Raw genomic sequence first — 72,089 nt, 5'->3', positions numbered from 1 at the left:
TATTATTTGTTTTCACTTTATTTCATTGTTGCTTAAAATACTTACAGCTGACTTCTACCAGAAGATACACAAAGATCTTTACTTGGGGCTATTAGGCAGTTAATTTGAGTTCTAGTCTGACCTCAAAAGACGGGTATTTCAAAGTTCAATGCCGCATTTCTCTAAGTTAGGAGAAACTTCACGGGGGGAGATTTGATTCAAATGCATTTAGTTGTTTTTTACTTCAATTCCCAAATGTCACAGGAAGAGGAGGATGACAAATGGAGTACTGGGCAGCTTGATCCAAAATATTTTCACCCTATATCTCTGAGTTGGCCTGTTTGACACATTCCTATTAATGGTTCAACTGGAAAGTGTTGCTTGTCTTCAACCCTCTTCTTCCTTACTTACTGATTATATTTGGACTGCCATTCTAAAACTAATATTTCATTACCTCTGTTCTGAGGCTAATGTTCCTATTTGTAAACAGGATTATCATCACTCTGCCACTAAGCTTGACAGAATGTTCATTCTCAGAATGTTCATTCCAATAAAATGTCCTTTTAAAATATTAAAACATGAGTTGTAATTAACAACATGAGTTGTAATAAAAAATGTGCTTCCTTCCAAGTAGACCCAACAGAACAAGCAGGAACATCATGCAGAAAAGCAGATCAGAGAAATTCAAACTCTGTCTTTAAGAATTTGAATTGAGAGAAATCAATTATATCCTTCAAAGTATTATCTTCTGACAGTTTTGTCATGTAGTCAATGAATTTCTACTTTTTAGTCAGAATATTGAATGACCATATTTTCATAATTTTTAATGTAGAAAATTTGAATAAAACATAGCACTTGGGTAGGACAAATATATTTTTATTGCTTAACTAGGAAGAATTGTTATATTATACACTAATGAAATATTGCTTAAAAATAAGAATTTTTAAGAGGTTAGTATTTGCTTTATATTGGTCCTGAAAACAGAATTCTCTGAATATTTCAACTGTGGTTTCAAGAATAGAATTCAGATGATTTACTTTTATGTTTTGAGATAACAAATTATAATGGTAGGTATTATAGTGGGATATTACTTGGCACATATATATTTGGCCTTGAAATTTCCAGCAGGAAATTTTAAGTGCAATTTGAAAAAAGGGAAAAAATATTTTTTGCTAAAAGATGAATATTAGACTATTATAGTGATGAAAAGACTAATTTCAAAGCTAACATAAGAATATTAGTGTTTTTCTCCATGTTTCAAGGGGAAACAAAATAAAATGAATCTACCATGACCATAAGTAAATTTTTTCAGTGCCATTTTAACATCAAATATGTTCCATATTAGCAGGCTTGAAACCCTGCGTTCCTATTGGTCCAGAAAAGCCAGATCATGATTCAATGGCTTGAACATTCCTGATTGGCTCATACAGGGTTTGCCGTGATTGGCTGAAACTAAGCACGGCAAATTCAAAGAATTGTCATTGGCTGCCTAGCTGTGGCCAGCTCTATAAAAAGAGCTGCCGCGCGCTAGGGTTTTCAGTCTCAGTCTCAGAATCTACCTGTTAAATAAAGAGCTGTTGTTCACTACTCAAGTCTCGTCTATTCATGGGACCCACCAACCATACGTAACAAAATAGTCGGTAAACAAGTGGCTATAAGTTGAGTCTATTTATACATAATAAGAATTTACCATATGTAACTATGTCCATATAGTTTGAATCAAGCCTTAGCAACTCTTATTTTAAATCCAGTATGATTCTCAATAGGTACCTTATGTCATTCTAGTCTTTTGTTTGTAACAATCACATGCATAAACTCCTCCCAAAACATTTTCAAGCTTCCCTATGAGAAGAGTCAGAAACTCCTTTTCCAAGGAACTCTGTGTCAGCTTTTACATCCTATTATGTCAGGGAATTATCACTATCCACTATGACGCACAAGTCAGCTTAAAAAGGCATATACAAGTCTCGGACTGTTGGGAATAGGTTTTCATTTATTTGGGGGAGGGATGTCTTCTAATCCATTTTTGACTCCTGGGTAATGTCTGGACTAGTCCCTACAGTTTTCTTGGCAAGGTTTTTCAGAAGTGACTTGCCATGGCCTCATTCCTAAGGTTAGAGGGAGAATGTGATTGGCCCATGGTCACCCAGCTAGTTTTCATGCCTAAGGCAACACTAGAACTTACAGTCTCCCAATTTCCAGCCTAGTGCTTTAACTACTACACCAAACTTGTTCTCTTTCTGAACACGTTATGTATTATGTAATCCAGTAACTGGAAGACTAACAGTCCATTTCCAATTCTGAGCAAAACAAAAATACCCTTTAAACTTTCTGTCCAGCCATAATATGTGTGAAACAAAAACAGGTAGGATGGCCCCAGCAGTACCAAATCAAATTGCAGAACTGTGGATGGCTGCCCATATTTTGTTTTCCTTTTGTGAAAGCAAACAAACAGGAAATGATAGGTGTCTTTGTGACATATTGAAGGGCTGAAAAATTGCTGACGTGCATCTCATTGAGACATTTTGGAGTATGTCCTGATGGTGCACAGAGATGAATTTTTTGACTGAATGTGAAGATGTCAGGAACAGTCTTACTATCGTCCCACAGTAAGTTGGGCCAATAACAGATGGAAACAATACTTTTGTTCTGACCCAAGCCTTGTTCAAATTAAACAGTCACAAATGGTGTATAAAAGCAAACCTTTTTAATGCAGCACTAGGAATTTAGTGCATTCCCAACCAAGAGACATGTAAACCTAATTGTCCATTATCAAAACAAGCTGTTTCAAGGTTTCAAAGGGCTGCCAAGAACAGAGGACTAATTACTGATTAAATATCCACTGACAGAAGTTTTAAAAACAAACCAGAGTAAGCAGGACTTCAATGAAGACTATGAGTCTAAAGAACTTCTTTGCTTCCTCCAAGAACACATACCCGAGGGCTGGTTTTTATTCCTTTGGGAGGGGCCACCACCTTCCAGCCTTACTCCCGAGTTGCCCTTGCTGCTTTCCTTCAAACAGACCTGCATGCATACACACTGGGCACAGGCTCCCCGAGGTCCTCTGCATCACTGCTGCTAGACTCCACAAGCTCTGAAGGCAACACCCCACTCTCTGATAGTCCTGGCTCCATCCCTGCATCACATGCAGGCCCCTCGTCCAAGTCCCCACTATCAGAGACCTCTGCCATCCATACCACAACAGCTTTCAATGTCAAAATCAAGATAATGTATAAAGTTCCAACTTGTTTATTGATACATGCTTAAAAGAGATACTCAATCTTAAAATATTTCCCAATCTATCCTATTATGTAGTTCTTTGAATCATTCCATTGAAACACATTCATGAATCAAGGAATCTAATATGATTCATCAAATACAAAGAACACTGGGAATGGATTGGGTGATATGATGGACCCCTCTGTAACCGATATAAGATGAAAGCCACTAAATTTTACCACCTCATTAAAATCTTTGCTTATCAGGGACAATGCGTATTTGCGACAATACACTTAACATTCTTTAGATCTTCAATCTTACTCTTTTAGCTTCCCTTACTATAAGAAGCAACCTTTGTTCTTTCTTGGACTATTAGAATGTTGTACTTCTAGATTGATTTTGTCAACACACCTAGGAACTCATTGCAGTTTTCAGCATTCTAAACATCAGTTTAAGGTTACACATCTGGACAAAGTTTAGTTTAATAATCTACAATGGTTGAGACACATTGAAGTCTGTCATAGTGAGAGAATAAGTACTAAGCTTATACTTATAGACATTGGAGTACTAATGCTTTTAGCTGGCATTCTCAGCAGATATACTCTTTGCATATATGAGACAAATACTAATGGACAGCCTCTGAGGCAGCTTTGCAACATTCCAGAAGACAGGGCTGCTTTAATGCTTCATTTGTTCCAACATGCTTTGCAAAGTACACCTTTTTCATATTTTGTCATAGGTTTTAGCGTGTGTTTGTGTGTGTGTGTATGCGTGTGTAAAAATTTGAGGTAGTAATCTCATGCCATCTAACAGATAGATATTGCAGTATGTGTCAAAACAAAACTGAAATAGATGTCATGTACAAATGGCAGATTAAAGAAATACTATGGAGACGAACTCTAATAACTTTGCTAGTTCAATGAATAATTACTTCCAGATAATTTCCAATGCATCTTTTAGTTAAATTAGAAAATGCTTTTTTATCATTGCTTAATTGGAATGCTTAAATTAATATAGCACAGTAGCTAGAATATTGGATTATTGAGTGACAAATTTATGTTCAAATTCCCATTTCAGAGAAAACCCACTGGCTGGCTTTGAACTATTTATGCTGGGTTAGATTAATCCTGTATACCAGTTTACTATTAAAATCAAATTACATTTAGGCCAAACTATTTTCAATTTTATCATCATAAAAAAAATAAACCCTGAAAAACAATCATTGATCCTTGCTGGAACTGGTAGGACTTGGAGTCCAAAATTTTTGAAGGGCAATTCCCTTCAAAAATTTTGGACTCCAAGTCCTACTAGCATGTTATTAACAACAATTTTTCCCAATTTTAACATGCAGCCTTTCATGTTTGTTTTTAATGGCATTCTAACACACACACAAATCAACATATGTGAGTGACTATTATATTCAGCTCTTGCTGATAAATTATCGACTGTCAAGATGGCCAGACTTCATTATGATGGCATACTATTAGATAGCTGAAAAAGGCAAGAGGGAGTATACTTTTCAGAAAGGAATGGGGTAATGGTCATAACAACTGCAGATGCAATTTAATACAAAGAAGTGTTTTTTAAAAATCTAGTTTCTTATATATGCCAATTAGTTTGGGCAAAAGTGAGTGACTAGATAAGACCTTAGAACTATGGTGGAGGCCAGCATGCAGTAAAGCTTACTTGTTATATTTAATATATATTGAGCCTAAATTCAATTCATTTAATTTTTTTTCCATCTAATGAAATGAATGAAAACAATAGAAAGTGGAAGGAAGTCAGCCATAGTATCAAACATCTAAAAGTTTGCATAAGAAATAATGCAAACAGAATAATTAGCACTTTAGCTGTTCTTGTGTTTGCCATTGAGCAAGATTACATAAATAGGATAAGATTGCAGTTGACTTCTATTTTTTTAGTCTTGTGAAGAAATAATGAAAAATCTAAGACAGCTTTTCCATTTGGTATGAAGAAGGCTCTTTCTGCATCTAATACTCATATTTATCTAATGAATTACTGCAGACTTTGATTTTGAAAGAACAAGTCGTAGCAAAGAACACATCGAGCAGCTATAGTTAAATGCAGATGAGGTAGATGTAAATGTAGGTGTAGATGGACTTATGTTTGCAAATCATGCCTTTTATGCCCACACTACATCATTTTATAGCAAACAAAACTACCTCACAGTTCTCTTTGATTCATGTATAATTAATAATATTTATTTTTAAGGAGGTGATATTTTGAAACACAGGTACTTATACAGTGTCAGCTTACATGTGTTATGCATGGCCACATAGCAGAGGGACAGCCACCACATGAAGCCTTTGGTGTAAAAATGCATATTGTTCACAGCATCTCTTCGCTTTTTAGTTTTTGTTTTAAGGTATCTGTCATAGCTGAACCAGCTTGAAAAGTGATACTTCAAATATAAGTGTTACTGGGGGAAAGGGGATTATTAACCAAGCACCATATGTACAGCATGTTTTAATCTCAATTGAGAAAAAAGTTTCCCATTGACTGTGCCATTCAGTTTTGTATTAACCATTTTAGGAGCACAGGTCAGGGGTAAGCTACATGCAGATGTTAAAACTGATCAAATTATAATCCAATTCAAAAGAAATTTATTTAGAAACACAAATGGCCATTAAGTGACTGACACTATTGGTAAGTCAATTGGAGGTATGTGTATAATGTCCATTTAGAGCTGCTGGAATAAATTCCACATATGTTCCATATCACAGACTGTTTTTATACTGGAATCCCAGTTTCAAATTTGCCTCTTTTAAAATGAATGCAAAATTTTATATGTAGTTTGATGTAGTTTGTCAGTTGAAGCAGGGACACCCTCAGGGAAGCTAAAACAAAAAAAATCAAGATGGCAGCTACAACTTCATGTTCAAAATCCCACCCTTTTTAATGTATTGCTTTTTTTTCATTCTCCCTATAGATGCCCCAACTCTAAGCTCAAAGGCAGAAACTATGTTGTCTTATAAAGTAACCAAGACTGATTTATAAATGCAATAAAGTAAATGATGAAGACATCAAATGATGAGATAGACAATAAACCTGTATTCTTGCATACACAACATGTTGATATGTAGACTGATTCTTAAAGTAAGACTCTTTAAAAAACAAATGGCGAACCAACTTCTAATTCATGTTAATTTTGTGTATATACATACAACATGTTCACTCTACTACTGTATTTGTGTATTTAAATTAATCTACAAAATCATAAATAAATATGAATTCAAATTACTGTTTTTAATTATATTTCTCTCAAAATAATTTATTGACTGTTTTATCTTAAAGGCATGAATTTTTAATCTGTTTAATCTGTTTTAAAAATGATTTGGTACATTTTCTCTCTGTTTAAGCCAAGAACTATATCACGATTTGGAGAATTATGAAACTCAGATGGCAATGATATTCTGATCCTCTTATGTACAGAAAGTGCATGTAAGTCTCCAATAGATTTATGAATACCTCATTTATCAAACATCTATATTCTGAAATTGGTCTCTTGGAGTTCTGGACCATCTTCACCATCTTCTTGTGCTTGTAATGTGGATAAGTCTTTATTTTCCCCTCAAATCCTCCTATGTTGCCACATTGTGCTGGTAGTTGCTGTTACTGAAAGAAATGAGTGAAGAATCCTGGAAATGTGTCCCAGGAATATACACTATGCTCATGAAGATCATTCCAGCTGCTGTAGACAGGAAGAGATATCACCTTGAGGGAAATATGCAATATTTGGAAGTGGTTGGAATCAGTGCTTCCCTGATTCACTAAAGTATAAGAAGTGGGAGTACAGCCAAATCAGACTTGCAAGATTCTGTTATTATAACCAAGAAGTTTTAGCTTAACTGTCAGTTGGAAAAGGAATCTAAATACCATAACGTGTCTATATTGACAAAGATTGGAACTATATAGGCAATGGGTTTTCCATGATGCTCTATGGAAGTGAAAGTTAGATTCAAAGGATCAAGCTAAAAAGAGTACTAACCTTTTTGAATTTTGATGCGGGAGAAGACTAAACACTATCATGGACATCCATGAAGACAAACGACAGGATCATAAAATAAATTAATTCAGAGTCTTACTAGATTATAATTGTCATACTTTTGGTGTATTATGTTTTGAGAAGTCTAAAATTCTGGGAATGATGGAAAGGCAGAGAAGAAGATGACCTTGATTACAGTGGTGATAGGAATATCACAGGAAGAAGGGCCAAGTTCAGGATAGACTATCCTGGAAAAGTTTGATCAATATGGTCACTAACCATTGATCCCCAACTCAATGGAACACAATGAAAGAAAGCCATTGCTTGAAAACTCATTATTTAATGTAATGTATGAGTCAATGTGACTTCTGATAGAAGTTCATTTTTATATATTCTCTTCCTATATTATAAGTAGGGAAAACAGCATATATTATTCTAACTGATGAAAATCTACGAATTACAAGAATGAAATCTTCTTACACCAAAATCAACAAGATTATTTCTTTTAATATGTGATTCTTTTACATCAATTTACAATGTAAAATCCTAACAAGTCAATCTTCACTCCTGGAGATAACATTGACATATCCATGCCATTTTCTTGGCAGCATTCTTGCCAGATTTTTTTTTTTACTTTCAAATTTGAGATTTCCCGATGGAATCCAATCCAAGCATAGCTAGTTCTGATGCTGCTTAGCTAAGTTTGTTTTGGCTGTCTGAATCAGAGGCAAAAGCTTTGTACCTCAAGGGATTAGAAAATGGTAAAAACAGTAAACTCTGGACTTCCTTTAAAAAATAAAAAGCAGAGAGGGAAAAATCCCTACTCTAAATTCACCTACTTTACAAAATAAAAATAAACAGTGGTGCAGTAAACCAGACTGAAGGTCATGCAAGTTGTAAGAAAGGTTCCTTTCAGACAGGATTTTGTCAAGCTAGTTTCGAGTCGAGCTGGCATAAACATAGGCCAAAACTATCTTAAATAGTAACTGTGGGTAGGAATGCTATCTCTGAGTCCTAGTCATGTAGTAGCCGGGTTGAAAGCAAACATCTTTTTTGCCTCTCTATCAGAACCCACAGTCCCCCAAAATAAATGCCTTTCATCTGCAATCCAGTTTCACATATTTTCAAAATCCTCTTTCTGATCAGGGACTCATAAGAATGCATCATTGTCTTTTGGGTGTTTTTCCCAAAGACTCACTACATCTTGAAAACAAATCTGACAATAACTTTTCCTTGTAGTTTGATTCTTCCTGGAGATCATTACAGTTCAATTCTCTTATACCTTCAGTGTTAGATCTGGGAGGATGGTTCAAGAACGGAGGTAAGACTCAGATAGCAACAATAGCTCTTTATTAGTGACTTCAGATCTGAGCAACTAATCCCAGCCACAGCAGCCCCTTATATAGGGCTGGCTGCGGCTAGGCAGCCAATGAAGGTGATTTGAGTTTGCCGCTCTTGGCAGGGCCAATCGCGGCAGCCCGTTTACTGGCCAATCGCATCAGTCTATGGTGATGAATCACGATCGGCTATCAGCGGGCCAATCAGGTTTGCAGGCTTTGAGCCTGCTAGTCCAGAACACCCCTCCCCTCTCGGTTCCGTTTAAGGGGTGGAGTAATATAGTCTCGCAGGTAGGCAGGTCTTCGCACCTGTCTACCTGACTTACGCAATTCCAAATTCGGGTTCAGATGGACTGCTTGCTGGATCTAGCAGGAACGGTGAACCAGTGCCATGGTCAGGGTTCTCCTCTGGTGCCCCCAGGGTGATAGAATCCTCAGCTTCGTTGCTACTGCCATGGCTCCCCGGGCTCGCTGAACCTGCCTGGCTGCTGTTTCTTGGTGAAACGTTCGTCTGTCCAGGCTCAGCTGCAGCTGGTGAGTGTTGCAAACTATGGTGTGGTGATCTTGGTGTTAGATCAGAATAAACAGGTGTTGGTTCTGATTCTGAGTTCACGGCTTCCCCTCCCCCCCTGGTGTCAAAGTTAGGGTCGGGGTGGAAGTTGTGGTTAGTCTGGAGCGCAGCTGGTCAATATGGTGTTTCCACGCTCTGCCATCAGTGGTGAGTAGACGTAGGAGCGGGGACCCGTAACTTGAGTTACTTGGGCAGGAATCCAGAGGGGATCCCCAGAAAAAAAATTTGCGAATACAAGGTCTCCTACCTTGAAGGCACGGTGCTTGCTGCTGGAACCCAGGGGTTTTTCCGGGGTGTAGGCAGGGTGCAAATGGTCCAGAGGCGATCTGAGTTTCCTGGCCATCAGGAGTTCAGCTGGGCTCTTGTTGGTCGTGCTGTTTGGTGTGATGTGTTGCAGGAGCAGCATTCTAGTGACTTTGTCGTGGATGTTACCTTGTTCCATTTTCTGCAGGGTTTTCTTTGTAAACTGAACCATTCGTTCAGCCCTACCATTCGCCGCAGGATGAGCCGGCGATGTGAGTGCGTGTCAGATGCCCCGTTCTGCTAAATACTGTTCAAAGGCTAAGGCAGTAAATTGAGGACCATTGTCAGAGACCAGGACATCTGGTAACCTGTGTGTGGTGAAGAGTCTGTTCAGTTTTTTGATGACTGCCTCAGTAGTGGTTGCTTTCATTTTATTGACCTCAAGCCAGTTAGAATACGCATCTACAGTTATTAAGAAAGTGTGGCCGCTCGTAGGTCCCGCAAAGTCAATATGAATGCAAGACCAGGGACCCCTGGGTGTTTCCCATTCTGCTGGTGGAGCTTTTGGTGGGGCTGAGTGGTTTTCCTGGCATCTGTTACAAGAAGCGACCCAGGTTTCGATTTGTTTGTCCATACCTGGCCACCAGGCATAACTTCTTGCCAGCGCTTTCATACGCACGATGCCCGGGTATCCATTGTGTAGCATTTGCAAGACCCTTTTTTGTAACCTAGTTGGTACAACAACTCGGTCTCCCCACAAGATGCACCCTCTTTGTGAAAAAAGTTCTGTTGGTCTGTTTTTAAATGGCTTAAATATTTCCTTAGGGTCATAATCTGGCCATCCCCTCTCCACCCAGCCAAGAACTCGTGCCAAACAAGAGTCTCTTTTGGTTTCAAAGGCGATGTCTTGGGCCGTTAGTGGAGGTGAGGGCATTGTCTCTATTTGCAGTACTGGGAGCGTGGGAGCTGGGTCTTCCTGTGGCTCGGGTAGTGGCGAGCAGCTCAAGGCATCTGCGTGAGGAATAGATTTCCCCGGGCAATACTTTAATTGATAGTCATAGGCAGCGAGAAATTCCGACCATCGTGTCATTCTGGGGGAGAGAATGTGTGGAGTAGGTTTGTCGCCCGCCAGAATCCCAAGTAGTGGCTTATGATCCGTTATAATAGAAAATGGTCTCCCATAAACATATTCATGAAATCTTTTAATTGCAGAGACAATAGCAAGGGCTTCCTTATCTAAATGGCTATAGTTTCTTTCTGTTTTTGATAGAGTTCTTGAAAAAAATGCAATTGGTGCTTCTGAGCCATTTGGTAGGATGTGGCTCAGGATGGCCGCCACCCCAAATGGTGAGGCATCACAAGTGACAGTCAAAGGTAGCGTCTCATTATACTGAATTAGTACTGCATTAGAGGTAAGGAGGTCTTTTACTTGCTGTAAGGCATGTTCCTCCTGACGTCCCCAAATCCAGGATGCCCTTTTATCAAGTAGTCTATGAAGGGGCTCAGCAACAGTCGCCTTCCGGGGTAGGAAGATGTTATAAAAGTTAATAAGTCCCAGGAAGGCTTGGAGGTCAGTTTTGTTTTTGAGTCTTGGGGCATTTTTGATAGCTGCCAATTTCTTTTCTGTGGGGTGGATTCCTTGCTTGTCAAGGAGGTAGCCAAGAAACTCCACCCTTTCTGTGCAAAGCTGGCACTTTTCCTTCTTAACCTTGAGGCCAGCATCTTTGAACCTCTGTAGGACTGTTCTGAGGCATTTCTCTAATTGGTTTTTTGTGGGTGCTGCTATTAATACGTCATCAAAATAGGGCACGACCCCTTTTATCCCTTGTAATAGTCTCTCCATCAGGCTTTGAAAGATGCCTGGGGCTACGCTTACACCAAACTGGAGCCTGTTGCATTTGAATGCACCATGATGTGTGACTATAGTTTGGGCTTCTGCAGTCTCGGGATCAACTGGCAGCTGTTGATACGCTTGGGCCAGATCTAATTTTGCGAATATTTTGCCACCCCCAAGTGAATGCAGGAGATGTTGAACAACTGGTACTGGGTAGGCGCTCTGCTGTAGTGCGTGATTGAGGGTGGCCTTGTAGTCACCGCAGATTCTTATGGACCTGTCAGGCTTTATGGGGGTGACAATTGGTGTCTCCCATCGGGCATGGTCAATAGGTTCTAACACGCCTTGTGCAATTAATTTGTCCAGTTGCTCGTCAATTTTGGATTTGAGAGCAAAGGGAACTCAGCGTGGCTTTAGGCGAATGGGTGCAATGTCGGGGTGAAGATTAAATGAAATAGGGGACCCCTTGTACTTGCCTAGGCTTTCGTTGAACACTTCTCGGAAGTCATGGACAAGAGCCGCCTCCCAGTCATCGTCTTCAGTATGATGGATGCCAGCCATTCCGATTCCTAATGGCGCGAACCACTGAAGGCCCAATAGACTTGGCCGGTCTCTGTCTACGATGGTGAGTGGTAGAATTGCATCATGTCCCTTGAAAGAGACCTGGACATGGTGGGTACCTGCGACTGGAATCCGGTTGCCTTGATAGTCTTTCAGTATGAGTCTCTGACTGCTGAGGTCTTGGCGTCGGATGTTGGGAATTAGCTGCTTGAGTGTTCTCCAAGATACCATGGATAGTGATGACCCAGAGTCGACTTCCATGATGCACGGTTTGTTTTCAATGGTGACCTTTACTTGGATTTTTTTAGCGTCAAGTGATGAAGCGTGGCCGATGGTGATGGTTTGATGAGCCTCCTCTCGTCTGGGTGTGTCGTTAAACCTTCGGGGTCTGCTGTACTGGTTCCACTGGTTGCTAGGGCAGTCCCTCTGTGTGGTGGAGTTGCCATCATTCCTCTTTGGGCTGCTCCCTCTCCGTCTGGGGCTGGAATTTCTCTTGTTTCTGCATACCTTCGCGATGTGCCCTCGTTTCTCGCAAAAACGACACATGGCATCTAAGAATCTGCATTCGGATCAGGGATGGTTTACGAGTGGCTTCAGCTGCGGTGGCGTCTGCTATGGCATCTGCAAGCGAGATGTCTCCCTTGGCCATGATCTTGCTCTGGACAGTTGGGTCTCTGAGGCCAAGGATGATGCGGTCTCTCATGGCTTCTTCGAGGTTGGCGAAGCCACATAAACTGCCCAGGTTCCTCAAGTCTGCCACAAAATCCCCAATGCTCTCACCTTCACGCTGGTCCCTCTGGTAGAACTCGTGTCTGCGAATGAGAGTTGGCACGGCTGGGGCGTAATGGTTGCGCAGGATGGGAGCAAGGATGTCCCAATCCATGGTTTTAACCTCAGCTGGCTTCGCTAAGGCTTTAGCCATCTTAAAAACAGCTGGCCCACAATGGGTTAGAAAAACGGCTCGTTTCTTGCTGGGCGTGGCATCTTTGAGGTTGTTGGACTCCAGGAACATTTGAAATCTGTCCATATATGAGTCCCAGTCTTCACTAGCTGGATCGAATGGGGCGGGTGGTATAGCGCTGCTGGCCATGTCGCCATCGTTGCGCTCTGTCAGCCACGTGCTCCTTCAGCTAGCTCAAATCAATAGACTTCATTGCCTCCGTATCCCATCCTCGTCGCCAGTGTTAGATCTGGGAGGATGGTTCAAGAACGGAGGCAAGACTCAGATAGCAAAAACAGCTCTTTATTAGTGACTTCAGATCTGAGCAACTAATCCCAGCCGCAGCAGCCCCTTATATAGGGCTGGCTGCGGCTAGGCAGCCAATGAAGGCGATTTGAGTTTGCTGCTCTTGGCAGGGCCAATCGCGGCAGCCCGTTTACTGGCCAATTGCATCAGTCTATGGCGACCAATCACGATTGGCTATCAGCGGGTCAATCAGGTTTGCAGGCTTCGAGCCTGCTAGTCCGGAACATTCAGTCTGCTCTTTCAGTCTTTTCATGTAGAACTTGCTGTTAAGATCTCTGTTCACATTCAGCTCAGCCTCAGATTCTTGATGTACTCTGGACTGACAAAGCATCCTGTTACACTTACACTGAACCATTTTACCACCTAGTAAAGTACCAGTCCATTTTTTTTCTACAATTCAATTGTGTCCAGTTCTCAGAGATTGTCTGGATAATGTTTTGGCAAGGTTTTTCATAAGTAATTTACCACTGCCTGCTTCTTGGAGAGATAAAAGTGGCTGGTCCAAGGTCACTCAGCTGACTGTGTGCCCAAGGAAGGACTAGAACTCATTTCTAGCTTGATACCTTAGCCACTACACCAAACTGGCTCTCAAAAGTCCATTAGTCTATATTTAACACAAAATAAATATAAGCTTTCAGCCATCGTAACAAACCATTGTTCATTATGATGGCTGAAAGCTTGTATAAGTCACATTAGATTGACATAACATATGAAAACAAAATCAACCAGATCACATTATTACTTAGCATGATGTATGAACTATATTAAAACATAATGTCACAGACTTGTTATAATCAGAATTTTTTTATATTACCACCTAGAATAGAATTAAATTGAATTTAAGTATAAGTCTGCTAAAGTTTAGTTACTGCCTTGTTACTAACAGTTTTTATGTCTTTTAATATGCTTTCATATGTAGGATATCTGTAGTGTGAACAAAGGATGGCAATTGATGCCACAAATACATAGACAATTTGTGTTATTTGTGTGGTGACATCATAATGTACATTATGTTTACCTAACACCTAAGAGCATCACATAATAAAAATTGTTTCATCTCTGACACTTAATTATTCATAATACCCATAAAATGGTACTACACAGCACACTCTCATGTTTAAAATTTAAACAATCTTTGTGCTCAGAATCTCCTTAAGTGCAGAAAGCAATTTATATTGTGAGTCAGATTGTCTTCTATAACAAAATCACATGCTAAATCTACAGGTACAAAATAAATTCATTTATTGTTCTATAACACTGCCCATTTTTTTTTCTTTTATTAAGATATACTATTATATCACAGTCTTCCTTTTATAAATTTTACTTCGAAAATGCAACAGATTATTGCTAAAATTATGTATACACAATATGTATATGTAGGCTAGTCATTTTATTTTATTGTTATAATTGTTTGTATCCAATAAAGACTATAGTGTTCAAAATTGTATAAATTTAAATCTGAATCAACAAATTTGTATCTTTGTCCTGTTGCTTTATGATGCCATATTTAGATTGCGTTTCATTAACTTAAAGCATCAGGCTTGTGAAAATTATCCCTGATTCTTTTTGAATTGGACACTTGAGAAGTGAAAAGGACATAATTCAGTTTAAGTTTGGCATTTGAGATATGAAGAAGAAATTATTTGAATCAAATTTATGACTCCAGATTTAAGGGCAAACCATTTGATTCAAGCTGTTTTGAGGCTGAATTGTGAACCCATAGACCACAGGAAAGTATCAAAATTCCTGTTGCTGTTTCACATATAAGCAGAATGGGATGAAACTATTAGAAATGATAAAACTATGAAAGGACCTTAATTAAGAGGCCTCTGTAGACATGTCATGCCTCATTTTTAAAAATAGTGATGCTTTGGGCCAGTGCCCTCACAATGATGATTTCTGCTATCTTTTCAGTCTGCTTTAATAAAAGTAGTGTGAGAGACATTTTGGTATTAATCCAACTCAAAGAAAAATGTATTTTTTTAAAAAAAATGCCTCAAACTAAATAGCAAAATGATCATATTATTTTCTCTTTTTGGAAGGCTTAAAAGGAAAAACTATGGTGAAATTCTGAGTTTTGTAAAAACAACTTTGCATTAAAGATTATACAGTAAAATTTCTATTTTTTAAAAAGGAACTTATTTTCAAATCAATGCTGTCATGCATGCCTTTTTTTCATCAAATACAAGATACTGTGAAAATATAGACTGCATCTCTTCATTTAGAAGACAAGGACCACATTTAGGAAATTGCTACATTAAAGTAGCAATCTTATAAAACTTTAATTTATAATAAGACTCAAATAATACCAGGATTCAGTAGCCCTCAGTTTGTAAGTGTCAAACAGCCTGGCACATTGGCTGATTAATCTGGACATAGATGGACAGATCGGGATACATATATTTCTGGCCCTGGCACCACTTGCAACTCCAGAGCATCATCAATCTCTGACAACCCCCATCCTTCCACATGGTTGCACAGCATTGTCCTCATGTCACCTCAGCCCATGAGTGAAACAACCTTGTTATCTTTAAGCACAATGGTATAAAAGTAGTATTTTCCACCATAAGACATCTTCCACCACAACTTCCAGGTGTGAAAAATCTGTAAGGTGAAGTAGTAGTGAGTTCTTGTTGCTATTCCACTGTACCATTTCTTTCCCAGCACTGACACACTGGGCTTGAGTTCCTTTCATACCTATCATCTTTCTTACTCCCTGTATTTGAAACCGACTTCTCTTTGGTTAACAAAGTACAATAAAGAATATTTTAAGATAATAAATACACTTTTTCATTTGGAGAAAAAGAGTGAATATATTCAGCAATCCCAGTTCCAGACTATTTTCAAATGACTAGACCTCCATTGTTTTACCTGGGGAAGAAGAAAAATTATGTTAGGACAATCTCATTTTATCAGAATTCTGAAATGGAACCAGGAAGTATCTTTACCTCTAGCTGCTGTGATTTGTCTTTTCCTCAGTGCAATGCCTAGAAAACAATGAAGAAAACTGAATGTTTTTTTACTGAGTGTTTTCCCCTCAAATTTCCCAGTATTTGTCCATTTCAATCAGATTTCAATGGTGCCCTCAAAATAAAGGACTTTGTTAACCAATAGCTAATTAGCTAATCTACTTAGTTGGTTGCACAGTTGTGGCAGAGTATAAGTTTTCCCCTTCTGGAGCTATTTCTAGACTGCTCTGGTTCTGTTACATTTGATTATTTCACATTCTTTTAATTTGGGATTAGAGCATTTTGAATATCAATGGCTTAGTGCTAACATTGTTCATCAAATCATTCCTAAACAATTGGTGTCGAGATTTTATTGAGAATGAAATGATATTTTATATTAATGGATTTTTACATTCTAATATATGGAACTAGAATAAAATAATCTTCCAGCAGGGGACCTTAGGAGGTGGTGAGTAAATGAGGACATAGAACCATAGAACAGGAGAACTTTCCTCTTATGCACCCCACATTATCAGTTAGAAATGGGAACAGTAATATAAAATGCCCATTTTGGCAAGGAAAACCCCTGAACTGATAGAAATGTGTGGTTCCCCATGGCATAAGAAAGAAGGCACAATTTCTATTGCCAGTTCCTATTTGTTTTTCTCCTTAGCTAATGACATGATTAAATATTTATCTTCATAATTGTCCTCAGATGTTGGATAGTTATATGGAATGAAATGCACACAGTAAGGTGATTTAACAAGCTTGCTTGTGAAAAAAGTAAGCTAAAATCCTTGATTGTCACATTTAAGAAATAATTTATTAAAGCCTCTGCTAATCTGACAACATATTCAGGCCATAGAATTACCCAACAAATGTGTTGGATGAATTAAGGGAGAATATATCTTTTAATTTGTTCTCATCCTTAATTATCCATTTATTCTTTTGATTCCTATACCATAATTTCATACTGCTGATTCCCTCTTGACCTTCTGCTTGTAACTGAATCTTGAGTTCTGGCTTGTGGCCCAGGAATATGTAGAAAATTGTTTACATTAGCAGCAAGCTGCCTTGAGCTGTAGCACTTTGATTTAATGTTATAACTATCCTAAAAGTAGCATAGCTTTCCCATGTATTCTCTCTTCTGCTCAAATCCCTTGTCATTATAACAGATGTTTGGATTATTTTTCTGTAAACTATGTCAGAATTTCAATCTCTAGTATCTGTTTATTATTCTCCAAGGGTGATATTACAAATGTTCTCATGCACAGTTAATACTCATAATACAGCCTGTCTTTTTCCCATAAAAACTCTTAGGCAGAAAGTTTTTCTTAATCGGGGTAAATAGAACTAATTTTAGAAGTAAAGCTTCGGGCTGCAAGCATAAGAAAAAGTCTTTGTAACAAAAAGCTTGAACTGTGAGATGGTTGATTTTTTGAATAATCTCTCTAGAAACTGGATAAGCCGAATATAAACCTTGGCTACAATACAAATAATTGAAATATAATTATTTTATTATTGTATCCTAAACTGTGATAAACATTTTTTTCTTCTAATTTAGTCATATCACATTTCTGATCATTCTGGTCTGAGCTGTTTCCCAGTAGTTTTGTGATGTTTATGTTAATGATAGTTTGGTAGTAAAAGGTGTTTTACACCTGTATGGTCAGCAAAAGAGAGCTGAATAACTTGAGAATTCCATATAGCTGTAATTTGTAGCTGTAACAATGGGGCATTGTTCATTTTAGTGTTGGTAAACAAAAAATACTAACACCCATATTTGTGCTGAACAGAAACTTCAACCTTGTAATATAAATAAATATTTCCATCTAAGACATAAGTACATTTTATGTAAGATGCAGATATTATAATTCCTTCTATGTTACAAAACTTTGCATTGGTGTGATTAGCTGAAATAGTGAGTGAGGAAGAATCCAAGTTCATCTTCACCTCAGTGCTTTCAGATGGTTGTAGAGATTAACCCCCCCACTCCATTAGATCACATTAAATGCATCTAAGGTTGGCATGTCTGTCATAAGAAGTATTATTTAAAAAAAATAGTATACCATGAAACAGTGTTTGAAAATTATTTTCTAAGAATCCTTGTAATTCCTTAATTCTATAGTTGAAAAACGAGGACTTCGTTTAAGGCTAAAAGAACCAAATCTAAAAAATGTTAATATCTTTAGAAAGCTACTTTCTAAAATTGTTGCAAATCATGGGCCTAAAATGACTAGGAATTCTGGAAAGCAGCAGCTACCACCATTTTCTCACTTTCCCTAAATTTAATAGCACTGAGATGTGTAAACTCTACAAAACTATATGCAATATTACCCCACATGATTGTGCATTTTGAAGAGATCTAAGGTAATAGCCACACTGCCAGGTCGCTCTGTCATGAACATGAATTCAACTATTTCTGCTGGGGGAGAAGGAGCAGAAATGGTTATTGTTATTTTTTAGCCATCTCCATCCCACCACAAACGTGATCTTTATCAATGTTTTCATGATTAAGTTAAAGTAGTATTTTCAAGTCCTTGGTACTCTCTGAGTTTGTTTTCTTGCAGATATTTTATTACCAACTAGGTAACATCTGAAGTCCTAGAAGGAGTAGGGTTTAGTTTCTGTTTATATAGAATAGCTTGCCCTGTTAGAATTAATGTTGTTTTCTTCTTGATAGTTCCTTGATTAGGATATTGTTTACTACTAGTTGTTTGTCTGGTGTTAATCTTAGTATTAATATCTGCTTATATGGGTGCAATTGAACAGGAGTTCTGGTCTTTCCTTGTTAGTTTTTTTTATGGTCTCTTCTTGTGTGTAAAAGTTGTTTATGAATTTTTATTTTAAGGTGTGTGATGGTTGATTTGTCTGAGTGTAAAACTTCCAGAAATATTCTAGTATTTTTGGATTTAGCTTGGTCTAGGATATTCAGTCTTCCAGTTGAAACTATGATTAAGTCTGTCTGTGTGTTGTGAAATCTGACTGCTAGTTGGTGTTCAGGGATGCTCTCTGTTAGTTTTCTGCCTGTCTGTCCTTTAGTTGATTTGTGTGTTTCGGTGATGCCTGTGGTTGTAACAGTCTGTTTATTGTTTCTGGAATGTATCATTTTCATAGCTTGCATTGGTTGTGCTGTAGTGGACTTTGATAAAGTTACATGGGTATCCATTTTGGTGGAAGTTGTTGTATAGGTGGTCAATTTCCTTTTTCTGATGTTCTGGGTTGCATTTGTGCTTATCTGAATGACCTTTTTACATGGTTCCTCTAGTGAGAAGTTTGGTTGTTACTTTGCTAGTAGCAGTATTTTTCTGATTTGTGTTAGTTCCAGTGTTGTAATACTTCATATAAGGAAAGTCCCTGCATTTGGACTGGTTATTGCAGAGAGGGAGTACTATACCTCCCCCTGATTTTCTCAACTTTCCTTCAAGAAAATATGTATTATCTTCTGTTATAGATCTTTCTAACTGGCACAGTAGTTCTAATAGTTGCTTGACATTAGGAAAACTCCTCATTAAAAACTTTTTAGGAGATTTAAAAAATATTGTTGCTGTTCAGAACTAACTGCCTTTCCACTAGGCTTAAGTGATGAGATATGAAGCATTTCTGAATAATTAAGTATCATTCCCCAATATTATTCCCCATCCAAGAATTCAAAATAAGTCAATTATGGCGGAAATTACAAACATTTCTTAGGAAACTACAAATCAAAATAGAACTTAAAAAGGATGGAAAATCAGGATGGTGGGAAGAGAAGGATGGAACTATTATTACAGATTGAATTCACCCTATTATCAAACTGCTGAAGCTGTTCTTCATTAAACTGCTTCTTTTAAAAGGCAACATTATTATATTGCATTTCAAAGTAGTGCTGAAATTCCAACATGTATTATGTTTGTATTTGGGATGAGGAAAAAACAAAACAAGGTCAGCTTTGGAAATGATGAATGTCTTTTTGCTGAAAGCTGTACTGAATGTCCTTGAGTTTAATCAAAACTATTTGTTTTTAGTCAGCTTTGCTGTTGTCTCTTTTACTCTTGTCCACTGATAGCTTGACATTAATGACATCATAAATCATGTGAAGTGGCGGCTTGGGTTTGGTAGCATTTCAAGTGTTTGTTGAGATGTCCAGAACAAGCTAAGGAGCTGCTATAAGATATCAGCAGGTCTAAACTTTCAGTTTACAGTATTATTCTATTCTGGAATCCATGCAGTATGTTTCTTGAAATAATGAATTTTTATTTTAAGGTGTGTATGGATTCTTTTTCCCTAAAAATGTTTCTTATGAAATTAGGGCATGTTTGTCCTTTTGACTTTCTCCATAACATAAGTACCTCTGAAACTTTGTTTTTAATGTACCTTTAGTGCCAAAATAGAATTTATTTATTTATTTATTCATTATATTTATATAGATACCCATTTCACAATCAATTGACTCTGGGAAGGTGTGCAACATAAATAATCTCAGCCAGTCCTTGAATATTGAAGATTTGTCCTGAAATAAATACAAACTCAGCTCCTTTGTAGCGAAATGGTGGTTTATTCATTAGTTCAGCAAATAACAAATACTCTTCTCTGACAAGAAAGGCTAAAAGCCAGGCAAGAATTGGCTTTGAGTTTGTTCCCTTTCCTTTTATTACCATTATCATGAGACACACCACACCACACCCAGGCCTATATGCAGTTCTAATTCTGGCCACACCTAACCCATTACTCTAAATGCTATTAACCCTATAACATGTCTACATCCCTACTCTATTCTGACCATCACTAACTGATCCCCATCTGGTGCCACTTTCCCATGATTTAACCTAAGGCTTAGTTACCACCTATATGTGCCCCAACCCCCTTTATGATATGTACCACATCAATACATGAAAAGAGCCATTTCCAGCAGCACCGCAGTTGTTTCAGAATCCATCCTGCAGCCCTGCAGTTGCTTCAGAATCCATCCTCTATCCCTGCAGTTGTTGTAGAATCCATCCTCCACTCTGCTGAGTCATTCCAAAGCCATTGGCCAGCACACAAGCAGAAATACAAATCCGGCAGCAGCAGAGATAAGGTGACATGGCCAGCTGATTTGCTGTGAGGCATATTCGGAGCTGATAGGCGCCCCCTTCTACCAGAGATCCGCCTGTAAAGCAATAAAAAGGGAATAATTATCACCATAGTGGTTCACATCCCCCCCCCCTTGGGTTCCCCAGGGCACCATTTATGGAACCTCCATTGAAGACGTGCATTAACATCGATGTGGCCAACCCATGGTGCCTCACCTAAAGAATATCCCTTCCATTTTACTTAATATTGTAGACCTCCTCTATATATCTATGAATCAAGAATAGACTCTATCTCATAATGATCTACCTTCACTGGACCAGGTAACCGATCATTGGGATTACGTCTTCTGAGTTTAATGAGACTAATATGGAATACTGGTTGCACCCTTTTGAACCATGGCAGTAAGTTCAACTGTACCGTAACAGGATTAATCACCCGACTTATGGTAAAAGGTCCTATATATTTGGGGTCCAACTTTTTACATGGGACTTCAGATATTTGGTGGACAAATATAGTAAATCTCCTATTTGAAATGGTGGGTGGTCAGGAGTCTGTTTCTTATCAGCATGTATCTTATAAGCTTTAAATGTCTTATGGATAGCATCATGTATGTTTCTCCAAGTTTCTGTGATCTTCATAGACCAAGTGGTAGCAGTGGTAGGATTGTCCATTGTCTCAGGTAATTCAGGTACAGCTACGAAATCCATTCCATATATAACCTTAAAATGGGTGTGTCTTGTGCTGCTATGTACAGCATTACTGTACACTACTTCAGCAAAAGGTATTAATGTAGCCCAGTCTGTCTGCTGGTCACGACACATAACAACATAAGTAGCATTCTATCGCCGCTAATGACAGTTGCATTAAACTGCTCACTGTGCCAATTCCTCTCAATCACTGTCCTAAATCAGGGTGCTATGTACTCTACATATTAGTATATAGCCTTGTGAATTGAAAATAGAGAAAAATGTATACTGTGCAGAAAAACTCCATTAGATATGGTTTTAAAATCTGGTTAGTTATAAAAGGCCTTCACATTAATAATGTTTCTTTTTGTCTATGGAGATTCTCAGTCATCCAGGACATGGCTGTCCCAAAAGTGTGTTTTCAAAAGGCAACTGGACTTTCTTGTTTTTCTTTGAAGATGTTTCACTTCTCATCCAAGAAACTCCTTCAGGTCAGAGTGTCTTCAAAGAAAAAAAAGAAAATCCAGTTGCCTTTGGGACAATGTTCCTTTTTATTCCCTATTTGTTCCCTATTTGATTTTCTATATATAACAATTGTTTGTTTGTTTAAGAGCCTAATATACATGAGTCTTATTTGAAATCTGAAATAGTGCAATCAAGAAACAAGTTTATCAACTGAGTAACTAGGCCTAGAATACTCTCATTCCAATGGTTTACTTCTGTTGTAAGTTATTTATTTTTCTTGTAGACCCATTTCTCTGATACTCTGTCCAAATTCCATTGTATTACTTCAGACAACTATGCTTTCTGTTTTTGACTTCCTAATTATGGGATGTTCATCTGAGCATAATTTCTGTTGCTAATGTTTTCTTTCAGAATAGCTTTGGAAAACATTTACTCCAAAAGAGTTGGGTGATAGATAGATTTTCTATATATACATTATTTTCTTCTTTCTTTTTCTGGTTTAACTTCTTCATATCTCTTAGAACATTAATTTTCCTTGTTGTCTATCAAATATGCTCTTGACATAGATGTTCTGAGAAGCTGAAAAGTACCACTGGCATGAAATGTCCTGGTTCCAAGGTTGTATTCTTCATCCTATATGCTCAAAACATAAGATAATTAACTTCATATCTGTTCTGTTCTGTTTCAGCACAACACAGTTGCAATATCAGGCCACCGAAGGCACTAAGGCTATACATACAATATGTTTATTGCACATCTTTGCAGGGATAAATGCTAATGTGTCATTTAACAGAAAATCGCTTATATACATTAGAATCAAGGGTGGGATTCAAATTTCTTAACAACTGGTTCTGTGGGCATGGCCTAATTTGTGGGTGTGGCTTGGTGGTCATGTGACTGGGTGGGTGTGGCTTATATATAAATATTGTAAATATTTATGTAAATATTTATGTAAATATTGAATTTTTTATTTTAAAAAATCAACTTTTACCCAAAATCAGGCAAAATCAGGCAGGCAGATTGAGTTGCTCACAGAATCACAGATTCACTCAGAGATCTACTTTTCTGTAATCTGTTACCTGTTACCTAAAAAAATGTCCTAAGGAAGGTTTAGCTCTACTTTTAGATTAGTTAGAAAACAAGAAATCCAACGATTTCCTGCTTTCTAGCTAATCTAAATCACCTGGCACAGCTGATAGTCAGAACAGTTGATGGTTGAAGGGAAAAAAAGGAAAAATACCAACTTACCAAAAATTAGGCGAAGGCTCAATGCAGGCAAGTTGGATGGCAGACATGAGTAGGTGGGAAGGGGAGGGGCAGAGCCAGCCAGTAATGTGATTGCCAGTTCTCCAAATTGCACAGAATCATAACAACTGGTTCTATAGAACTGGTCCAACCAGGTAGAATCCCACCTCTGATTAGAATTAATTAAAAGTATCATTGTGCATAAAAGGGGCTTGTAAAAACAGCTGGTTTTGGCATTCCAGGTTCTACCCAGGAGTGAGATTCAAATTTTTAACAACTGGTTCTGTGGGCCTGGCTTGGGTGGTGGGCATGGCTTGGTGGTCATGTGCCTGGGTGGACATGGCTTGGTGGTCATGTTTTGGCTGGGTGTCACCAACTCAATATCACTCACATCGAGGCATGCATCTCCTCGCCTGGCCTCTCATGACTGTGGGGATGCTGCAAGTCATAAGTGTGAAAAATGGTCATAAGTCACATTTTTCAGTGCTGTTGTAACTTTGAATGGTTGCTCTACACAAGCAAAGTACCAGCAAAGAGAAGTCTAGTCCTGCCAAGACTGTAATAAGGGTTAATGGAGAGGTAGTTTCTGTAAGCAACACCAGAATGTTCCCTTCCTATCTTCCTTACAGGATTAGGCCAGTAATTTCTTCTAACAACCGGTTCTCTGAACTGCTTAGAATGTTAACAACCTGTTCTAGCGAATAGGTGCGAACTAGTAGAATCCCACTCCTAGTTTTACCATATCAGAAACTTACTTGGGTTAGAAGCATTCTCGTATTACAATGATTTAGGTACCAATAGGTGTCAGCAATGGATTAGAATTATATGAAAAATCACTTCAATGTAGGACTATTTGCTTCATTAGTAAATTTTTGCTAATGAAGAATAGAGATATAAAAATAAATTATCAAAAATAATTTGGAAACTACAAAAATGGCAAAAGCAATATTATATTTGATGATTGGTGGCATTGTACTTGTTAGTATGCAGCATGGCAGGCTAATTCTGCTGACTGTCAGCTGCCCTCAGTTCAGCAGTTCAAATCTCAACAGCTCAAAGTTGAGTCAGTCTTCCAGCCTTCCAAGGTCAGTAAAATGAAGACTCGGATTTCTGGGGGCAATATGCTAACTCTGTAAACCTCTTAGAGAGGACTGCAAAGCACTATGAAACTGTATATAAGTCTAAGGGCTGTTGCTATAGTTATTGCTATTCCTCAGTTTCCAAATCAGTGTCAGTCATCAGATGTTATAGATCTCTGTTCTGACAGTTTAAATAAAAGATAAAGTGACGCCAAACTAATAGTGGGACCACCTTTGGCATTTGATGGGTTTGTGGTACCCAGTAAAAAGAAGGCTGTACTCCTGGATATATGGCTCCTGCTCAAAGAACAGGGAGAGACCATGGCCAGAAGGACTTATGCATAGATTTGGCTGATGAGTCAGTTATGGCCTACATGGAACAAGATGCAATTGTCATTAGCACTATGACACTGCCCTTGAAGATAACCTACACATTTTAGTTGGTCCATATATGCTTAATCTGTTTATAGTTGTGTTTAATCTGTTTAAAGTTATAGGAGCATCATCACTTGAGACTTTCCAGAAGAGATTGGACTGCCATTTGTAGAAATGGTGTACAGTCTCCCACTTGGGTGGGGGTTGGACTAGATGACCTATAAGATCCCTTCCAACTCTGATTATCTGTTATTGGTTATCTATCGATCTCTATATATAGCTATATCATCTAGCTAGGTATCAGGTTCTCATATTATAGTGCAAATATCATAGGTCCCATGTTGGTACGTGCAACATTAAATTTTACAAATTTAAAGCTGAATACATAGACAGATCTAACCAATGTCTTGTATAAATCTTATCCACAGAGAAAGTTTAAAAATTATAGTCAGCATTACTTTACATGGCACTAAATAGACATTTAAACATGTGCACCTAGCAGTATATCATCAATACAATCTCACTCTATGCCATCCAGAGCATTCAGCCACCTATAACCCAAGGAGAAGACTTCTTACCCAGCAAGATTCAACTGACTTCAGAATTTCCAGGTGATTCTGAAAGCCTAGCTTCAGAACTGAGTTCCTCCCATTGTCTGCAATTGCAATTCATGCTTAACCACAGACCAATACTGAATATTGGATTCTATCAGAAAAATAAAATAAAATAATTGTCTCCAAGGATTTTAATTGTATACTTTGTCATCCTGATAATAACAAATATATGAAGTTGAATAGATTGAGGGTTAATAATGTAAATGTTGTGGTTAAACAAAAGTTTAGGCCTACATGGCATCTTAATTTGTTGTGTTATACATTTATTGCCATTCCTAATGAAGAATGAGCTCAGAAGCCTATTAATTGCATGACTTCTGCTATAATCATAACAAACACAATCTTATTACTTTAAGGTAGGTTAGTTTTATTCTTTTTATCTTAGTATAATAAAGATAATTATTATAACCCACTAAATTCATGCTGATTTTAAAGCAATGCAAGTAGGAAGCAAAAAATAGAAAACACACAAAAGGTCATATGACATCTTCACCCATCAGTACTATATCCCTATAAAAGCATAGACCCCTGCTGGCATATGTAATTTAATGTGCAGCATGGCTCTCCTAATTCAATCAAGTCTCTACATCCCATCTTTTATATCCAATTGGATTCCATGTGCTAAAGCCATCAAGATTTTCAGGATGAAATGAATGCCTGTATTAATCCTGCAATTTCCATTTAAAACACAGCATCGATTTGATTAATAAGGTTTGATGCTGAATAATTATATGGCAAATATGGAAGGTATAGGAAAACCACAGATGGGACCACAAGCAAAAGTCTTGTGGGAGAAAGGGGTCAAAGGAAAGCAATGGCCATGACTGAGGTGATGAATTCTTTGGCTTTTCTCTTATGCAATTAACAAGCAGAGGTTCTATTAATTTATCCCCTCCCCCAAGAGTGTTCTCTGGTCAGATGTCTCAGGGTCAAGGGTCAGAGGGGAAGAGCAAGGGGTCAGCATCACTGCCGCATGGAAACAAAATAGGAAATCTAAGGAAACCCAAATTTTAAAAAAGACAATGTGTGTTTAGGGGTAAGTGCTTGTAGAAAGGAGATCAGAGAGGGAGTGCTTTAATGTTAAGAATGCTGTTTTAGAATAATAAAAATGTTCACTGTGCATTTAATTCAAAGTAATCAATCTGAGGTGCAGTGCCTGAGCATCCAATAAAAGAAAATCAATGTGGCCTCTACAAGGAAAGACAAACAATGCTCGCTTTTACTAAAGGGATTATAGGTTAACATTTATTCAGTGTATTGTAATCTGATGTCAAGTGGTATAAAATCAAGATAATAATCCATTACCGCCCTTTATAGGCTGGGTGCTGATCCTATGCAAATTGACTTTTCATAGAACTTATTAAATCATTTCTGTGTTCTGTCTATAGGCCATTATATACAATAACAAAGCATCAATAAATTCTTTTTTCATACTTGCACTACTGATTATCACAAAGATAAAAAATTGTCATTTCAAAGTTCAATTTAACTATTCCCTGGGTTTTCTTCTGCTTCCCATCTATTAATCAAATTGAATGTGTTGTTTCTGATTTGTAAGGAAAATATGTAATGTAGCTTTAATTTGGGAGCCAGTGCAATAACATACCTTCTAAATGTCAATTTCATTTTGCATAATCTCTGAGGGGAAAAATAATGCCAGTCTCAGACTGGAAATGGTATTCAAAAGTACAATAGAATGACCCATCATTGCCATCTTAATGCAATTTCTCTAAACTACAGTAATTATTATTTCCAATGAGCATTTGTGCCATTCAGCTCTGTAATGAAATGCTTTGGAATTATACCACTGGCATCGCAAAATGATAGCAGTATTATGGAGTGAACCTTCACGCACTTGCTTATAAGCACAACACATTCTATAGAAGATTTTCATTGTCCTTGGGCCAAATTCCTAATTTCTGATACTTGCATTCATAGTCAAGTAAACAAGAGGCCAGACTTCTCTTTGACTGAATATGGAAAGTTTGAGGATCTAAAGATATTTGGATTTGTGTCCATAGATTTGTCCATAAATTAGGCTAACCTCTCTAAAAATAGGTACCTTGTCATAGATTATAAAACATGCCTGAATGTTTACTGTGAAATAATACACTTTTATCCAATGAATGGTCCCCAAAATGCACTCTTTTTCTGTCCTTTGCTAGCACTTCATAAAAGAAAAATTTTATTCCTCTCATTTTAAGTAGCTGCAATGTTCCTGTTACACATGCATTTTGAAAAAAAAAGTGAAATGTTAATAAATGTGGCAAGCCACACTTTCAGGTAATAAAGACAAGCAAATTATTACAGGTTGGGGCTGAGACTGGATTCACAGTTGCAGAGATCTCAAGTGCTCAAAAAACTATGAAAAAGCATATTGGCGAGACTTACTACAGGTCTTCTCATCAATCCTCTCTAGTTTTAAAAGGATTATCTATAAAAAAAAGAATACCCACATTTTAAATAAACTTACTTTCAATATTTCACTTGACTGCAGGCCACAATAATGTTCATATTCCTTTACTTCCTAAAATAGCACCTAATGCTCCCAAAGAACTGGACGCTGTCATGCCGAGGTTCATCATAGAATGTGTAAAACCAGGCAATCTATTAAAAAAAACCTCCTGCATTTTGGTATATTTATGTTAGTCCCAAACAATTAATCCAGAATGTGAAAATCATGTTACTTCTCTTAATATTATAGACAGAACACAATTTTCTATCTTCTTTATTAGTTTTCCAATTTCTTCGATGGTGTGTCATAGAAATAATCCTATGCACATATACTTCTACCTCCAGATCAGGTTATAGATTTCAGACTTCTATGGAGATGGGAGATATTTGTGAGATCATCAATGGTGGTGTATAAGGAAACATAGAGTCACTTCTTCTCTATAGGGAGTTTTTGCAATGTAGTGATCAAAAAATTAAGCAGGGATCTAAGCCACGGGTGTCAAATTCATCTCTATCTAAGTGCTAGAGCCCACTGTAACTACATAGCCAAAAAGGCATTAAGAGTTGTTAACCTAATCCTACATAGCCTTTTTCTGGTAATATCACACTACTAACTAGAGCATACAAAACATTTGCTAGACCAATACTCAAATACAGCCCATCAGTCTGGAACCCACATTACGTATCTGATATTAACACAGTTGAGAAAATGCAGAAATATTTCACAAGAAGAGTTCTCCACTCCTCTACTCGTTGCAGAATACCTTATGCCACCAGACTTGAAATTCTAGACCTAGAAAACCTAGAACTACATGGCTTTTGATCCAATCTAAGTATAGTATATAAAATTATACATTGCAATGCCCTACCTGTCAATGAATACTTCAGCTTCAACCCTAATCCCTAACAATATAAGAGTACAAAATAGATACAAACTCAAGGAAAACCACACCAAACTTGATTGCAGGAAATATGACTTCAGCAAGAGTGGTCAATGTCTGGAATACTCTACCTGACTCTGTAGTTTCTTCCCCAAACCCCAAAAACTTTAACTTTAGACTGTTTATTATTGGCCTCACCCCTTTCCTAAGAGGTCTGTAGCGGGCGTGCATAAGCAGACCAAGTACCGTCCCTGTCCTATTGTTTCTTTTTATTTTTCTTAAATGTATCCATTTCATGTATTCATAACTATGTTTATACTTATACCTGTTATCTTATAATCGGTTGACAAAATAAATAAATAAACAAATAGACAAATAAACAAACAAACACGGCATCATGTTGCCAACATGTGACATATCACGATGTTTTTCCCCTTTGTGGAGCTGGGATGGGTGTGGCCTGCACGTGACATTTATCTGGCCTGTGGGCCACCAGTTTGACACCCCTGATCTAAGCAGTTCTTAGTTCCAATTTCATCTTTCACTGACCACCTTATCCTGAACTATTTTTATGATTTTTAAACTCCAGCTATTTTTTAAAAATGAATATAAAGGGCCTCTTTTACCTTTCTTTATTTTCTTTCTGTGTTTCAATAGATTTTTATTTAAAGTTGCTATATGTAATATAGAGCCCTGTCTGGAAAAATGCTTTCGTATTTATATTTCTAATTTTTTAAAGAAAAGGTTTGTCTTGATCTACAGGTAATCCTCGACTTACAACCATTTGTTTAGTGACCCTTGTAAGTAGTGGTGTGATTCATTTTTTTTTACTACTGGTTCTGTGGGCGTGCCTTGGTGGGCATGGTATGGGAAGGATATTGTAAAATCTCCAGTCAGAGGTGGTATTTGCCAGTTCTCTGAATTACTCAAAATTTCCACTACCGGTTCTCCAGAACTGGCCAGAACCTGCTGAATACAACCTCTGCTTGGAAGTTACAACAGCACTGAAAAAACTGACTTATGAAACAATTTTCACACGACCATTGCAGCATTCCCATGGCCATGTGATCAAAATTCAGCCACTTGGCAACTTGCATATATTTAGGGTGGTTGCGTGTCCTGGGTCATGCTATCATCTTTTGCAACCTTCTGACAGGGAAAGTCAATGGCAAACCACATTCACTTAACAACCATGTTATTAACTTAACAGCTGGAGTGATTCACTTGAAAACTGTGGCAAGAAAGATCATCAAATATGGCAAAATTGAATTAACAACTGACTAGCTTAGCAACAAAAATTGGAGCTCAGTTGTGTTTATAAGTCAAGACACCCAAAACTATTGGTTAGTTGTGAGGAAATGCCACATAGGTATGATGAATCATTAAGGAGAGGTCTTAAGAGGGCTGATCTGTTTTAAATCCAACCTACATATGAAATGCTTAGATAAAGTAATATTAATATTAAATGGGTCATTCATTATATTGAGATCAGTGATGTAAAATGCTTGTTAGGAAAAGCCATGTAAACATTTATGGTTTAAAGATTGATCTAAATTGAGGCAAAAACTTGCAATATAATATGTATATACCTGAAGATAAAAGTGGTAGTAGTTCTTCCTTCAACTAAGTAGAATTTATTCACAAGAAAATGCTTTTTTGAACTGGAAATCAAAATATGCCTTTAATAAAGGTGCTCCAAAAATCAGTTAAGACCTGTCTGTGATTTTGCATGAAGATATACTATTTATTAAGCACTGATTTTCTTGCTAGGTGCATATTCATACCAAGGCAGCATCTTTTAAGACCAAAATAGACATGCTGTCCTATTGATTTATTACTTTACTAATCACTGTTTATTGTTTTCTTTGCAAAAAAACAGAGGTAAAGTTATTGTTTTCAGGATCAGTGGGCGGGGGGGAGAGATTTTCAATCTGACAAAGAAACATTTAACAACGTGATATTTAAAAAAACTGTTGGTACAGATGTGATGCATGCTATGGCTAGTTCAGTTTTATAATATAAGGAAAAACATTACCACATGTTTGCAAAATCTTGTGATTTTTTTGCCGATTGTCTTTTGTAGCAGCCTTCCAGTACTTCAGACCATTTTAGACTTCCATGATGTTTGTGGAAGAAAATTGAACTTGACAGTAGTTTTATTATAAATCTTAACTTTCATCTTTTCCACATATTCTGATCTTTCGACTCTCAGTTCTAAAATTGCAGTATTTTTTTATATTTTAACATCAAGACGCCCCAGAAGAAGTCAAAGGAATTTGAAAGATTGGATTATTGCAACTTTTCTTAAGAAACAAATAAATGAATACTGTACATTTTTTGACAATGTAGAGTACGCATTTCCTTTATTCTTCACTGTGAAGTAATAACAGAAAACAAAGAAGCCTCAACTAGCCACTGTTTCTCATTCTAAAATACATTAATATAAGGTTACAAACGATGTCTTAATTCTGGCTTGTTAGAAAATTGGTAAACATAATTTTGCAGCTGAAAAAAATATGGTAATATAATTAGTATAAGATCATATTCTCCAGATAAAGATCTAATTCCTGCTCTGATCTGCTAATCCTAATAATGGGCAGTTTTGGTGGTCAAAATATTTGCTCAGATGGCTGAGAGTAAATCACACATGACCAAGGCACCTTGCAAACTCAGTTCCATAATGGATTGTGACTCTACATTTGACTACACACAAGCAATCTTATTAGGAATCAATTTTGCAGAACTATCAGTAAGAAATTATAGTTCAAGCCATTCTTTAATTAGTGACTGTTCAAATGTGCATGTGTTTATTTTTGTGTTTGTGTTTGTTACACAGCTTTCAGGAAGAAAATGTTTTTACAGCTGGCTATCTAAATACTGACCTCTGTGCATATCATAATCAAAAAATCTATCGGTATTAGGGAAAGCCAATACTTTCTCTAATAGCCAAACAATATTGCAAGAATTAATTTTGTTCTAGAGTAAATGGTGTCTCTAATGCCGAAGTCATTTTTGCAAAGCCCTCAGTGTTCCTTCCAAATGTGCAATACAACTAAAAGGTTAATGGAAATACTTGAAGAGTAAAATGTCAAATCCACTTTTGAAATTCTCCCCAGTCAGTGATTTCCATCTTCAAAACGTCTAAAGAGAATTGAAGACTTTAGGTTTCCTTACATTTTATTTCCAGAAATACTACATCATGAAATAACATCTCAAATTCCTCAAGTATATCTTAAAATTGGGGAATGTTACAAATACCTAAATGGCTACTAAATAGCGGACTGCCCCTCCCTAAAAAATCTACTCCTTTCTTGCTACATTAAGTTACATTACATATTACATTAGAGATTTCTATTTAAAATAATTCTTGTTTTTAATAAAGCACTTTCCTCTTGTTAATGCTAGGTACTCTCTCTCTCTCTCTCTCTCTCTCTCTCTCTCTCTCTCTCTCTCTCTGTGTGTGTGTGTGTGTGTGTGTGTGTGTGTAATAAAAGTTTGCCATTGGAGCATTGTAAAACTACAATTGCTAGTGGATTTTAGATAGACATAACCAGTTAAAGGTGATTGAATATCAAGGGCTGAATGGTAGTCATAATGCTTGCTGTTGGGAGTCTTCAATTCATTATTGTAACAGTAAAAGAACACTGCTTCAGTACAGGACATGGTTGTATTATTGATTGAGTTTCTCAAAAAGTCTTCTCTTAGGATGCAGAGTGCAGTCAGACATGTACAAACAACATTCAGCTCCCCTGATTCTGTCATGTGTTCCTTGTACCACAAACTAAAGCAGCCTCCAGATACAGAAAATGCCTCCTTAGTTGAAGGCAGACAGAGCTCTAAGCCTGACTCAAGGGGGTTATGCAGATGTTGTGACCTTTCTTCCACAGACCAGATTTTACACTCAAATTGCCATTAAAGCTCTTTTTCCCTAGAGGCCCACAGTCAACTTGTGTGTTTTCTCCATTAGGGTTAAAAGTCAGCATGGCACCATGCCCGCCCTGCATACAAAATGGAATGGAACATAAATAAACTGTAAAATAGCCTTGTGTCTAAGGGAAACAACAGTGTTCGGTTAACCCAAACATTTGCTGAATGAAGCATTTGCTTTATACAGCAAATGCTTCATTAGGATAATAGGAGAACCACACTGCATATATACAAGAAGCATATATATTCCATTTCTGCTCCTATTTTCTTTTCTTTTCTCTTTCAGAAATAAGTTCATTAGCTGCTCAGTCTGCAATGTCTGCTTTTTTTAAATTCAAATCTTCTCTTGCCCAAAGTAAACAAAGCTCATGAATGCTGTAAACAGTATCAGTTGAGGGATCTCATCCTTTTATCTTACAACACATATCTAGCCAAAAGATTTCAAACAAAACTCTTTCTATTAGTTCTTCAATGAAAAAAATCATATCATCCACAAATGCTTGCAACTTATATTCTTCTTTCTTAACCTTTAATCCTTTTATGTCTGGGTTCTGTCTAATTCACGTTAATAATGTTTCTAGTGATAATATGAAGAGCAGGGGTGAGAGTGGGCAGCCCTGTCTGACTCCTTTTTCTATTTTTATTGGGCAGATATATTCCCCATTTATTATAATATTAGCCTGTTGTGTATCAAAAATGGTTATAATATTTTCAAATTTGGTGCCTAAATTCATATTATCATTTTTTTTATTAAAAGTTGCCAATTTAAATTATCGAAGGCCTTCTCTGCATCTAAAAACATAAGTGCAATTTGTTTTTCGGGGTGGGCTTCGTAAAATTCTAAGACATCTAGTACTATTCTTAAGCTGTTCCTGATTTGTCTGGTTGGGAGAAATCCATTTGGATCTTCATATATGTGCTCATTTAACATTCTTTTTAGTCTACTTGCTATAATAGAAGTGAATATTTTGTAATCAGTATTTAACAGTGAAATCGACCTATAATTATATATATATATATCGGGGATCCAAATCCTCCTTCGGGATCAGCGAAATCAATGCCCCCCTCCATGAGTCCGGCATCCTGGCTGCCAATTAGACGTCATTAAAAACTTCCACCATAAGAGGTCCTATTTGTTCTGCTATTGCCTTGTACAGCTCCCCTGGGATCCCATCTGGTCCCAGGGATTTGTTGTTTTTCTGGTTTTCTATTGCTGATTTCAATTCGAACTAAGTAATGTCTTTGTTTAATAATTCTTCCATTTCTTCCCCAGTTGCTTTATCCTTCATTTCATTTAAATAGTTTATTATCCTATCTTTGTTAAATTCTTCCTTTTTATATAACTCTTCAAAATACTTATGGGCAATTTCTTTTTTCTGTTCTATCTCCTGTTGTATATCCCCCTTTCCATCTATTAGCTGGTATATCAATCTCTTTTCTTTCCTTTTTTAAAGTCTGTATAATAGCCATCTCCCTGGCTTATTTGCATGCTCAAAATAAGTTTGTCTAGTTGTATTCAAATTTATAATAATTCTCTCTTGTTCAATTAAATTCAATTTATGTTTAGCTATTGTTATCTGATTTTGCAGTTTTGAATCCTTTGGGGTACTCTGTAATTGAGTTTCTAATTCCTTAATTTTTTGTTGTAATTTGTTTTGCTGGGCGTATTTTTCCTTATTCCTCTTGGCGTTATAAGAGATTGTTATACCTCTTATTACTGCCTTCATTGTATCCCTAATGTTTTGTTTCATAGTTGCTCCATTATCATTTTCCTTTAAAAAAATAGTTTAATTCCTCCTTGAGTTTGTTGGTATATTCTTTTTCTCTTATTAACTGAGTATTTAACGTACATCTTTTCTTGGGTTTTTCCCTACCCTTCCATATTATCTGAATTGGATTGTGATCTGCCCATTCATTGGGTAAATTTTAAATCCCTTTTATCTCATTTGCTATTTCCCCATTCATCCATGCCATATCAATTCGTGTCCATATTTGATGAGGATTTGAATAGAATGTAAATTGTTTTTCCTCAGGATGTAATCTTCTCCATATGTCAATCAAATTTAACTCCTTCATCATTTCCATACATATCTTGGGAAGCTCTCTTTTTTCCCCTTTGTTCCTTCCCCCATTACTGTGGTCTTTTTGATAATCAGCAATAGAATTAAAGTCCCCTATAATACAAATATTTCTTTTTTCCAATCCTACTATTTTTCCATAAATATGCTTAAAAAACTCTTCTTGATCTCCATTCAGGGTGTAGATTACCACTAAGAGAATTGGGATGGCATTAATCCAGATCTGCAAAATCAGAATTCTTCCCTCAGAATCTGACCATATTGAATCTGCTTTCAAATCCCCTTTAACATATACTGCAATCCCTTTCTTTTTCCACCATGGTGCGGTGAATAGCTTCCCTAATTTCGGACATTCTAAGTATTTTTCATCTGTTTTCTTTATATGAGTTTCTTGTAGACATACTATATCAGCATTTTGTTTGATTAGTTTGGCTATTATCCTTTCCCTTTTTATCGTCGAGTTTAAACCATTTAAATTAATTGATAGTAGTTTCTTTTCTTCTTCCATTTAATTAGTTCTGTTTCACTCTTTGTCTTGTAATGACTCTGGTCTCTCCATGTGCCTGAAGATGTGTCCTACTTTCTTCTCTCTCCTGTTGTAATTGAGTATTTCCTTGATTTCCTAAAGTTCCATATCTGTTCTTATGATAGCCTTGATCTTCCTGGGAGTTCGTTTCCAGTTCATCCTTACTGCTCTGGTCTTCTGGGCCTACCAATCGCTCGTAAAATTCCTTTTTTCATGGGGTCTATTTTGATTTTCCTTTCATCCCAAGAAACTAACATCCCTTCTGGGATTAGCCATTTAAAGGATTAAGTGTGTATATGGCAAGAAATAAGGATAAAAAGGAGGTCTCACAAGCTGTTGAAGATGAAAATGTTTTTAATTGTTTTCTCTTTTTCTTTCTATTTCCTACTTCCTTTCTTCTTTTCTTTTTCTCTCTTACATTTATGTATGTGTTGTTGGTCTGTTTTAATTGTAAAATCAATAAAATTCATTTAAAAAAAAGATTTCAAACTAAACTCATCATGCAAATTTACATCTCAAGCCCCAGACCCCTTCTGTCATGCTACATTGAAGTGAATGTAAGGAATGAGTATGCCAAATCCATAGGTTTGTTAGGTTAGAAAACAGTAGGCCTTTGGATTTGATATTATCTCTGGGCAAATTTTTACCTGGAAGATTCTTCTTCCTGAAAATTGCAACTGTGATCTGAAGTAGGAGCAGCATCTTGACTTTCTCTTTCTGTACCTTCCCTCAACAAACAGCTTCTTGCTTTCCTGGAATTCTGCTGTTTTTCAAAAGGATCCAAAATGTCCACCTCTTGGAAGAAATTAGTGGTTGAGGGATGTTTTCCAGGTATGGTGGTTGATGGAACAGTAGGTACTGCTTGGAAACAGTAAGCAATGACTTCCTATTTCCAAAACAAAAATGTTGACCCATTTAGTGTCACTGTGGTAGTACACCTAAGTTAAATGACAACTTAGTTTTGGAAAAGGTGAAAAGAAAACAAAGAAACTCAGGATAACCCTACTTCATTCTATTTCATTTAAAATTGGGAAATATTCTGGTGGCAGTCTTCCAAGATTTTGTTATCATATCTCATTACAAAAATGTTCCAATAGTCCTTGCACTGACTGTCTTTCTACCTGGCTTACGTTGAAGGGCTGGCTTTTATTAGGTTAAGTATGTGTTGTGAAAACATGCCACCAGACTCTTAGTTTTGTTGGGTTGCTCTGGAAAGCAACTCAGTGCAGATAATCTGCCAAACCAAGCTCCATATACAAAAGGTCATCAAGTGAACTCTACCATAAATGAGAATTGAAACTAAGGCTTCCAATACAAATGTCTCAAATTCTAACAATAACAATTGAACTATGTAATTTGCCATCACATAATTCTTTTCTCTTAATCCATGAAAGACTGTAGTTTTGTTATAGGAATAGCATATTTATTACAATAAACTATGATTTTGTTAAGTATAACTTCACTTCAATTGATTATAGCTTTTCAAAGGAAGTACAAACAATGTCTCCAATCTTAGCAAAATTATTTCTGTTAGATTGACTGTCTCTTGAGACCAGGTCCTCAGGACGAAGCAATATAACTCCCTTTGTCCTCTGAAAAAGAAAATCATGCACACACATTCCAGTTTGACCTTTCACATTAAATTCTACATAAAACATGTGCATGACCAATGGGAAGAGATACATGAAGAACATTTTTCAGAAGAAGAAAAGTTAATTACCAGAAACATTCTAAAATATTCTCCTGATTAGAGGGAGTTCTCCTCAGAAGCTAACAAAATTTGATACTGACAAATTGATTTTCAAGAGGGCTGTTTCTAAAACAAATGACAGTGGAGTAGTCTATGATCTTTCACATGGATGTGGAGCATTCCACAGAAGATGAAATGAAAAGGAAGCCATCCTTCATTTCAGAGCTCCTGTGAATAAAGAACTAGGAAAGGATAGCAATCTGTGGAACTTTGGCCTTTGGGATGTCTGATCCTATACATACTCACAGTTGGTATTTGGATTAATTAAAGTACAAGCAACATCTACTCTGGCCTTTTTGTATGCCCAAATTGCTAACTAGTGTTTGATCCTGACTGCCTGGTCTTGGCTTAAACTAACTTATAAAATGTAATATCTTTTCTTCTTAACTCTTAAAATGCTTACAACTCAACAGGGATATTATTTGAGATGCATAGGCTAATCCTAACCTACATTTGCAGGTCTTTGAGATAGCAAAACTTTTGTTCTACTGAAAACTGCAGGTGGGGGAACCACATTTTCTTTATGTGTTTTCTTTAATTGCATAGCTGAGGATGTGCTTGTGTAACTCACTAGGGAAAATGTTATTAGATCAAGTCTCCCCAAGCTAGTACCTTCCTGAAAGGTTGGATTTCGATTGCAATGCCAGTTAGAATTATAAAAATTGAAATTCAACACATTTGGAAGGCACCTGCTGCAGAAGACTGCATGGGAAACCAAGATTATTTTATCAGACCTGATGTAACTTATTTTAAATCAATTTTTAAGATAAGTAAATGTAATTTATAATTTGTGTCACCAACCAAAAGGACAAGTTCTTATAATGACATTATCCTATCATCTTTTTCCAAGTACAGAAAGGTGCTGGATTAAGAAAAAAATTGATTCCCTAACTCTGATTTTAACCCAAATTTGTCAGAACTTTTATTTATAAATGGACAGCCTATTACTAAAAATGGTGGACAGTGTTCTTTTTCCTCAAGCCAACAATGTGCTGAAGCTGCACAATGCATTCAGGTGCCACTGAAAACAGCTGAAAACAGGTTGTATATTAAAAATGTAAGGGTTCAAGTAGTTCCTGAAAGCATTGTGTAACTTTTGCACTTCATCAGTTCAAGGAAGACAAATCCCATCTCCTATTTTTAGTAAGTGGCAGTCCATTCATATCTAGAAGTTGTCCTTAAGTTGGACATTCTTAACCTGAGAAGAGTGTGTAGTTGTCAATTACACTCTAATTCCTTTCCTTCATGTTACTTTTTTGGATGATCAATGGTCTCACTTCTCTCTCTACAGATTCTTCTAAAATTTGTCCTAACTTCTGCACAAGGAAGTGCCTAAATGACTCTTTTTGCTTTGTTAGAATGCAATCATTTCCATCTCAACATATTAGCTTTAAACTTGTAATTTATTTTTGAACACAGTCCACATTCATTTAGCATTCATTGATCTTTCACCTTACTTCTTCTTCTATAAACTTAATTTCTTAAGCAGTACATGCCAATTATGTTAACTTGTAATATATTTATTTATAACAAGTTTATTAAGTTCAAAGACCAGTATAACTATGTGTATGTTGCCCTAACATACAGTACCCAACTCTTATTGGTATATTAAAAATTGAGTAGAAGATACCTGTCTTTCTGAACATTTTTTTTTTACTCAGTCCCTTGCAACAATCTATATACTATTCATTTCCTTTATACCAATAGTTGAACATCTTAATTTTTTTATTTTCCTATTCTTAGTAAATGTTCTACAGAATGCACCCAGTTGTGTACTTGCTCTTGCTTTTCACAATTGATACAATTTTTCTTTTCAAACACAGATATTTTCATCTTTAATTCATTAATATTCTGATCCACACTCCTTTTATCATTCAAACTCACTTTCAATGCCTATCACTCAGATTCACAGCCAAAAAAAGACATTATCATTCTACAAATGTATACATATGTTCATATTCCCACACTTCTTATGTTGCCACGAGCATTTCCTATAAATACATTAAACTAAGGAGATATCACAACATATCTTACTGTCTAATCACTAAAGATTCCATTTAGTCTCACACATGCTCTGATTCCATCATAAACATCTCTCAACATATTCAGCAACACACATTCAGCATATAATACTATATAGTTCAGGTATATTTGCTTTTAACATCAACAGATGTACAATAATATTTCTTTCTCACATTCATATATTTCTGAATTACCTATTAAAGAAGGAAATCTGGTTTGCCCACATCCTGCCAAGTATAGAGATGCACTTTAAATTTTGTCCTTTCAACCAGAATTTGACAATTACTTTCCAAGGCACTCTTAGCAAACAAATTTCTCTGTAATTTTTGCATTCATTCTGACTATATTTCTGTTTTTCCCATTGCCGGGCCTTAAAATACATGTTGAACTAGTCTTAAAGCCATTTCTTAAGTAAACCACTTCCATCCATCTGCAATTGCAGCCTCTACAATTTTTCACAATTCTCATAGTATGTATGGTGTCCATTTCACCAGTTCTGGACACTATCAGAAATAACATTCCTTTCAATTCCATTCTTGAATATATTACTGACATTCATATACAAATTTCAAATATACACCCATTATCATTCCTTTACTTCAATGTAATCACAAATCACATTTATTTTTAATTCTGTTCATTCTGTTGGAGGCTGCTTGTTTAGCCTCTTTATTGTTATTAATAATTGATAATGGATATTATTACCAAACTTTCGTATAGCCACCTATATTATGTTTGTGACTTTGGGTGGCTCACATAATTAAAAAACAACCAAATAAAATTTCATACTTTCTATTACTGTAATTCCACACATTTCTGTGGCACTATTTAACATAATACATTTCACTCTTTTCTAAGCAGCTTTCTATTTTTCTCTATATTACCACTAATTATCTCAATCTAACATCAGCAATCAATCATGCTTTTAGATTTGTCTTCATTACTTTACTAAGTATATTTATTAATAAACGTCCACTTAAGACATGAATTTAAAATTAATAAACTTTTTTTCCGTGTTGATACTCACCAGCTAAAGTTTTCATTCATTCTTCGATCTCCAAATGTTCCGGTCACTATATCTGGATTTTCTAATCTAGTTACATTCATACATTCATATTACCTAAAATAATATTTTCTTCTGATTACATTCATTTCTTAATCTTTCATTATGGCTATTCAAAGGATCATATCATGTAAATAACACCAATCTATGGATTTCTACTTTCAAATGTATCTGCAACAGTCTACATTACAGGAATTCTTCTTTTCTAACATATGTTTTGAGCCTTTCATTTCATCAATTCCAAAGGAATGGATCAGAGATAGGAAGCAATATTATTGATTTTCTCTCTCCATTCTTGTACTACCTTGCATATTCCACACTGCTTTTCACAACAGCTGAAATATTTCTGAATGGCATAGCATGAAACAGGACTTCTCCATACAACCAACCAACAATTGCACTGCAAATATAAATCAAATGCTCTCCCTTTGCAGCATTATTTGTATGATTTTTCCCTACTTTTTTGAAGAGAAAAATTATTTGAAGCTATACAGGACAGGGATGATCTGTGTACTATTGTTCAGCTATTGGTACCTTTATTTTTAGATTACAATCAAACAATCTAGATGAGTGGGAAAGTCTTTACCTTTCTACTTTGTTCAGAAAATGAATTCAGTCATGCAGCATGTGATTCCTGGATGTCATAAGACCAGGTGTCACCAACCTTTTGGACCTCAGCGACCACCAAACTCATAATTTTAAATCCTGAGGACCACTAATATGATTTTTTTAAAAAAAAAAGATAATATATTTAATATAAAAATTTATTTTTATATTAAATATAAATTTAATATTTTTTATTATACACACACACACACACACACAAATGCTTATTTAATTATAACAAAATCGTAAATGCTTAATCATAACTGTAGGGCAGACCGAAGGGAAAGGAGGGGCCTCTCTCATCCTTTGGGGGGGAGAAAGAGGGAGGATTTAAGAAGCCACATGGTGCCTGGAGGCTGGGAAGATCTGGACGGGGAGGAACTGGCTCCCCCTCAAATGGAAGAAAAGCAGAGCCATCTCATATCTCCCCCAAGTCAGAGGAAACTTTTCCCTCCTTTGCCAGGTGTGGCTGCCTGGAGTTAGTTGGGGGAGGGAACTTTCACTGGGGCGAAAGGGCAGAGATTGGAAGGCACAGACAACAGAAAGCAGCGCTTTTCAAAGGCAGCAGCTTCTGTCTTCTCTTGCCTGTGCCTTCCTCAACCTCAGCTCTTTCGCCACAGCAAGAGCTGTTTCTGCTCACTTTTCCTGTGCTTTCCCCAGGCAGAGATGGCTTGGGCCGTGGGGGAGAGGGCAGCAAAGCAGAGCACTGAGAGGGACAAGGAAATTGATGCTGCCCCACTCTGAACTGGAAGGTGAGCACAGACTTCCCCACTCCACCCCCTCCCACCACCAGCAGCCAGTACTTTTCCTGGCCCGGGCCATCCCTGCAGCCCACGGCCATCGAGGAAGAGCCCAGGCCAGAAGAGGCAAACTGGAAGATGCGGGAGTGCCATGCAAATGCAAGTAGCGTGGCACTTCTGCACCTACCAACCATCTCCATTGCCGCTTTAGCCTACCTGTGCCGCCAGCTCCCTCTTGCTGCAACAGCGCCATTACCTCATCCTACCTGGCAAGGGCTGCACTGCTTTTTGCAGGTTTGCGCTTGGCCGAAGGGTGGGATCCAGCGGGTAGGTGGGCTTTGGGGGCGCTTTGGGGGGCATTTCTCTGCGGCCCACCAAAATTTTCTCATGGCCCACCAGTGGGCTGCAGCCCACCGGTTTGTGACCACTGTCATAAGATTACAGTTTGTTATAGTTTCAAGTGTCTGCTTCCAACATGTTTGGTCATAAACAACCTGAGAATAGAGTATGTGACAGATTTCCCACCGCATTACAGAGTTGGACAATTGCTAAGATTGTTGGAAGGGGGCCTGTTTTGTGTGCTGTGATTTACAAAGTGTCATCTTGCAGGTACTTTCTGTCTGTTTTCTGTTTATCTTGAGCATCATGAAGTATCTACTATAACTACATTCTTCAGGAATCTGTTGTCTCTTCACTGAGGCTCCTACAAATGTAACAACATTGCTTTTGTTTTTTGATTTGTATTCTTTTCCCCTTTCCTTTCATATTTATTTAAATATAAATATCCATTATACTGTATATACAGTATTATACACACACACACACACATTGTATTTTATTTTTGTGTTTTATTATTCTGTTTAAAGTTTTTATTTTCCTTTTAAAATTGTGCCAAAATGTTGAATATACAGACACACACCCGTTCAGTTGCATTTTTCATAGGGGAAGATCCCGCACAACCTCTTCACTGATGCTCAATTAATTAGAAATGTACATCTCACTCAAATTAATAACATCAATGTTTTGAAAGCAGTGATGATCAAGTGGTGACCCTCTATGTAACTCCTTGGGGCCCTAATTTCAAAATCTATCCTGCAGAATTGTCTCCCACAGCTGCCACTTAGGGTACAAACAAGCCTGAAAATGACAACTCAAGAAATCAAGAAAAAAGAGGACAAGGAAAAAAAGATGAGAAATTGATAAAAGAAAAGGCTATCAGTAAGAGAAAGAATAAATAATACCATTCATTTTTGACCTAGTGACACCTTCTGTTTTCATAAACCCTACCCACTGTTAATGTCACTTTATTCCCTCAGATTATTCTAAAAGCTATGTGCCCCTGCTGTAAACAGTAGCTCTTTATCTGAGTGAACTCCCTAAATATTATTCAACTTTGTTCCTATGGCTGTAGCCTATGTATTGATTGCATCTTATGTTGGGGAGCTCTGAGAGTAGCAATTCCATCTTGAAATAAAACACTATTAACATGGTTATTGCACTAATCAGTATGCCCTGTGCAAGATGGGCAATTGTAACATGAAAATGAAATCATTGGAGATGATGGAGTGTGCATTTAAATATTATTCAAAGGAATATTATTGACTCATTGCTCTCCTGAGTGGTTGCAGTCTGTCATGCAGATTCTTGCTTAGATTCATATTGACGTACTGTGTGACATGGGCTGTTGTTATATACATATAAAGAGCAATATTCCAAATGATAGCATGTGCTTTGCTCTCTCCACACAGAAAGCAAACACTTAAGAATGCAGCAGCTTTGAAAGGCACAAATCTTGACACCGAATATTGCTCACATTTTGCTTTCAGGAAAAATGCTATTTCTTTATTTATGAGGAAAATGTGAAAAGCACACCAAGCACAAAAACTAGTTAGGAGATGCTCTGCACTGCACCCCACCTACTTTGCAACCTTTTTTTAAAAAAATGCAGTGCGGTAAGAAAAATATAACATTTTATCTGGTCCTCTGTGCCATGTTTTCAGAGTGCATTTTTATAGCTGTATGAAGAATAAGGGTTATAGGCAACAGCGGTTCCAGTACTCCCTAAGTGTAATAAACAGCAAAGCAGGAGGTAACCAAATGCTTAGAGAAGTCCTGAAGACATGGTAGCATTTTAACCCCTGCTGTAAAATATCAAGGTATGAAGAGACTGAGTAAAATAGCACTTTGTAACAATATGATAATTAAGGGATTATAACCTGCAATACGTGTCCCTGTAGACAAAACAAACACCTTTCCCTCCTGAAAATTACTCTGAGCATTGATTGCTGGTTGTCGCCTATTACATTTGCTTCTGCTCACAACAAGTGGATTGAGTTTGGCAAGTTGAACTGATCGAATATATCTAGTTTATTATAGTGTATTTTTTACAAACTTTAGGCTTCAACTATCTGAAAGCTTATTTAGAGCAGCACCACCTACAGTGATTAACCCTTCTCTCCCTTGCCCAACCTAGGACATAATTAAGCTTCTCCAGTTCCCTTTTAACCTGTTCCTTTGATCTTTCCTTTGATGATATGCAAAGCCCTCACTGTAAGGCCTCACCTCTTCCCATTGGTTTGGATTTTTGATAACTCTGTACTGAGTTCTGAAGAAGCAAAATCTATTGAAGATTTTCTCAAGCTGTGGACAAATCCAGCTCAAAAGATAGGGTTTTTTTTTTTTAAAAAAATCCACTATCAGCCAGAGTCTTCATTATTTCTCAGGAACCCACCCCCCCAAAAAAATCAGTCCAACGAAATTCCAAAGGTCTCTGACTGACCTTTCTTTGGTTTTAATCACTGAAACTCCCGACAGCTTAATAAGTTGAAGGTGCTGGATCACAGTCAAACTTAATAAGGCCCATAGCAGAGGGTTGGACGGTCCTGATTGCTCCCATAAGTCTTAGCACATCTGGCCCTCTGTCCTTGGGTGAGAACTGTTTTCCATAGCTTGCCTCATGCTTATCACCCTGTACATTAGCTGTTTTTATTAACCCACAAATGATAGACTGCTGTATTTTTGTGTGCGTATTGGCAGTTTCCTGCCTTCAATCTGATGACAGAGATGATTGCTCCCTCCCAAATAGAATTGCAGGCAATGTGTTTTCAAACTCGTTCTCTCCTTTTTTAATCCTCTCTAACCCTTATATCACTGTCAGTCATGTGGCTCAGCCTAACCTTCGGCTAAGATATGATTAAACAATATAGACCACAGCTACAGGTTAGAAGAAGTATGATGTTGGAAATAAGGGAAGGGGGGAGAAAGGGAATTGCTGATACCCACCTCTTTATTTTTTGAACATCATTCCATTTTCTTAAAAAGAAGGGGGATATTAAAAGTTGAGAAAATATTAGTGTGACATATTTAAGGGTTCTCTACAAGGTTAATGACCCCAGAGATCACTTGGTGCTGATTTGGCCCAAGGTTGCCCTGAATAAAAAGCTCCTGCCACCACCCACTGAGCTATAGAGAGCAGTTTGACTGCCTTCTTTGTCCTTGCCTGAATACTTCAAAGCCAGTTCTTGGATGAGAGATGCAGAGCTTGAATATGGCTAGATCAGAGTACATGCCGTTTTAAAAAGACATATCTATTTATTTAAAGAACCTCTCAACTTCTAGAACAAATGGTTATTAGATATATTAATAGCAAATGATTATAATCTAACAATTCCTCTACATTCTCCCTCACTCCCTCTTTCTCTCTCACTTCATCATTGCATAACCACCGCTGCTAGTCATTGTCTTATTAATTTTCATGTTAGAATTACACTTGGAAAAAGATCCAATTGGGGAAAAAATAGAGGCAAGTATCCAATAGTTGTTTAAAAAAAACTGGACATACTTTACTGATGTTGGGAAAGAGAGAGAGAGTTGGAATCCTGGTTAAGACAGTTTCACTGAAAAGGAGGAAAAAGAGAAAATAAGAAGCATAATATATATATATATATATATATATATATATATATATATATATATATATATATATATATATGTATATATATATATGGATCTTTGGTTTTCTCCTCGCGTAAGATTCGAATATCTAGGCAACGTTTCGATGAAGTCTCATTCATCATCTTCAGCCTTCTGTCTTCGGCTCTTGCTTCTCAGAGTGATGTGAGATTGCAGCTGCTTCTTCCTTTTAACTGCTAGTGGGGTGGGACTTGATTGGGTGGGGCTTGGCTGTGTTCTGATTGGGTGGGGTGTGTTCTCATTGGTAGGGGTTTGGCTGTGTTCTGATTGGTTGGGGTTGGCTGATTCTGATTGGTTGGAGGCGTGTTCAACAAGATCACAACCAAGCCCCCACCTGAACAGAACACGCCTCCAACCAATCAGAACACGGCCAACCCCCAACCAATCAGAACACAGCCAAACCCCTACCAATTAGAACACACCCCACCCAATCAGAACACAGCCAAGCCCCCACCCAATCAAGTCCCACCCCACTAGCAGTTAAAAGGAAGAAGCAGCTGCAATCTCACATCACTCTGAGAAGAAAGAGCCAAAGACAGAAGCCTGAAGATGATGAATGAGACTTCATCGAAACGCTGCCTAGATACTTCAATCTTACGCGGAGAAAACCCAACAACCAAAGATCCACATACAAATACCCGCGAAAACCTCAGAAAACATACATACATACATACATATACATATACATATACATATACATATACATATACATATACATATACATATACATATACATATACATATACATATATATATATATATATCAATATGTTTTATAAATAGAAAAGTAATAGAAATAATCATGGAGAAGATTGTTGATAGACTCCTCAAGACTTTATCTCTCCCATCTTAAGTTCTGGGGGATGTGTATTAATCATGAAGTGGAATTTGAACTGGATAACCCATGAAGAATATCTTCAAATATATGACTTCGTTGTCTTGTATAAAATTGATGACCTTATTTCCTTAAGCATGCTTTGACATTTATTGATTTGAAGCAATATCTTCCACATTCTTTCACTTTAATTTGTAAACTGTTAAGTCATTTTATGCTAAAGTTTTCTGTATTTGACAATGGAATATCAAATATGAAATCATTTAAATCAATAAGCCTTGTCTCTAAAAGTGATCTATTTATAATGCAAGAGTGCTAAATTTTATCGGGATCCAACATAAACAGCTTTGATTAAAAAAAATAATGAACCATGAATTGCATTGTCACAATATGAATGCCCACATTCTGACAATATGAATATTTGCACTCTGAAAAAAAGTCGCATAGTTTATCTGTCCTCCATTCCTGTGTAGACACTACTGAAAATTTAATGTCTGTCCATAGTCATTTTTCTTTTTCTGAAATGAGAGTAATATCTCAGGCATAACCTGTATTTTCTTATAATAGGAAACTATTATTAAAGCTTATCAGGTAATTATAAAGCTCACTACACATAATGGCTTGGCGAAGTTCAAGAAAGTCTACATCTTCAGTCTTGTGTTTTTGCACTCATGTTTAAAGCACCTAATTGTTTCCAGGTTCAGAAGATTAGCCATTGACATCACTGTTGCCCAGGAGACACCCACTTAGGGAATCCTTTCATGTCCCTAGCAGAAGCTGGAGCAAAGGATGGGAACTCACCCCATCCCATAGCAACAGTTGGTTCTTGAATGCAGGCTTGCTAACCTCCAACCCAGCATCCTAACCACGTGAGCCACTGTTTTCCTCTCAACCTTTTTATCCTTATTCACGTAGAGAAGATATTTTAAGCAGCTGTTTTACTCTTATTACTGTTAGGCCTTCTTTTTGTCTTAGGTTGCTGGTCATCACATATACCATCCAAGTCCTGAGTGCACAACAGTATTCTGGACTTTCAAAGAAAAACAAGACATGAGAGTGTATTTTCCTGCAATACACTAAATATTAGTCATAGTAATTCAGAGTCAGTCCTTCCATTAAATCAGATGAAGGGATATATTAAAAGGTAGACTGTCATGCCCTTTTTGGAGTCTGACTCTGAGGGAGAGATGGAACAGCTGACAGGGAGTGGGAGTGTGGCTCCAGTGGTTGTGGAGGAAACTGGGGAAGGGCACAGGCCAGATGGGCATTCAAGAAAGACCCAGGCCCATCCCCTCTTCATCCTAGGGCACGCAAGGAGGAGTGGATAAGGAAGAAATATGAGTGGCATGGTCTAGAGGGGAGGAAAGGGCTCTGATCCCTTCATGGGCTGCAGCTGGGAGGACTGGTTAAAAGGACAAACTGTGCATGGCAAAGGCGCTGGAAGCAAAACATGCATTCTTGTCAAGCTTATCTGTGTTTGGGTTTCCTCCCAACTGTGGTTGCTGCATTATCTGGTAGAAGTCTGCAATTAATCATCCTTGCCTGCCATAGTAATTCCTTTAGTGTGGTGTGTTGGGTTTTTATTTCGAATTAACTTTACTTTGGGTGAGAACTGCATTTACTTCCCCGTAAACTGTTTTCTTTGATATCCTGACGAGGATAATTAGACATTGGGGCCAAGTTGGGGGCATTAAAGTGACTTTCTTCTATTTTTGTGACTTTGTTATTTTTGTGTCACACCTCAGGTCATCACATAGACTGTGAAGTATGATGGATTGAACCATGTCCCCAACATTCTGTATCCCTGCCTATACTGGCCTGTCACTTTGTAATCATTGTGCATGTTTATACATCATGGATAACTCAGCCATGTTGATACAATTGGATTTATTATGTGGTACCCTCTTTCCCCCTTTTTTTTCATTCTCCAAGTCACGGGTCACCAACCTTTTGGACCTCAGGAACCACCAGACTCATAATTTTAAATCCCATGGACCACTAATATGAATTTTGACTGATGGTGACTTGCTGATGTTGGTGGGAAAGTCAGTCCCATATTCCAGAGCTGCAGTAGTCACAGGAATGGCTACATTTTTTTATTCCTCTACCAGTGGACCAGAAAGAAAGAAATGAAAAGAAAGAAAGAAAGAACTCACTACGAAACACTACAATTTTATTGTTTTTCTGGTTACTTGCTTTAGAAGGGGAAACTGGAAGAATTATTGTCAATTTTACCTCTGAGTCCAATCCTTCACCTTCCAGTAATGAACCTCAGTTAATTCAGCAGTACAGAATGAAATGGCTATGGAGGGCATCCATTTCAAAGTGATTGGAAAAGAGTGAACTTTCCCAGTGCAATGTACAGTAGCTAGCTGGAGTAAAAACATCTGTATTCAACTAAATAAAGCACAGCAGGGATTCATCCAGCATTCCTTGTATGGTTAGAAGACTGTTTTTGAAGTAGAGTAAGAAAAGGTGGAGAGGGGTTGCCTTTGTAGTGGGGTAAGTGTTAAGTTCGAGCAATGAGAGGCTGAACCAGAGCATGAGTGCAACAATACTTTATTAAGCAATAAAGGGCTGACCGTGCTTGCCACGCCTGGAACTGGCTCGCAGCAATCAGCGACTGGTTGGACCCCGCAGCCTGCTTTTATAGCTGGCTGCTGGGGAGAACCAACCAATGAGGAAAGGGGGAAGAACGCCCACTCAAAGTGAGTGGACCTGAGTGAGAACTCCTAGAGTTCTCAGGACATAACACCCCTTCCCCCCAGCTGTGAACATGCATAGTCTTTGAGGTAGGCAGGAGGTTTATGTTGGCACCCGGAACGGCGTAGTTCTGGAACATTGTCTGTCCGTCCGGGGTCTGCCTGGGCAGGCAGAGTCGGCAAAGTGTCTCCAGTGTGCCCCTCAGTTTGGGCCTGCTCTGGGCTCGTAGGGTTGCTCACTGGGGATGTGCTCTCGAAGGCTGGATCGGGCTGGTCAACTGTCTGGGCGCCGCTGTCTGTGTTCGGGCTTTCGGAACCGGTTGTAGGTGTGAACTGATCGCCGGGCGTGATGTGGATGTGAGGCTGAGGATGAAGCCTTCCCTCGTCTAGAGTCTCTGGGTCCCTGCTGGCGATGGTGCTGAGGCGTCTGCACAGTTGGTCTATGTGCCTTCTCCAGACGCAGCCATCCTCCAGTCTGACCCGATACGACCGCGGCCCGGTGATGGCTATGATCTCGCCCGGGATCCACAGGGGGTCTCCAGCGAAGTTCCTCGCGAAAACTGGCTCCTGTAAGATAAAATGTCTAACCCCCGATGAGGAAGCGAGGGGAGAGTCAGGGCAGTATTGTGGGTGTAGTCTGTCCAATACAGTCCTCAGGCGCCTGCCCATCAGGAGCTCAGCTGGGGACTTATTGGTGACTGAACAAGGAGTTGAGTGCTGGCTCATCAGGAACCGCGAGAGTTTGTGGTGCCAGTCATCTTTGTTGAACCTTGCCAGGGCTTCTTTAGTGGTCCTGATGGCCCTTTCAGCCAGCCCATTACTGGCAGGGTGAAATGGGGCTGTGAAAATGTGGTGGATACCCAGGTTGGCAGCGAAGCGGCTGAACTCAGTTGATGCGAACTGTGGGCCATTATCGGAGACGATGGAGTCGGGTAGCCCGTGCGTAACGAACAGGCGTGTCAACACGTTGGTGATTGCTAGTGTGGTGGTCGTGGATAGCTGTGCTACGTCAATCCACTTGGAATAAGCGTCCACGACCACCAGGAACATCTTCCCATGCAGAGGGCCCGCTAGGTCGATGTGGATTCTAGACCAAGGGGCGCTGGCGTTTTCCCATCTAGTAGGGGTGGCAATGGGGGGAGCAGGACGGGATTCCTGGCAAATGTTGCAGGAACTTACCCAATTGACAATGTCCTCGTCTAGACCCGGCCACCACACGTAGCTGCGTGCTAACGCTTTCATTCTCACGATGCCAGGATGTCCCTCGTGCAACGCTTCCAGAACTCGGGTATGCAGTGAGGCCGGGATGACCACTCGAGTGCCCCATAGTAGACAGCCCTGCAGACTTGACAATTCCTGCATGCGAGTCTTAAAAGGTGTGAATTTGTTATCAACATTGCCACCCGGCCACCCCCTCCTCACCCAGTCGAGCACCTGGGCGAGTGTTTGGTCTGTCTTGGTTTTAGCAGCAATGTCCATGGCCGTGATGGGTAGGTCCAACTGGGTGATTTCAAAAATAGCGTGGACAGGAGCAGGGTCTTCATCCGGGGCCGGCAAGGGGCAGCGACTGAGGACGTCAGCGTGGGACAGTGTTTTGCCCGGGCGGTGTACCAGTCTGTAGGAGTAGGCTGCTAGGAAGACCCTGCTCCTGTCCACGCTATTTTCGAAATCACCCAGTTGGACCAGTTGGAGTCCACCTTGTCATCCTCAGGGAGAGGACTTGAGGGGTCTTCTTGTCCCCGGCTAGGAGGCCCAGGAGGGGTTTGTGGTCCGTGACCAGCTCGAAAAAATGGCCGAAAAGGAATTCGTGAAATTTTTTCACGGCTGCAACAGCTGCTAGGGCTTCCTTATCGATCTGGCTATAATTGCGCTCCGTGGCAGAGAGCGTTCTTGAGAAAAAGGCGATGGGAGCTTCGGCGCCATTGGGAAGCCTGTGACTTAGTACCGCCCCGATTCCAAAAGGGGAGGCGTCAGCTGCCAGTACTAAAGGGAGGTTAGGGTCGAATTGAATAAGTACCGCCTCTGACGTGAGTAGTGATTTGACGGCGTTAAAGGCATGGTCTTCCTTGTGCCCCCAGTGCCATGGTGACTTTTTATCCAGTAATCTGTGTAGGGGTTCAGTTACTGATGCTTTATGGGGCAAAAAGGATGCGTAAAAGTTCAACAGCCCCAAGAACGCCTGCAGTTCTGTTTTGGAGGTTGGAGTGGGTGCCTCGTGGATTGCCTTAACCTTGGACTCCAGGGGGTGAATGCCAGAGGCGTCAATTTTATAACCCAGAAAGTCCACCTGTCTAGTGGCAATGGCACATTTTTCCTTTTTCAACTTGAGGCCATGCTGTCTGAACCTCTCTAACACCGCTCGAACTCTCTGGAAGAGTTGGGGTCTGTCCCTGGCCGAGACTAAGATGTCGTCGAAGTAGGGTACTACACCAGGGAGGCCCTGCAAAATCCGCTCCATGAGGGATTGAAAAATACCTGGGGCAACACTTACGCCAAATTGGAGACGCTTGCACCGGAAGGCACCCCTGTGAGTGACAATGGTCTGGAGTTCCGCTGTTTGGTTATCAACAGGGAACTGCTGATATGCTTGAGACATGTCCAATTTAGCAAAAATGCTGCCTGGTTCGAATGTGTGTAATAAGTGCTGGATGACGGGCACCGGATAAGCGCTAACTTGTAGAAATTTATTGATTGTCGTCTTGTAGTCCGAGCAAATTCTCAGGCTACCGTCTTTTTTGAGGGGTGTGACAATGGGCGTCTCCCACTTGGCGAAATCTGTTGGCTCAATGACCCCTTGTTTTAATAGTTTATCCAATTCTGCATCTAGTTTTGGCCGAATAGCGAATGGGACCCTACGCGGTTTTAGCCTGATTGGGACTGCTTGGGGGTCAACGGAGAATGAGATGGGGGTACCATTATAACACCCCAGCTCTTCGCTGAATACGTCTGAGTAATCAGCGAATAAGGAGTCAGTGTCTGAGGTTGAGACAGCATGGACTCCTGTTAGCCCTAGGCCGAGATGGGGAAACCAATCGAGCCCCAATAAGGTGGGTAGATTGCCGTTAACTACCACTAGAGGTAGGTGGCCTTTAAAAGCTTTAAAACTGACAAGGAACTTGCCTCTGCCGATTACAGGAATGGTCTTCCCCTGGTAGTCCTTCAGGCCAAACTGGCATCTCTGGAGCCGGCTAGTGGATAGGCTTGGTTGGAGCCTCTTAAGGGTGTTCCACAAGATAATTGAGAGCGCTGACCCTGTGTCAACCTCCATGCGGCACGGTTTACCTTCTAGGGAAACGGAGAGAGAAATTTTACTAACAGAGTGGCACGTGTGCTTGGCAAGGTGGTGCGTGCGACAGTTCAGTACTTGCCTCTGTGGTCCCGAGTGCGAGGGAGGGTGCCTTTGTGCTGCGCTTTGGGGGGCTTGGCAGACTCTCGCGATGTGTCCCCTTTTATGGCAGTTATTGCAGGTGGCTCCTTTAAACTTGCAGGTGGCCCTCTGATGAGATCCCCCACAGGCTAGGCACAGGGTGATGTGCTTGGGAGGACCGCTGTTTTCTTGTCTGGCTCCTACCTGCGGCCGTCTGTCGTTGGATAGGCGGTGGACTTCGTTTTCATCACCAATGGGTTCCTCTGCTACCACCTCCTCGGAGTGGACTGGAAGTGATGTCAGCTTGGCCCTGGATTTCGGTGGCTGATGTTGTTGCCAACTCGGCTGCCAAGGCTTCCTCGACTGCTTGTGCGAGGTTGAGGTCTTTCTTTGCGAGAAGTTGCCTTTGCAGGTGGAGATCCTTGACCCTGCAGACTAATTGATCGAGGAGCATGTCCTCCAGGTAGGTTCCAAACCCACAATGCAGTGCTGCTGTTCTGAGAGCGGCCATATATTGATTGATGGTCTCCTTGCTCGATTGGTTCCTCATACGGAAGGTGAATCTCCTGGCAATCTGTGAGGGCCTGGGGGAATAGTGGTTAGTGAGAATTTCAAGTAACTCAGACCACGGAACGTTTTTCAACTCACGAGGAGCCACGAGCGCTGCGGCCGTATCGTAGACGGTGGCCCCGCAGTAGATTAGGAAATACGATTTTTTCCGATGCTCCCCCGCATCCGCCAGGCCAACTGCATCGATATAATGATTGAAGCGGTTCTTATACGATTCCCACTTCTCCTCGTCTGGTTTAAACGCCGGGAAGACTGGATTGGAACTCATGGCGCTGGGACCGGTTGAACAACCTGAGGAAAAAATCTCTCTGGGGCAGCAGACAATGTTTTAGGGCCCGTGGTGGGCAAGTGATTTCAGCTCGGGAGAGGCTGTTTTAAATCCTCTCTTTCTCTCTGGGTTAACCACATTAGACTGTTAGCCATTGATGGTGTTTGGATTCGCGCCTGAGTGGGCGTCAGTGACTGGCTACAGTGCTGTGCTGTACCTTTTAGGTTTGAAATTCAAATGACAACCGTTTGAATTTCGCGCCTGATACAGAGCGGCTGCGGCTCGCAGCGCTTCACTTTCTCTGTAGCTGGGCTAACAAGTGGCTACAGACGCTTCTAACTTTCGATTCTGACCGCTCTCTCTGGCTGCGGATCAGCGTTTGCTCTTTTTGTTTGCTCTTTTTGTTGGCTGACCGCTCTCTCTGGCTGTGGATCAGCGTTCCCTTATCGCCGGCCGATCGTTCTCTCTGGGCTGCGGATCGGTGGCTAGTGACTCAGCGGTTGCATGGTGCTTCTGGTCGCCATCCCACCCTCGTCGCCAGTGTTAAGTTCGAGCAATGAGAGGCTGAACCAGAGCATGAGTGCAACAATACTTTATTAAGCAATAAAGGGCTGATCGTGCTTGCCACGCCTGGAACTGGCTCGCAGCAATCAGCGACTGGTTGGACCCCGCAGCCTGCTTTTATAGCTGGCTGCTGGGGAGAACCAACCAATGAGGAAAGGGGGAAGAACGCCCACTCAAAGTGAGTGGACCTGAGTGAGAACTCCTAGAGTTCTCAGGACATAACAGTAAGATAGAATGAGGATGGTGTCAGGTGTTTCTTTCTTCAAGAAAGAGCAAACTACATGTAAGCAGGATGTGCAGATGGGCCCTCAGAGTCAGGAATGAGAAGTACTAACTTTTCAGCAAGTAGTTCATACAAAGCAAGAGAAGTTATCCAATCAAGGGATTTAAACTATTTAGTCTATTACAGAATAAATCTAATTGCATCTGAATTAATTGGGTCATTTTTTATCATAGAATTTGCATGACATGCTTACCCCTCATCAAAGCAGAGCTCCTTGAGACAGAAGCAACTGTAATTTGTTTTGCCTGTTGAATGGCTGCCCCATGTAAAGTGGGAAGGAACACCGGAGAGGGAAGGAACAAAAGGGATAGGAGATACCATGGGCAGATCTGGAAACTCACTTCAATTCATCTATCATTATGAATGATATAGGTGGGAAGTTTTCCTTCACCAACTCGGGTTTTTTTTTTTTACTACACACTTAATTCTAGGTGATTTCTAAGGCACTGTTCTTTTAGGAGAAAGTTTAATTGCCATTTTTTCTTAGAGGAACAGGCCATAATGTTTTCTTTTGAATTCCTGCAGCATTTTGGAGTGGCCAGAATGATACAGAGTCTAAATCAGATTCTGAAAAATCATGCTGATAACTCCAAGCCTTGAAAGAAATCCCTTATTAAGTCAACTGCATGAAGAATCTATATTAGGTAATACATGTTATACAGAGGCAGTACTCGACACATATGATGCTGCTAATTACAAATGTATCCATTTTTTCTTGCCAAAAATGGCTGTACGTATCTCAGCATTATTTATTTCACCATTATTTAATATCTTTTTACAAAATGGAAAAATGTAAGACGAATGTCAACTCACTTAATTCAGGGGTGGGCTGCTGGGGGTTCACAGGGGTTTGCAAGAGCCCCTAGCTAAGATTCTGTGCAATTTGGAGAACCTCCAATTCCTACTCCTGGCTGGCCCCACCCACCTTCTTTCCCAGGAGTCACCACACAACCTGTTTTGGATACAGGTAAGGGCAGGGTGCGTGTGGAAGCCTGGGAAAGGCAAAAAACAGGCCTCCTGAAAGTTTGGAAGTCCAGAAATAGGCCTGTTTCTGGCTTCCAGAGAGCCTCCAATGCCCAGGGAGGCTGTTTTCGCCCTTCCAGAGGTTCAAGGAAAGCTTCCAGAGCCCGTGAAGGGCAAAAATGCCCCCCCCCCGCCATAGTGCAAGAGGCTGGTAGGCCACGCCCATCATGGCCACAGCCACCGTGCCTATCCAGCAATCAGGCAGAGAACCCTTTGCTAAACTGACTTCATTCATTTGTAATCCAATATTCTTCTTAGCGCCATAATATTTTTGATACCTTATACAAGCAAAACATATTTACCCTTTTGTTGTTTCTAAGGTTTGAATGAATACTTGCATGTGTACATATGCTCATTAAGCATGTTGTTGTATTACCATACCCTTTTTTTTAGTTTTTCATTACAGTTGTTAAAACCTTCACTGGTGTTTTCCTATTCTAACCCTGATGTCATCAATACAATCTTCGGAGGCTTCCAGAACTACAAAAAGGGGATTCATCATATACTGTATGTGGCCCATGGGCCCACTCCTGCTCAAGGTTAACTAGCGATATGTATGTATGTATGTATGTATGTATGTATGTATGTATGTATGTATGTATGTATTTGCCTCCTGTATCAATGATACAACAACTTGATCTCAATCAAGGGTTTTTCCTTTTACAACTTTCAATTATTTTAAGTACATGTCATCTTTTGAGGAAGTGAGGAAGAGATTATTTTCCTTGGTTAATAAGAACATGTTTTCCTTTTCCTATGCGTATTTTGCTTTTAATTATTGCCAGAGCAATACAGTCTTCCAGAATTCTAATTGGAGAAAATATATTGCCTGCTTCATTCTTTATAATTCCACAAACTCAGATGATCCAAATACACCAGCAGCAACAAAGCTTGTGGGTACAACTCTCCTATACTAAGACCATACAACTTGACACAGTAACCAGTGGTACCAATAACAAACCACAATTACATCAAAATAACGAAACATGGATTCTCATTTAGTAAGGAGCCCAATTATGTAATGCTACCAATGATCAAGTTGTTTCTAACATCAATAATGCATATGTCACCATTGCCCCTTGTCCACGTGTCAACAAAAAAGGTAGCAGAAATGGGAGAAGAAATATATTCAGAACCCTTGCAAAAATGTGCTCTCCAAAGGAACTATTTATCCATTAGATATTCACTAATATATTGGAGTCTATTTTCCATATATTCACCACAGTGCAAAATAATAGATGAATAATAATAGTGAGGTTGCAATATACAGAGGGCATGTTCCTACTTTACAGTACCCTGTTACAATATATACACATATTCTGTGAGATGCTACATATTGAAATCTAATGCCCGTTAATTCAGGGTTAATAACAGCACAAAGTGATTACTTTGAGGCCAATTATTAACTCATGTCTTCCTTAGGACTATTAGTAATACTGTCAGTGAAAGTAGTCCAATTATCTTAACTTTCCTGATAAGCCAGCATCATCGATGTCACTGAATCAGTGTATAAGGATGACGAAAACATCAATCCCAAACTATTCCCAACAAATCTGCTTTCATGTTTTCCATCTCAGTGCGCAATGGAATGAGGTTGGAATCCTTCTTTATTGAACCTTTCAATGTTCACACCATACTGCATAACTTCATTAATCAACTTGATGTACTTCCTTCAGGAGATATTACTAGCTGATGATGAACAACTGTTTGCATAGTTGAAAACTACTTGGAAGCCAAAGAAAGCATATGCTAATCAGCTCTCTTAATCCTGTGTGCAGCATTGTTTAATTTAGGGTAAGTTCTAAAACCCTGTGTCCTCCCCACTCTTTCCTCTATTCTTAGCAGCTGCTAGATGAATAGTTGTAGTTCAGGGAGTTGGTCTGAAGGATATTCTCCTATGCAGCTGCAGATAAAAGGCAGGGTTTAGCAGCTGAAGGACAAAGAAATTGAATTGTTTTTAAATCCTGGGCTTTTTGCCACAGGAGAACTTTTGCTTAGTCTCAAGGTCTGAAGAATCTTTATTTTTTATTTTATTTTATTTTTTGTTGATCCCGTTGGATTCATTGCTGTATTTATGTGTAAGCATGCAATGCACCCCCTTGCTCTACTGTAAGGTGGCCTAAAGCAGGGGTCGCCAACCTTTTGGACCTCAGGGACCACCAAACTCATAATTTTAGATCCCAGGGACCACTAACTGGTTCTGTGGGTGTGGCCTAATTTGTGGGTGGTCATGTGTCTGCCTGAGCATGGCTTGTATGTAAATATTATAAATATTTATATAAATATTGAATTTTTAATAAAAAAAGAGCAACTTTTACCCAAAATCAGGCAAAGCAGGCAAGCAGATCACAGATTCATTCAGAAATCTATCTGCCACTGGCTAGCTCATTCTGTCACATAAAATTTGCTTGCAAGCAAACTCATAAAATTAATTCACAACACACCATGCATGTAAAGATTGAATTTTTTATTCTTTTTAAAAAGAGCAACTTTTACCCCAAATCAGGCAAAGCAGGCAGATTGAGTTGCTCACAGAATCATTCAGTGATCTATCTGCCATCGGCTAGCTCAGTCTTTCAAATTTGCTTGCCGTGAGTCTGCACTGAATTTGCTTGCAAGCAAACCTTCAGTCCTAAGGGAGGTTCGGCTGTGCTTAGCTAGAAAGCAAGAAATCCAACCATTTCCTGCTTCTAGCTAATCTAGCAGACCAGAACAGATGATGGTCGGAAAAAGGAAAAATAGCAACTTAGCAGACAAGTTTGCTGGGTAAGGAGTGAGTGCGTGAGGAGGGTTCCCATGGGCCATGTGGGATGAGCAGCCTTGTGTTTCTGTGCAGCCTGGATTAATTGCTTTAGGGGGGTGCACTGGGGGGTGAGATTTTTCTGTGGCCCACCAAAATTTTCTCATGGCCCGCCAGTGGGCCGTGGCCCACCAGTTGGCGAATGCTGGTCTAAAGGACTGCTGGTAGAACTCAGGTGCAAGAAATGCAAGGCCTTGAATACAAAGAGCCTTCTAATTGATGATGAAGACAATGAGATATCTCCTTGTTCTCTCGGATGACATTTTCAGCAGTTGTAAGAAGCCTCGGAAGTCCACTCACTCAAAGGCCAGGAAATCACTGACAGAACTACTTTGGTAGCTTCCTAAGAGTGCATAGTCTTTCCAATTCTTGGAATGTCTTAGATACTACACTTGATCTTCGCCAAAAGGCCGAGAAGCACTTCTCGGCCTTTTGGCTAAAATGAAGTGTAGGAATGTCTTAGAAGTTTGAAACATTGGCTGAAAATGCAGGATAGGGTCAGGATATCAAGAATATTCTACAGTAAACATCCAGTCCGTTTATTATCATATGGGCCTTTTTCCAGAGATGAACTTGACCAATGAAATAAGATAATTCGTATAAGTATAGGAATGCCTTCCCAAGGAAATGTCTTTTTAAAAAATAGTTCTTGAATGCTTCTACTTTTGTGTGATTTAATATCAGTATAGCAAATACTTATTAAGATGCAAATCTTATTAACAATTGGCAAAATTATTTTGTCTTATTTGTGTAATTTTATAATTCAAATGGGGAACAGGGACCATGACACATCTTATCTATTATTGGTTAGGAGCTACCCAGAATTTTTTATAAGGAGGGATGGCTATATAAATGGTTTAAATAAATGAATCTGACCCTAGGTAGTGCAACTAAAATAGACCAAGTAGGAAATAACCAGCTAGATGACTTTGGGCCAGTTCATCTCACCTCACAGGATGGTTGTTGTGGGAAGAAGGAGGTGGAAGGGGTATTAGCTTTGTTCACCACCTTGAATTATTTATAAAAAAATAAAAGTGGAATACAAAAAAAAAATAATCTGCTAATGAGGCTATACAATTGCAAATAAGAAATGCAAGGTTACTGGCTTTATAAATTTTCGATATAGAAAATAAGCAGTTACTATCCCTACATAACCTACAGTAACTTCTAGTAATGCTAAGATCTAGTAATAACATTTATTTCCCTTTTAATTAACTCCAAGATTAACATCAGACCAACAATCTAAACAATCAAGAAACTGTCAAAAAAGCAAACAGCCAACTAAAGAATTCTAAGAATACTCCCACCAACAATGACAGGCAAGCTTCTAGAACAGGAGTGTCAAATTCGTGGCATCACATTGCTGTCACATGACATATTGCAACATTTTCCCCTTTCATGGATCTGGAATGGGTGTGACCTCTGCATGACGCATCCAACCGATAGGTTAGCAGTTTGACACCGCTGCTCTAGAATATAAACTGACAGCAAACTGCACTCCTTACTAGCACTGATGATGTTACTCAGTTTGGGTAATGAAATATTATTAAAATATTTCAGCTGTTACATAGAGTGAGCATTTGAATTCATTACAATTAATGTGATCATTAAAGAAGCTACATCTATTTTCTAGGCTCATACCTAAAAAAGTCAAATGGCTTAATGAGTGGCAGATAAGTGTTGTATTTGATTGAAATCCTAAATTATTAGAAAAATATAATTTTGCCCAGTTGCCAAGCACCCAAAATGTGATCATGTGACTAGGGGAAGGTAGTTCAGGAGAGGTCCATTGTCATTTTGAATGGCTGCAAGCCAAAGACAATCTACATCTTAGACATAAAGCCAGTGAGTTTGCGCCAATCACTTTTTCTCAGGCCTGGAAAGCAGGCAATAGAAAACCACTTCTGAAATCTTGCCCAGAAAACTGTAGGAAGTAGTCCAGGCAATTGCTAAGAGTCAAGTCTGACTCAAAGAAACATGCAAAAAAGAGGAAATTAAATAGCATAAATGAATACGGTAATAGATTCCAATCTTTGAAATAAAATGATGCAATCAAACAGATTCATAGAAGTTCCTTTGGATAGTAGTGACAGTATTAAACTTACTGGACAGAAATTCCATCTTGAAAATTTCATTGGTAACGTTCCACTGAGAACAAAGTTCCCAAAGGAAAGCAGGCTACTTTTGGGCATAATGGTATTATCAATTTGATCCAATGGTACATTTATTGATAGATTTTGTTATTGTTATTTAAAGTCACAATCCCTTGCAAGGGTGGTTTAGGACAATTTCACAAGTGGTCCTTTCTGTTATAAATACTTTTCAGTTTTCCATTCTGGAAAATAATGCTATATAGCTGATAAAGCATGTGTACTGAATATAGTAGATCTGGAATTTAGAGTTAGATTTAGAACCACTGTTCTTGAAAATACATACAAAAGAATATAAATAATATTTGTGAACTGAATCAGTATCAAATAATTGCATTCATTAAATTCATTAAATGAAAACTTTATCAAATAGTGCTATTTAGAGACAGAATGCATAGTTTGGAAAAATTCCTTATACCATTTTAATAATTTGTGCTAATAATTTGTGCTAATAAGATGTGCTAAAAGAATAGAAAAGAATAGAAAGAAATATGAAGTATACTTATTTGATTACATTTAAAATATACAGTATTTTTGGTATCTTAATGTACTTTTGCTGATTAGCAAGAATGACAATACTTTGTAACTTGTTTATTGATAAGAGATTAAATATGAGAAAGAATAGACCTTTTGTTGAAATGTCAAACAAAGTGATAAATTACTGAAATTGTGCTTGTCTCGAAGAGAGAAATAATTTCTTTATATCTTTTCTCTTTTTCTCTGCACTTTTTATTTTTTGTATTTTTCTTAGTTTGTATTAGTTTTTATTTTTGTGTTTTTAAACTTTAATGAAAGTTATAAAATAGAGTCCTTATAAGATTAGCCAAGAGTCTTCATTAAAAAGAAATTATATAAGATCACAGAGATATTACATATGAAATATAGTTCATCATCCAAATATGGCAATGGTAAGATTATCCAAATAGTAGAATTTTAAATTTAAACCTTTGGGAATAAATTCTCTGAATAAATTCAGGGTATCTGGTTGGATGGCTTCATTCTGGATATCTTTAAGTAATAAAACAATGCTGTAGTGTTGAGATCCAAATGTAACAAATTATTTGAAATTACATTCAAAGGCTCCAAGTACATTATGGCTTTTATCTCTTCAGTTCAACTTGTGAGGGGGATAGTTTGTGATTCAGTGTTAGATACACATGCATTATGAACAGATTCAACTCCAAGCTCATAGACTTAAAAGTTATAGCACATTATGGGAATATCTCTGTGATTTTTTGGGCCATTGTTTTCATTAGAATATATAATAGGTTTATTCTCAAAAATATGTGTACAGAATTTCAGATTAAGAACTAGTGAACACACTGTGGAGCAATCTTAGATCTGTTGATTGGATGTGACTGAATTTAACAGGTTAAGAAAGCTATGAGGAGAGAAAAAAGCCAGAGATCTTTGTGGGGGAAAAATGCTTTTCGTAGTTCCAAAACCAGAGCTTTGAAACAAGTGAACAGTCTTTATTTCAGTCTTGGCCTTCATGCAAACATTAGGCTAGCTTTGTCTATCAAATTTATTTTTATTGGTTAAAACAGAGTTTGGTTATAATCTACTTTATATTAATGAGGGATATAGCCTATCATCCATATTTCGTAGTGCAATGATGTACATGTTCAAAACTGTTCTCAAATACCATATGCAGTACTTGTAGTAAGGAAAGGGAAGAAAATGAATTCTGAAATGTCAACAGCTGATAATGTAGTAACTAACCATGTTAATTAAATGCATCAAGGCAGATAGCTTTCTGCAAGCCAGTACCCTGAAGACATGTTGGATCAACTTCTATAATCCATATGTCTGAATGTTGGTAATACTGGCATAGAATAATGAGTGTTTGTTCAACAGTCTTCTGGACATCAGATTGAAAAGGCTGCATTGCACCATACCACTGAAATATTAAATTTACCTATTAAATTAAACCATGGACTCTTTTATCATATGTTATTGAATAAGTCAAAGAAACCACATTACTTTGTGAAGCCTACCTATGACTATATTTATATACAATTTTCATTGCAAAATTGTATATGTACTTATGATATATAATAAAAATTGTGCTAACTCTGATAACAGTGCAATGCTTGGATTTTCTATCCAAACTTGACTCTGTATTCGATATGCTGTTTTCCTTCAAAAGGAAAGGACCTCACTTTTTTATTCATAGAGTTGAGAATGATTAATAAATATTGCAACATGGCTGTTCAAGAGCATAAATAAGATGCATCATTCACATTAAGGATAGCATTTTGTGGAAGTTTTATAGATCATTTCACTTCATAAAATGACAATATTAAGGATTTCCATGAACATGTAACAAATTTATACATCCACATAAAATATTCTTAGGAAAAATATCTTTAAATTATTTTCTAAAAAAAAATTTAGAAGTGACTTTGTTTTCAAACATCAAGAAAGAAGGACATGTACTAGACTCTACCAAATCAAAATGGATAAGTAGTAAGACTACTGTATTTTGAACAAGTAGATTGTGGTGGTAAGCCCCCTTCTTTTTATTCACATTTGTTTGGAGACACTGCAGAATCTCTCCCCTATAGGATTTTGTATTGTAGTTTTCTTTCCTACTATATCCTGTAGAAGTTCTTACATTGTTAAACATGATATGTCTTCCAACTAAAGCATCAAATCAACAATATATTTGTTTCCTGTCTCATTCTACACATCTGATCTTCTGCTTCTTTGGTATTATCACTGGAGTCAGGCCAGAAGAGGAATCATAATCTAAAATTACTGTATGTGCTTCAATATCAATCAGTTGGCCAGCATAGTCTTATTTTATTTTGCTTATTTGTTTGTTGGATTTTTGAGCAATCACTTAAAAGGTTCTCTAAGTTCTGAGGGCACCAAATGCACATGTTGTGATTCTTAGTACCAAAACTGCTATCTAGACTCTGTTCCTCGAATTTCAAGAGAAATATTATACAAGTTTCTCTTTTCCATCCCTAAAGTGTGAAATAGAAAGTTAGGAAGAATGTTATCCATAACATGTTTATGTGTGTGCATCTGCAGCTCATGAAATGAACCTAATCAGAAGTTAGCCAATGCAATCTCCAGCAAACAGCTTGGGAAGAGGATATATTCCAATCTCTCAGAAGAATCTTTCAAAATATGGAGTTTGCTATCAATAATATATAGCAAATGGAAACCATTTGGCTTCCCTTTCATTACATAGAGCAACTTGAAAAGTCAGGAGCACTTTCAAATGCGGTCAGCTAAAAAAAAAATTTTAAGAATTTTTTTTTACTAAATTTAAAATAACTGCCCAATTGAATTTGCATTCTCAAATATTTGCTATTCCTAGGCAAGGGAAGGAAGCTTCTAATTTTGTTTTGCATTTTTTAAAAAAGTTCTAATTCTATTTTGTTAAGTATAAAAATACACTGCTTTTATGTTGGTTTTCAAACAGTTATTTTATATGTTCCCATCGTTGTTGTTTTTTAATTCTAAGGAAGAGGGCGACAGGTTTTAGACTAAATGACAGTCAAGATACACAACTTTATTGTTATTACTACCAGTGTGATTCACAACAGTCCCATGTGGCTGTCTATTGGCTATTCAAATGGAAAACAAAAGCCTGTTTATCAGCTGGCTAATTATACTAAAATATGAAGTAAGGTTCCCAAAGGGAAAGCCTCTTCTCTTTTCTGTTTTCCCTTCCAAGCATAAACCTCTTTCCATAGCTGATACTTCAGAGTGTTCATATGTTTATCACTAAGAACCACACCTGACTGTTAACCTTTCCTTTCCAGAAATCTCCCTGTTTGCTATATAACCTCTAGTATAAGGGGAAACACATTGCTTAAGGTTTTCAAACTTGTCTTTTATTTGTCTTTTTCACTTCAGGTAAAAGAAAAAAAACCAAAATAAATATGGTGTTGACTGAATATTTCTGAAATACAATCTGCAGAAAATAGTAGTAGCAGATTGTATCTTTCTGCCATATTGTACCTTAGAGAGCAGTACTAAGCAGATCCAAGCTCAATGAGGCCTACCCATCCTCCTCCATGAAAAGATCAGATTTAAAGGGAATTATCTGAATTCAATAATTTATTAACGGGTGACCAAATAAACAGTATTTCATTATTTAAAATTTTGATTTAATTATCAAGAATAATGGAGATTTTTGTGACATATTTATATATGCTGACCTGGTAAATTGTAACCATTGTCACAAACCCATTGGTATCATTTTTCATGGCTCCACATGTTTAGCACTAACACTGAAAAATATGATTTTATTACAGGAAAGCTTACTTAAAAGTCTACTGTGCCTTTGTAGGAAACTTGTCATAAGCATAGTGTGGGCTTTGTGAGTAAAATTTAGACAGGGGTTTTATCCTTAAAGTCTACATTTTCTAACCTTAGCCATTGGGATGAATGCTTAACACTTCCAATCTCTGCTTATTTTCTCCTGAAAATATGTCGTTCCCCCCCCCCAAAAAAAATAGAAGGTGTTTTAGTTATTTGTAAAAATAATAAAGATGAGATACAAATAAAAAAAGTTTACCTATCCCCCATGCTAAGGTAACATCTGATTCAGCCCTAAATTACAGGGCTCTCTATTACAGCTAACAGGGCAATCTGAAGCAGGGCTATCCATGAGCTCTGTTGTCTTTAGGACATTTCCCAGAATCCTATTTGTGGATATAGAGAATGGGAGTTCCTATAGAATTAATATAAGCATGTCAATATACTGTAGAAAATAATTTCTAGAGTAATTGATTGAACAGCGCTTCCCTACCGCACTTTTCCTGGTTTTCAATTTTCAATTGTCAATTTTAAAGGTTTTAAATAAAGCAAAAGAAATCTTTCTTGCAATTATATTTGTCATCTCCCAAAGAAAGACTCTTCCTAAAAAGCCCTCTCCTCATACTTTAAATAGATCAGTAGCTCTCACACCCATAATTATGAAGTGTTTTGAAAGACTGGTCTTAAAATATATACAGGATTGCGTCCCATCAAACCTTGACCCATACCATTTTGCCTATCAGAATAACAGATCCACAGAGGATGCTATTGTCATGGCTGTCCATGTTGCACTGAAACATCTGGACCACAGTGGGAGCTATGTAAGAATGCTTTTCGTTGATTACAGCTCAGCTTTTAATAACATCATTCCAGATATAGTGATTAAGAAGTTGCTAGAAATGGGCCTCTCCTCTCACATCTGCTGTTGGATAAAGGACTTTCTTACTAACAGACCTGAAACTGTTAGGATTGTCAGCTATTTGTCCTCCACTCTTGCTCTTAGCACTGGCTCTCCACAGGGTTGTGTGCTAAGCCTCCTTTTGTATTCACTCTACACCTACGACTGCACTCCCTCTTGTCCCACTAACTCTATAATAAAATTTGCAAATGACACCACATTGGTGGGACTCATATTAGGAGAAGATGAGACTTCCTATAGGTCAAAGGTTCTCAGACTGGTCTTGTGGTACAAGAGTCATAATCTCACCCAGAACATCAAAAAGATCAAAGAATGGATTATAGACTTCAGAAGATGCAAAGCAGAGCCTCTCCCACTATATATCAATAGAGACTGTGTGGAAAGAGTTCATAGTTTTAAATTTCTAGGAACTCATATTTCTGACAACCTTACTTGGTCAGTCCACACTATGGCCACTGCAAAGAAGGTCCAACAGTGCCTGCACTTTCTGAGGCTGCTGAAAAAGAATGGTCTGGATGAGAAGTTGCTGGTTACTTTTTACCGTTCTACCACCGTGAGCATTTTGACATACTGTGTAACGGTGTGGTATGCTGGATGCTCTGTAGTGGATAAGAAGATGCTCCCGAGATTTATAAACACAGCACAAAAAATCATCAGTTGCTCTCTTTCTACTTTGGAAGAGATTGCGAAGACCAGACTCCTCTCTAGAACACTAAAAATGTCCACAGACCATCCTGGTCATTCATATTTTGAACTGTTACCATCAGGGAGGTGTTATAGGTGTCTTAAAATGAGGACTAATAGATTGAGAAATAGTTTCTTTTCCAAGGCAATAATTGTCTTGAATCAAACAATGCATATGTGATTTAGCTCTATGTATATGTAGACTATCTAACTTATTATAGGTTTTAGATAGGTTTTAGACTAGGTTTTTAATTATTATTTTAATTATTTAATCTTTAAATACTCTGTAGTGTGATTGTGATGTGGTGTTTGGGACACTGTGCTGGAGTAACTTTCTAATTTCATTGTATTTGTAGAATGCAATGACAATAAAGGTATTCTATTCCATTCCATTCTATTCTATTCTATTCTAAAAATAGAGCCAAAAAACTATTTTTTCTATTTTTCCCTCCTTTCATGACCTTTCACGCTCTTTCATTGCTCTCTGTAACATCCAGCAATACCTGTTTGGGTAGTAAAAGATATTTCCATGTTAACCATACCTTGCTCATACTTAAAAGGGATGAAAGTGTGGAGGCATTTTTGCTGCACACCTCTTGGCTGTCTCTGTTCTAGGGGATAGCAGCAATATTGGTCTGGCATGGCTGGCCCAGGAATTCAGGGAGTTGAAGTCCACAGGCCATAAAATTGCTGTAGTAGTTGTTTACCCCTGGTCAATACAAAAAATAGCAGACTATAGTGAGCTTATCCAAAGGCTGATCCACCCTAACTACCCAGCCTATGCCATTTCAAAGAGTATTCAAGTTGCCATTCAAATTTTAGAAAGCATATCAATAAATACATACCAATCTGGAATGCATTTCTCTTTGTCTTTTTTTTTTCAATCATTCTCAGAGAGCCCAAACATCATTTTTATGGGTTTATGGAGATATCAAAATTCCAAGTAATATTTCAGAACTAATGAATATTGGTAGCTATAACTTTTAAAAAAGCAGCCCGATCATATATTCAAACAGCAAAGATATCAAGATTTAGGCAGTCAGGAAAGACATGTTTATACAATGATGTTTTGAAACAGGTTGAACATAAACAGTATATTTAAAACATTTAGTCCATTGCATTTTTTTTCCCTCTGCACAATCCTTTCTGCAGTCTCCCAAGTGGGTATACCTCTTTACATAATAATTGGTGCAAAAATATTAGGAGAAACTTTCTTTTTTAGAGGGGAAAAGTGCTCCTGAAGGAATAAATGTTGCAAATCCACATGATCCACTTTTCAGAATTATTCATTTTGTAAGTAGCGCTTGCTCTTCTCTGAAGCCAAACCCCATTGAGGGTACTCTGAGTTACCACCAGGTAAGCCTCTACCCAAAGGAGGCCTAAATCAATTAGTAGCCCCTTCCTCCGAATAAACTGCCACTCTTAAAGAGCTGAAGTGTTTCTGGACACCCACGTTTCTCCCCCTTTCTGTTTGAATAATTCCATGAAGTGATACCTCTGGAGCAGCCAGAGTATTGTGCTGACAGTCAGCTGTCATTCCAAGCTCTTTGGTCTGACAACCTCAGGCATTCAGGCCGGGATTCATGAGTTTTCCCTTTCTCTTGATATTTAAAAGGAGCTGGGGGTTGGGTGAGTATATCAGAGGCTTCAACTGTGAATAAGACTTTTGTTTTTCTCTTCTGCCGCCTGACTGTGTCAAATGCAGTATGCCTTTCGTGCAGTTTCTCTCTTTAGAGAGCCTCGCCTGGGCCAGCTAGTTAGTATTCAGAAACAAGCCAAAGAGGATAAAATCCTTCTCTCCAGCTTGCTGAGACTGCAAATAAGCATTTAGACTAAAACTGGCCTGGTGGAAAAAAAAAAAAAAAAGCCTTTTGCCATCGTTGACTTGGACCTGCCAATACAGTCTCCCTCCAAATAGCATAAAAGAGAAATATCTCTGCGGTAGGAGGAATAGATGACAGTTAATACACTTGTAGTGTATTTGCTCAAAGAGAGCTTACCGGTATGCTTTACTCTGAACTGTAGGATTTGCCATTTAATCTTGTTTACTTATTGTAATGAGAATCAAATGGGGACGTTAGCAATGGAAATGAAAAATTCATCCTTTCTTCATCTGTAATAGAGTCAGTTCTCAGAAAGACAGAGATCAAAGGAGCCAGCAAATCTGTTCTTATTTCATTTGTTGCAGATATTCTTGCTCAGAATATATCCATCACTTCCCCTTCTCCTAGAGCAGAAAATCAAAGAATTTGGATGGCAGAGTACTCAGAAGCATCTGCAGGGAGAAGTCAAAAAAATCAAGATGGCAGTTATTAAGTATGTCATTAAAGTTATGCCTTTTATTTATATGTATCATAATTTACATAAAAATGGGACGGGGCACTATTGTATCTGTATCATTGTGGCTGCCATCTTAATATTTTTCACCTCTCCTGTGGATGTTTGTTTGTTTGGTTTTGGAATGGGGTTTTGCAGAAAAGAGGACACATATTCTGGAAAAAAGGTGGTTTTACCGGCTACAGGGAGACTTGGATTAACATTAACATTTCTGCTAATCATTTGACTCATTGGATAGCATTAGGTTTCTCACTAGCTCCCTGGCACGTTGGTCCTAATTTGCTATTACTTAGAACAGCTCAAACCAGTATAAACTATAATGTTGAATGAGCATTTATACAATCATTTTCTTACAAGCTGAGGAATTTCAGTACCTTTTTTTTCAATTGTCTTATTTTGTGTTCATTACCAATTTATATAGCATCTTGCTGGGTGAAGCATTTTGGAGACTCTCTATTCTTGCACACTTGTTTGTGCTAATTTGATTGGTGATAATGAAAGTGTTATTCTATTACAGACATGGCAAGTTTATTTTTTCATGAACGTATAAAGTATAGCTATTTTTATAACTTCACTGATCCTTGCAGGAATTTGTAGAAAAGGCCAATGTATTACATCTCCATTTCACTGGAGCAAGAGTGCTGCAGATATAGGAAAATTTAATTATACCAAAAATATATAATATGTCCAGCTTCATTTCCAGTAAGAGTTCAGGAATTAGTCCTTTTTTGGGATTGACCTGATAAAATTTTCTCTTTTCTTCTCCCCAATCTAGTCAAGAACAACTTATTTTTCCTCAGAAGGAAATGTGTGTGTGTGTGTGTGTGTTTCTAGCTAGCTAGCTATCTACACACACACACACACACACACACACACACACATTTTATTGATATAAAAATCTAATTTGGCCAAACCAGAACAGACATGTGGGCCAGGATTTCCTAATAACACTATCATCCTTTGGCCCATTCTGATTATGCTCTACTATACTCAAGGTCTACCTCACACTGTAATTGTAATTGTAATGTAAACTGGTTTTAGTCTAAAATGCAAAAATCCAAACAACCACTAGATGGCAACAAATAATAGATACAGAAAATTATATTTCTTTGTTACTATCTTTGGATCATCAATGTTGTGAAGCCCAGACCTATCTTTCACACAATCCATTGAAGCAGTGCTGTTATATAAAAAGCCTTGTACCAGGTCAGCTCCAATTGAATTTTGTCTAAATCAACGCAAATTTTATGGACATAAAATAAAAACCAACCTAGTGTAGGGTTATGCTAATATATATATTCATCTTCATATCAGTTTTCATATCTAATTATCTGCTTACTTCCTAATGAAATGGCATACTCACTTTTTCCCTAGTTCTGCTGGCAGCATCCACATTTCTTTTTCTACATATCCTTTATAAATATGGAAAAATGTGTATGTGTGTGTGTATGTATTTTGTGTTAACTTTTCATGTAAAAAGAACACAACATTTCTTTCAAGAATCTATTAGGAGTTGATAAGACAAAAGCACTTGATTGCAAACCAGCTGGGTGTAGTTGAGGATACTATTTTGAAATGTATAATTTTTTCTTAAAATTGCACATAATCTAATTGTATCTCCACTGCCTGCATTGCTCTCCTTCTGTGATTACTATAATAAAGAATTAGTAGGCACAATCGAGTAGGAAGGTCCTCTGAAAAAGCTCCATTGAAAAGTTGGGAGCAATGCACAATCATAGTGGTGCACATGTTCAGGCCTATTCATTTCAGTTGAATTTCTGTAGGATTACTTCAGCTTGGGATGTGCCTACTATCATGTGAGATTGTAACTCCTAGCATTAAAATAAAAGAATATAAATTTAAACTGGAGATTAAGAAGAATTGAATTGCTATGCTCCCAAACCTATATATTTCATTTGGAATTGTGTTTTTGAAAGATCTAAAAAAATTAAGAACAAGTTTAATCACAGGCTCTTGAACAGGGCACAATTAGCTAGAAATATACATTACATGATGTTATAAGCCATGATTAACATCTTATGGGAAGACCAACATTGTAGATAGTGTAATGTGTATGAATCCAATTTTCTTTTCCAACTTAAGCACATTTTTAAAATTTTCTTCAGTAATTTTAACTACATAATCAAACTTGATCAACCACAAGCTGCATCACGCTCCCTATTTGGTCTTTAAGGACACTTAAAGAGCACTTAAAATAAAAAGAAAATTCAACCCAAAGCAGTAGCAACCCAAGGCATGTGAAAGGTTGTGTTTTTAAATAAACAGGGGTACAAAAGATACTGATTTATTTTTTTTCAGAGGAGATTAAATAACCTAATACCTTTTGAAATCATATTCAAAAACAGACATTGAAGCATAAGCGTAATAATTTCAACATTACTGAAAAATTCAGCATGTGTGCTTTTCTACTAAATGAGGATGCTAAACAATGTTGGATTGTTTAATGACAATATATAATCCAAGACATACACCAACCCAGGTACTTAACTTCTCTTTTCTCTCTTTTGACTGATGCATTATGCCTCCCATGTCTACTTTAAGGGTTATCTCACTGCTTCTGAGGCAAATGGGAGTTTAAGTAGGCTTTTAACAGAAAAGCATCTGTGATCGGCCCAGGAGTATCATCAAACCTCATATCTCCTGCAGTTTGTAAACTCTAACCTGCTGCATAGCTGTGGCTGATACAAAGCTAAGACTTCTAGTCCTTTAAGCTTAAAGCAGAGTAATTAAGATGAGAAAGAAATACAAACAAGTGGGTTTCTGTAAACAATACATGGATGATCTACATAGGAATTACTGATAGCTATTTTAAAAGCATATTGATGATCCAGGAGATGGTCCTGTTGCAGATTTGAAGAAGCTTCATCCAAAATTGAAATCCACCAATCATACCAAAATATCTGTGCATTGACAATATTTCCATCTACCAAAAGGTCACACTACTTTGATCTGCAGATCTACTTCGCAATATACTACACTAATCAATATTTTTTAAAAGATTGCTACAATGACTAAATATTAAAGAAGAATCTTTCTGAACTTGATATCCTTCAGATTAATTGTGCTTTTTTTTGGTGTGCTTTCAAATGTTTTTGATTCCCGATAACCGTCTGAAATAGTCCCTGCAGTTTTCTTGGCAAGAGTTCAGAAGTGGTTTGCCATTACCTGCTTCCTAGAGCTGGGCGAGGGTGACTGGCCTAAAGTTACCAGCTGGCTCATACTAAAAGTATCAGTGCTTTTAAATTCATGCAAAATCATAATCTTTTCTTTATGTTCTGAAAGTATTTTTCAGTAGGTGGAGAAATATTTAAGCCATTTCAAATTCATGTCAGCTATCCCAGATATGCATGGTAAAGAAGGAAAGGCTGTGGTTCATTATTTGAACTGACTCTAAAGAAAATATTTTAGAAAGTATGGTGACATCATTTTCTTTGTGTGTTGAATACCAGGGCTTCCATACCATGAATGTTTTGTGTATGTAATACATAATGAATTCATTTATAAGCTATGCATAGACTTTATGTTTGAAGTAGGGCACAGCCTTGGTAAACTCTAGAGTTCTCTCAAGAGTGATAAAATCAAATAATAAGTAAGAAGGATGAAAACTGGGTTCTTGTTGGTAGTGTCTGTATAATTAAATTGGCCTTATCAATGAAGTATGACTTTAACCAGAATGGTTTAGATTTGTTTGTTTGCCACCAAGTTTAAGAAATAGACATGCTATTTCCCTGTAAGCTGGGCTAGAGAAGCTGTAGAAGTTCAGGAAGCTTAAGTTGCTTATCACATCATGTGATAAGAAATATAGA

General features: G+C 38.0%; 1 long non-coding RNA gene across 1 annotated transcript; it reads right to left on the bottom strand.

Moving 5' to 3' along the window:
• Window positions 1-20,492: 20,492 nt before the first annotated feature.
• On the bottom strand, window positions 20,493-67,568 carry LOC148127365 (uncharacterized). The gene is made up of 3 exons (XR_015741509.1): window positions 67,421-67,568; window positions 66,519-66,634; window positions 20,493-21,075 (listed from the first exon to the last, which is right to left on the bottom strand). It is a non-coding gene; the product is annotated as an uncharacterized LOC148127365 (long non-coding RNA).
• Window positions 67,569-72,089: the final 4,521 nt, after the last annotated feature.

This window comes from Pseudonaja textilis, chromosome 2, assembly GCF_049901715.1.
Source record: "Pseudonaja textilis isolate UNSWEBS1 chromosome 2, rPseTex1.2, whole genome shotgun sequence".
Classification (NCBI taxonomy): domain Eukaryota; kingdom Metazoa; phylum Chordata; class Lepidosauria; order Squamata; family Elapidae; genus Pseudonaja; species Pseudonaja textilis.
This window is presented reverse-complemented; position numbering and strand designations above follow the sequence as displayed.